The 60948-nt window shown below is 38.0% G+C and overlaps 4 protein-coding genes across 4 annotated transcripts in view; 2 read left to right on the top strand and 2 right to left on the bottom strand.

The window, feature by feature from the left end:
- Positions 1-3345: 3345 nt before the first annotated feature.
- LOC104095534 (protein trichome birefringence-like 37) lies at positions 3346-8101 on the top strand. Its single transcript, XM_009601681.4, has 5 exons — positions 3346-3738; positions 4145-4316; positions 6425-6600; positions 6731-6889; positions 7338-8101. Exons 1-5 carry the CDS (start codon positions 3416-3418, stop codon positions 7627-7629), a joined length of 1122 nt encoding a protein of 373 aa, XP_009599976.1. The 5' UTR covers positions 3346-3415; the 3' UTR covers positions 7630-8101.
- A 3918-nt stretch (positions 8102-12019) lies between these two features.
- LOC104095535 (protein INCREASED PETAL GROWTH ANISOTROPY 1) lies at positions 12020-16950 on the bottom strand. Its single transcript, XM_009601682.4, has 6 exons — positions 15409-16950; positions 14580-14711; positions 14318-14499; positions 14064-14175; positions 12414-12548; positions 12020-12287 (listed from the first exon to the last, which is right to left on the bottom strand). The coding sequence occupies exons 1-6, from the start codon at positions 16657-16659 to the stop codon at positions 12153-12155; spliced, it is 1947 nt and encodes a 648-aa protein (XP_009599977.1). The 5' UTR covers positions 16660-16950; the 3' UTR covers positions 12020-12152.
- Positions 16951-33969: 17019 nt separating this feature from the next.
- Positions 33970-34737, bottom strand: LOC138904969 (secreted RxLR effector protein 161-like). Its single transcript, XM_070193464.1, has 2 exons — positions 34226-34737; positions 33970-34174 (listed from the first exon to the last, which is right to left on the bottom strand). The coding sequence occupies exons 1-2, from the start codon at positions 34735-34737 to the stop codon at positions 33970-33972; spliced, it is 717 nt and encodes a 238-aa protein (XP_070049565.1).
- Positions 34738-59755: 25018 nt separating this feature from the next.
- LOC138904968 (uncharacterized) overlaps positions 59756-60948 on the top strand; it is a 3540-nt gene continuing 2347 nt past the window's right edge. The window contains exons 1-2 of the mRNA XM_070193463.1: positions 59756-60319; positions 60532-60948. The exon at positions 60532-60948 is cut by the window's right edge and continues 2 nt beyond it. Of these exons, the coding sequence (XP_070049564.1) occupies positions 59756-60319; positions 60532-60948 (981 nt within the window). The remainder of the gene's footprint in view (positions 60320-60531) is intronic.

Genomic DNA, 60948 nt, shown 5'->3' with positions numbered 1-60948 from the left:
TTAGTGCCCTTCCTTGGCAAGGTCATTGCCTTTCACAACCTTTCTGAGGTAGGACGACATTTTAAAGATCTTTGGTATGGCATGTAGGGATGCATCATCGTTGTATGACTGCTCTACGAACCTGCCGGTGTCCCTTTTGAGCAGCAGCTTAGGAGCGCCCGATATCTTGTCAACTCGTTCTTGGTCCTCTTTCATCTGGTCTCGGAGCGCCTTGTTTTCATTCTCCATTTCTTCCATCCTCTTTAGAATGGCAGCGTGGGCGTTGTCACCTGCATTGTCAGTAACATTTTAAGTTATACCTGTCGTTGGAGGGAGGGGTCGGTTGCATTGCTCGTCTGTTTGTTGTATCGTGCAAGCCTTTGTGATTTCTGCGGTCATGCATGGAGCGAGTTTGTTGAGGACACTTGCAGCGTGTCGGTCAGCCATGCCTCGAGGAGTTTTTTCATAGCTGGGGGCGTCCCTTCTTCTGTAGACGTGGAGGCCCTTTTTCCGCTGGGTTTTGTTATGCTGCAATGTGGGGGAGGTGACCTCTCTCACCTAGGGGGATGCGTTGGGCGTCATGTCCTCACCTACTGTTTCACAACTTTCATTGATGGCATTCATGAGGTTGGTTGGGAAGTCACTTATTATTTTGGTCCTTTCTCCTTGGTTACCTACCATGTAGGGTTTTGTATGCACAAAGAAAGGAGATCTCAAGGTTTTTAACGTTAGTGACTCGCGTTAATTGTAGATCTAGAGGAAACTAAAAATTTAACTAAGAAATTTCCACAGACGGTGCCAAATTGTTTGACCAAAAAATATAGATTTTGGTTCAAATAATTAAATTTATATAAATGAGGGTTAATCTTAGCTAACAATAGTATCCCTAAGAAGGAATTCTTAAAAAAGCAACAAATACTATGTAGATATATTCGAATAGTGGCGGCGACATGCAATAAATATTTCAGAAATCAAAGGCAATAGTGTAGCATTCAATATCAATGAATAACAATAAATGACATTTAAGTAAATTGAATGAATGAGTCACCCAAGAAAGGATGGAATCAGTGAATGTTTTTTCTGACAATGATGAATGCTAGACAATCCTTTGAATATTTGAGTTATTCTCGGATCTAGTGGAAAAGTGTAGACAAATATCTCAGTGAAAAGGTGATGTTTGTATATTAGCAATGAGATCCGATTCTCTTTCTCAAGTCAAAGTATATTTTTAAAAATGAATAACATATGCCCCCTATCATTGTCTCTTTTTCTATATATATAGGGACATGTCCTTAAATAAAGTCTAATAGTACAAGTACAGAGAATATTACTAGAATATTCTTTTTAAAGTCACTAGCCGTTATAACTCTAACAAAAGTACTCGACCTCTGCCTCGACCCTTGTTGACTCCTTGACTTCAACCCTTGTTAATTCTTTGACCTCAGACTTCGCCGTTTCTTGGGTCATTTCGACAAATGACGACCTGAGAACTCTTCCCCTAATACTATCTTGGTTCAAATATTCTAAAAATAGATTTTGACTAGTACAAAGTTGTGTTAATCATAGTCTGACAGCAGTAAGATATTTGTCAAAATGATGACATAAGCTAAATAAACGACTAACGTAATATACTACTCATTAGAAACATCTAAACTTGTTGGATTTAATAATTCCAGAAAGCAAAAGTTTTCTGTTTTGTGTGTCCAGCGTTTGAACATATGTAATTTTTTTTTTTAATATTTACGCATCTTACTATAGCAGAAATAAATTTTTCTATGACGGTAGTGTCGAGGTTAATTGACACAACTCGACTAGTTCAACGGAGAATTAGCACCTTCCACTAATATAAGTATCAAGTAATGTTATCCATTAAAACTTAGCCAAATGAGAGAAATCATAAGTTGAGATCTAAACCCTAGTATCTCATGGTTTTGAACCTTAGTATTTCAGTTTTTTTTATTGAAATTTTTATCTATTATTATTTTATTAGTTTATACATAAGATATTTTGTTTAAATTGCCTTTGGACAAGAAAACGGTTTCAATTTTGCTTTGTTTTGTGCTTATATTCTTTTGTCTTCGGTGAATGTTTGGGTATATACGTTTTTGAGAATAGTTTTTCCAAAAATATATTATTTAGTTTTGGACCTGATAATCCAATGTCTTCTGGAGCGCAAAACAAGCATTTACTGTATTTTGTACTATATTTTATTTTTCAGCTGTTATTTTAAAAGTAAAGTATAATTGTTCCATGAAACAATTGAAGTTGTCCTATAAAACAACCAACACTATATTGATAGCAAAAGCAATCTATAATAGGTTAGTGAAATAGAACTCTACTCTCTTTAGATTCCACTTATAAAATTAAAATATAAATTGTTGTTACACTTACTTTCCATGAATAAAGTATCAGTAGAGCATAAAAGAATAAAGTAACTTTTGCTTTTCTTTTTTCCTTTTCTATAATGAAAGAAGAACATAAACTTTTTCGCTATGAGGAATAATCCGACTAATGCATTCCACCAAATATTAGAATCTCTACTTCATATAGTTGATGAGCAAACCAAATAAACGAACAACTACACTCATAATGTTCCAAAATGATTACCCCATTGTGCTTTTGGGGAATTAAATAAAGTGATCTTAAATAAAGCCTCATATATTTTTAAAAAATTATCTAGTGTTTAAATATCTAAATTTTATCTTTTAAAAATAAACTGTACTCCCTTATAACTGATTTAATTCAAATATAAATCTCCAAAAGGACAATTCAGTAGCATGAGTAGGAATTTATGTAATCTCTGTCACTGTAATTGACTTTCCTGTTAATTTTTGTTTTAAGCATTCTGTATTCAAAACAAATTGATGCGGCTAATCATATGCGTGTCAGCTAAACTCAATAACACTTCGAATAATTAATGTGTTTTTAGAACTCAAGAAATCTATTAATTAATATAATAGAGTGATCTCAATTATCCTAGCGCAGAAATGGGTGGCATACATCCACTCTCATAAAACAAAACTAAATCTAATTAATTTACTGCCGACGGAGTTATTTCCCTAGAGAACAATGTACAAAGAGAAAAATAAATAGAATTGCAAAGAGCCAAAACATAAAGCCCCACTGGTAACACACGAAGACTTGATAAAATGATCAAATCCATCCAAGATTTCCCAACTCAATGTCAGAAATCGACCTCTCTCTTTTTTTCGCTCTCAGCATGTGATCCCTTTAACCAGGAATCTCTACTCTCTAGATACCACTTCCCCTTGAACCTTCCCCCCCCCCCCCCAAAAAAAAAAAAAAAAAAAAAAGAACTTCTCTTTAGTTATGTTATTGTTGTACTACTATATATATATATATATGGACAGTGTACTCAACTTGAAGACAAGCTCCTCTTTATTTCCCTCCATTATTTTCACACCAAAAGCCAAAGATGGTTTTGTGGAGCCAATTGGTCATCTCAAGTACTCTGCTTCTCCATTTAGTCAGCATTATATCTGTGTTCTTACACACTACTGCAAGAGCAGAGCTTGTAGTACAAAATGTTAGTGGTCTTAGTTGGAAAAGCAAAGGAGTAGTAAGCAGTAGCAGGTGCAACTTGTTTCAGGGTCGATGGGTTATTGACCCTTCTTTTCCTCTCTATGATTCCTCAACTTGCCCTTTCATTGATCCTGAATTTGATTGCCAAAAATATGGCCGCCCTGATAAGCAATACATGAAATATGCTTGGAAACCTGATTCTTGCAACTTACCCAGGTACCCTTTCAAATTCTTCTTCCATAACTGTCAGTTTTTGATATGCAAAAATGACTTACAAAATATTGTGTCAACCATTTTGAAGAAACAAAGAAGTTCTTTTTTCTTCCTATGACTGTTTTTTATGTGCAAAAATGACTTAGAAAACATTGTGTGTCATCCACTTGGAAGAAGCAAAAATCAAAAAATTTCCTCCTCAATACGGTTTGGTGAGCTTATTCATATTGCTAATTTCAAAGTTTAAAAGATGAGGATTACGGTAGATTAATAAAAATATTAAGCTAGTCAATTTATGATAAATTCTCGTAACCGATGTAGTAGTTGTTTTAATGCGGTTAGTAGATTATTATTTTAATTTTTTGGAGATTTTATTTGATTGTAGTGTTTGTGGATTTTGGTGTTTTAGGTTTAATGGAAAAGATTTCTTGAAGAGATGGACAGGAAAGAAGATAATGTTTATTGGTGATTCGTTGAGTTTGAACATGTGGGAATCACTAGCTTGTATGCTACATGCGTCGGTGCCCAATGCCAAGACTTCTTTTGCTAGGAGGGAGACACTTTCTTCTGTGACCTTTCAGGTTTACTCTCTGTTTTCTTTTTGTGCTTTTAGTTTTCTTGTTTTCCTTTCTGCTGTTCACTCTGCGAAAGAAAAGATAAGAAGATAAGTACTTTCTCAGTGAGGAACTCGAGTTTCTGTTAGTTGATCACTGCTTGGGAAGAAACTCGAGTGAAAGGGGAAAAAGAAAAGTCGTTGGTATTTTACTGTTTTTGATTGGGTGTAAAACATCTTTAATCCCAAGTATTTTAGGACAAAAAATGATTTTTCTAATCATTTGTTGATATTAGTTGCATTTAATAGTTGAAAACATCTACGTTACGTTATTATAATTGTAGTGGATCATGATGTTGGTTGTTACAATAGTGATAAAGTATAGCAAGTGGGGAGGGTGTAGAATTCAGCCGAAAATAAGTTACCTCTCTTACTTTGATAATTTTCTATCTTAAAATTCTATACATGAATGGTATAAAAAAAAATACTCACAATTATATTACTTTAAAGTAATTACGTATAAATTTCTATAGTCAATTAGTAATTTGATAAAAATGACAAGTAATCTTCTATAATACATTATATAAAAATTATTTGTACTATCAACATATATATATATATAAAATTGTATGTTCTCACGTGCTCTACCTTGGTGTCACTCCTATTTTCCTTTACAATACTTTGAGACTGCAACTAGTGTAAGATAGACAGATGGAGTTACGTTGCTAAGGAGAAAGTTCATTTCCTTTGCCAATTTTATATCTTCTGTTTGGCAAATCTTGAAGGAGGTACAACCAAGATCCAACTAAGATATAAAATTAGGGAATAGAAAAGATTATCTTTTGTTTCTTGTGACAGCAATGAGCAATCATTAATACTCCTACACAAAAAAATAAATGAAAAGAAAATAGAGAATAGTGGTAGGGCAAAGACCAAAGTTGTTCTTAGTCCAACAAAGAAAAAAGAGAACGCTGACTTCTTAGCTTTCCAAGAATTTACTTCGAAAGGAGACAGCAGGAATTTTATTGGGTTTTGTCTTGTCTTGATTATCGGTAAAAACCCGTGAACTTGTGAGATTCGTGCTTAACCCTTTTCCATATGCCACTTCCTTTCCTGTTTTCCACCAAACCAAATGTCTTCCTTTCGTTTTCTACCAATGGAAAAAGAATAACACAAACTGCCTTGGTTCTTTTACTTCATTCGCTTACAAAGATTAGTCGATTCGCTAATTTGAATTCGCTTCAAGATATTTAACAATTTTTAGAAACACAAAAAGTGATTGATCAATCTTTATAAAAAAATTATTTTTACTATTCCAATTTCTAAATTAGTTAGAGAACTAAGAGAGACATTTACGCACATACTTTAATGACTTTTTCACCTTGATTAAGGCTATTAAATGTGGGAAAACTTGAAAAAGTAGATAATATGAATGGAAAGTAGTACTACTATGTTTTCAATTTTAAAATACAGTGCTTCATATCATCGTTTCCCCAACTACTACTCCAAGAAAATATTGGGAATGCCTTAAAAAGAAAAAAAAAAAAGATTGGTTGTTCAAGATTACATGCGTATAATTTGAACTCTTTTGCTGATAAAGACAAGTTAATGTCAACTATTGTGGTTCTAGTCTCTGTTTTGCCTTGATGGTTCACCTAGTTACATCATCAAAATTGAGATATCCTCATGGAATGTAGCAATATCCTCATGGAATGTAGCAACTGCACTACACAAGTGACCAAGACCCACTCATGTCTAGTGGAGCATTATTATCCAGTTGTAGTTACAAGAGAGAAATAATTATCAATTTGTAGTTGTTACCTGGCCAGAACATTGCCACAATCATTGGTAGGTCCAAGCTTAGGCATGTTTTATTGCGACTTTTTTGGTTGTCAGGGCATAAGTACCTTCACCTTTGGCCTTAGCCAAATCTACCCAAAAAAACAAAAGCTCAAAAAAAGAAAACTAAAAGGCATTGCTTTGCTATAAAAGCTTCTGACAACCGTTACCAACTTGTTACTCATATTTATTATGGAAAATAAAGGGTATTCCACTATAGCTTTTGATTATCTATAACTTTCAAGACTGATAGACTTTGTCACTTTTCTTTGTTGCTTTATATCTTTTCCCCCTCAGGATTATGGGGTTACTTTATTCCTCTATCGAACCACTTACCTTGTGGATATAGTAAGAGAGAAAATTGGAAGGGTATTGAAATTGGATTCCATTCAACAAGGTGATGCTTGGAAAGGAATGGATATGCTAATTTTCAATTCTTGGCATTGGTGGACTCACAAGGGCAACTCTCAACCGTACGATCTTCATTTCTCCACTTTTTCAATTTTTCTCAAGCAGTGCAAAACACACTTTATAATATATTAAGACATGAAATGGTTAGAGGTCAGAAAAAAAAACTATAGTGACAGAATCATATTTTTGTAGATGGGATTATGTGGAAGATGGTTCAAAGGTAACCAAAGATATGGACCGTTTGATGGCATTTTACAAGGGTCTAACTACTTGGGGAAGATGGGTTGACCGAAATGTTGACTCCTCCAAGACCAAAGTCTTCTTCCAGGGAATTTCTCCAACTCATTATATGTAAGTACTAAACCTCTTCATTTGTTCAAGAATCTTGTTACAATCATGTCAACTAGAAAGGCAACTACATTAAATCTTTGTAATAAATATTGATTGATAACCTAGAAGGGGAGCCTGTGAGAATGATAAAATTTTCGTGTGACCTATAGGTCATCGATTTGAGCCATAAAATCAGTTAGATGCTTGATTCAGAGTAGGCTGCTTACGTAGGGGTGCGACCCTGTGTGAACGCGGGATGCTTCATTCACTGGGCTGCCCATTGATTGATAACCTAGAAAAAGTAGTATGCAACCTGCTGCAACCAGCTGAAGTGTAATGAAATGAAAAAAAATTACACTATCAATGGATATAACTTAAATACTTCTCACAGACCAGCAACTATCACTAATCAGAAATGTTTCCCACTCTTTACAAGCTCAAAATTTATACTTTGTTCCATCGTTATCAGGGGTACGGAATGGGGAGGATCAACAAAGAATTGTAACTCAGAGCAAATGCCATTAGCAGGGTCAACATATCCAGCAGGGACACCAGCATCTGCAGTTGTAGTTAACAAAGTATTAAATAGGATGAAAACAGCAGTTTACCTCCTTGATATCACGTTTCTCTCCCAATTAAGGAAAGATGCTCATCCATCAGTTTACAGCGGCGATCACCCTGGTGTTGATTGCAGCCATTGGTGTCTCCCCGGACTACCTGATACTTGGAACCAGCTTCTCTACGCAGCTCTGATTATGTGAGGATGAACTATGAAGAACCTCATATAATTTATCCTTTTAATCTTCCTTTCCACTTATAAAGTGAAAATTAACTGTACATTTGTGGAGGTATTTGAAGACCATCGGCTGAAAACAGCGAGCAATCAGGTGCACATGGCAATCATTGGCGCAGTCCTGGACTTCTTAATAATTGGAGCCAGCTTCTTTGTGCTGCAATTCTTCTCTGAAGATGAAGAATTCAAATTATTTTTTATTGCCCATAGTTTGTTTCTTTTCATAGGTATTGGTCTGTGTATTATAGGGGCCTAGGCTCGACTGTGAAAATATTGATTCAAGGACATACAATAGCTTTCAGATGTAATAAGCACTGTGATTGGGGAGTAGGGGTGCATAGGAGTGCTGATAATTTTCAGCTACTAGCTTGAAGTTTATTTTCATTTTATTAAGCAATTATGAATAAAAGCAGATTTCCTCTGCTTATTTATGGATTTAAGACTTCACGAGTCCTAGTTAATGTAAAAGCTTAATATCCAGATATGGAACTTCATGGGTAAGTTTTAAGATTCACAAGGACGAAAATGTTGGTCATTCAAAGAACTTTAAAGGAAAGTGATCACCATGGAAAAGATCAATCAACTTTACTACAAGGATTTGGACAAAAATTAGATTTGAACTCTTGACAGTCTGTTTACGTTCCTCCTTTTCTCGTTTTCGGGGAGAGGGGGCAGTAAATGTGCATGCACATTTTTGAACTCATATTGCTTCAACACTCAATTTGATGCAAACGTATGATAAACAAGAATGATAGTGCCCCAAGGGATGTTCAAGAAATTTCCTCCAAAATTGTAACTCAATTACTAAAGTTTTTTGCATTGTTCATGGTTTAAAATATGATCCAAGCCCCCACCAAATTTTGACATTGTTCATGCTTATCATATCCTCATAAGTTGAGAGGACAGAAACTTTGTTATAGATTGTGTATATAAAGAAGAAACAAGTAACCATAGATTTGTCCTTTGATGAAATTCATAACATATAGGAGTACCTGAGACACTGATCCCTTCATTTAGCATGGAATTCATTAACTTTGTCTCAGGCTGACGATATTCTGAATTTGGGCCATAGGACTTGCAAACTCCATATAGACTGACAAGAAGAAATGCCTTAAAGCAAACACAGTCGTGAGCAGAAATTATTAAGCTGACGCCCAAATGTATCATATAGAAAGATTATTGCAAGCAAAGCAAACAGATATATCAGCCAGGACACAATTAGAAACAACAGACTGAAGGTGAGGGCACAGGAAATCACCAGGGTTGGCTCCTCTATGAGTAGTAAGCCTTGGGAATTTTTTAACTCTTAATTTCTTAAATATAAGTATAAGAGCAACGTATGCACAAAATGTAAGTTTAAATATCTAAACATAATAATGTACGCACAAGTCACAACATAACATACTAAGAACCAATTGCAGAAGAAAAACATTGTATAATGTATTTTATAGTCAAATACCTATAGCATAATTCAACAAAGAAAATTCTGTGACTGACAGCTGAAAGCATAAACTCTGCTTTAGTCCTATGAGGCTTTTTTTCTCCCATGGTTATCCCAAGGTGTATAAATTTCCCTCACACTAGGGCCACTCCCAACTTCTCCTTACAAAATGATAGTTTTTAGGTCCTTGACCGACTTCCATTGATATAAATCGTCACAAGTACACGGCTTGAATTCACAAGGTTTACTAATCAAAGTATTATCAACTTTATCATCACATACAACAGCAGAATTCAAAAAGTATTAGCAGCTGTAATTTTTCAATTCCTTTAACACAAAAAATCCCTTCTTGCAAAACCAAATTCAAACACAAATTAAGCCAAAATTAGAACATTTTCTAATCCGAATGACATCAAGCCACTTTAATGGAGGATATTGTTAGATGAATTGTGCTAACATTATCACTAGAAACAGCTGATTTGGGTACTTCATTATCAGCATTACTGAATCAGTTTTTCTCGAGAAGGGACCTTTCGTGATTATGCTGCCACAAAGTTTAGTGAGAAAATGAAATAGACTTAAAGGATGAAAAGAACTCAAGAACCATTTCTGGCCTCTATGCAAAAAAAGCCTCCAGCTGTTACAAGTGGAAAGTACAACTCCTAATAACATGCACCAGCAGACATCATGTTAGCTGTTGTAACAAGTTATCTTCAACAACTCCAAGTACTACAAATTAAAGGTATTGAAGAGGAAAGAAGAGATTATAGCAAAAGGATTTCAGATTAGATTGAACAAGTTATTTTACCTATTTCATTTCCCTAAAATGTCATGATATCACACCTCAAACTGCAAACCTCGTTTATAGCAGCAGATACTTTCACTACTTTTAAGTCCCAAGCAGGTTAAAAAGTCAATCTTGATAAAAAATTCACAAGCAATAGTCTAGTAACCTGATCACCAATCAACCAAATAACATTACAACAATCAGATTTAGTTGTTCTCTAATCATCTTATGACCATGCTACTACATTCTACATTTGCAACATTTATCTGGATAGTAAGTACAATACCTAATTCTTCCTCCTGTCAGTAAGTTCATTCCGAGATAGTAACATTTATTGTGTCCTCTAGCACTTCAGAAAAATTAAGGAAGAGAATGAGAGAGAAAAACATACCTATGTTGATCATAGTCAACCCCCAATCCAAATAAAAAGAGGTGTCATTGTTTACCCAAAAAATGATACAGTGAAATTTGTTCGTGGTTTTTAGACAGATGACTCAATTTGATCCCAAAAGATAATGAATTAATCAATTTTCGTACAAGATACTTAGCTCAAATGTAAATAAAACGATAGATTTGGAGAACTCTGAAACAGGGTTTCCAGGCACGATGATAATAATAACAACAAGCTAGAGAGAGAAATAGTATCGACATGCTGTATTAGAATATGTTCTTTGATGCCTAGAAAATCGTGTCTTACAATGATAGTTGAGCCTATTATTTATAGCTCAGTGGGCGTAATGGTCTGGCCCACCACTAATGACAATTATTGGGGTGTGATAATAGAAACCTTACGGTAAACATAAATGCTCAGATTTCTTTAATGAGCTGTTACTCTTTAATGTTGTGAAATATTATTCATTAAATGTCATCGGGAGCAGCATGCTTAATGCCTTACAAACTTGACTTATTCGGTGACACGCGAGGTAGTTGTGCTCGGTTTTGATTTCACTTGTCTCTTTTTCGGTGGCCACATAGCCTAAAGTCTTTTACCCAATACAGTCATGAGAGATGTAATTTGGCGACGAATTCGAGGTAAAGGAGAAAAGGGTTGATTATGAATTGTGGCGTGGATAATTGATGAGAGTCGGCTTATAGTTGCAATCACTTCTTCCTGTTGATAAACCACCTCTTCTAATAACCTGGCTAGGCTTCTCCAAGGTGGAAATCACTTTTTTTAAATAAAAAAAAAAATACACTTCTCAAAATAAGCTGATTTTTTTTCTTTAATTTTTTTTTTTTTTTTTAAGTTTGAAAATGATAAAATAAATAAAAGTTACAATTTTTTTGGATATTGCGATTTCAAATATTGGGCAGATTTTTCTCCATATTATGTTGTTGAGAATTGATCGCAAAATAAAAACAAGTTGAGAAACTTTTTCCAAATAAAGAGGGATAAAATTAAAAAATATCTCAGCTGGAAGAGATAATAAGAAGGAAAATAAGAGGTTATCCACGGTTTTGGACAGAATATTGGCGCAAATTTTAGATATTTCGACAATTTTCATTTTCTTTTTATACTTTACGTGCAAAACAATCCTAAAAAAGAAAATTGTTAAACTTTCTTTTGCTTGTTCTCCTCCTTTCTCCCCTTTCAAGAAAAAAGGCACAAAGAAAACATATCTTCCAGCTTTTATTTAATGTCAAGGAAAGTGAGGAAAAATGAAAAAGATATAGAAAAAGAAAAGTAAACATATGTTTAAAACTTCAAAAATTGAATTTGAAATGGTGGAAGTTATATTTGAAACTCAGGAAATAGCATATAACCAACTCCGCTTAACGCACCTAAACGAATCCAAGGCTCATATCAGTTTACATATTTGTATAATCTCCTCAAGACTTTTTGGCAACTGCTTTAGAGATGGTGTTAATTCATAGAAGCTTTGACTTCAAGTTATGGTACTTAGGAATTTTAAGGATTTAAAGTTTATGAGTTCTAAATTTGCAACCGAACCCGTAGCTCGTTAGTTATTGAGTTCGTAATTAAATAATTTTTTAGACAAATAGAATATCTAAGCAAAAAGCTACTTTTTTAGACAAATAGAATGTCTAAGCAAAAAGCTACTGGTTCGTGTGAACATACAAGTCACATACATGTCTGTAAGGACAAGTTATGAACAGATGAAGAGTCCATTTTGGCACGATTTATGAATAAATTAATAAATGTTTATGCAGAAAAATGGCTACTGCCATTGGTATGTATGAATGTCACTCTTTACAACAAAAATAACAGCATTCTGAAGCTGAGTTTGCTACAGATTGTTAATTAGCAAGGTGTAAATCTGCAAACATATTTGTGTTGCTGCTGTTGCTGATTTTGACATTGTATATGGCAAGATCTTGCTTTGTCTCTCAACTCTTGGAATGCTCTCATTGTCTCCACATCAAAACCTCCGGCAAACTTGACAAAAACAAAAAACACACAGCACAAAATTAATAATTAGTACTACAAGACAGCATGTGAAATAACAAAATTTTCATTAAAATGTTTGTTTCTTTTTTCGTGTAAAAAATTCATTATTTATACCTGATGTACTCGAAAGGCGAACCTAACGCCTTGAATTATAAGCTCTTCTTCTTCGGGACCACCACCAACCATTTCTAACTCTGCGGATACCCTCTTCATGTACTTCATGGCTAATTTTACTGATGCCAGCTTTATCTGCAATAATTCAAAAACAAAAACAACACAACTACCTCACGTTACCACCAAGTCTATCTTTGTGTTATTTCTCAATCAAAGCAGTAGAGCAGCATGGTACAAAATTTGAGACCACACGGTTTGCAAAAAATGGGAAGGTTATTAATACTATACGTCTTGCCCCACATAACAGTGAAATAAAAAGAGAGGAAAACAGTAAATTTTGCAGGCAAGTAGAATGTCTGTGAACTTTGCCTGCTCTTAATTATGTCATCTTGCAGGGACAAATACTAACAAACTAGATATATCACAAGTTCAATCCATGTTTAGGTAATTTAAACTTAAGCACATTTTCATGTCAAAAAGAAAAGAAATTTTTCATTGGCCTCCACCATGCATCCGCCATAAGAAGGGTAATGTAGCTCAATTATATTTTGGACAAATTTTATTAGCATTGATAAATCTTGAAAACCATGAAAGGGAAAGGAAAGAAACAAGCTAAGGTATAGCCAATTAGGAAGTTTCTTCCTGCTAGAGGCTATTCTTTGTTCGCTGTTGACTGCTTAGACCAACACAATAAAGAAGTTTCAGGTTAATGTGCCATTAAAATATGCAGATCTATCTTAGTGCAACATTATAAAAATCATAGGGATCTATAAAAGGTCAACACTAAGAATCTGATTCCTTTTCTTTCTACTTGCTACCAACACTAAGTATAAAAAGGGATGCAGACAAGCAAATATGTTTTGGAAAACTGAGACTTAGCATGTGCGCATGCAGGCATGGGCATAGTTAATAAGGCAAAACTTCCCCATAATTTCTGTCTTCTAGTAACCTCTAATCTTAGAATAATACAAAACAGATATTATCCCATGCTTCTACTTTGGCTATCCATTATTCAACGGCATGACTAAACCTCCATGGACCATCTTCAATTACCATTCTGCATTTGTTTTCGGTTCTATTTTTCATTTCCTTCTAGTCACAACCCTAAGATATAGAAACCGAGAGACAGACCGACTATCGGTTTTCTTTATGAATGATGCCACGAGAATATATAAATAACTTATTGTGTGTCTAATATACAACTTTTGCAAAGCAGATGACAATAACATAGAGAAATTCCAGGAAATAACTATTGCAGGAACAACCATAAGATAGGGAGAGATCTGAGTGTTGGTTCTTCTACTACACACCAAATTAAACCACAAAAAAAAACAAGTCACTGTTTGATGGTTTACCCAGCTTTGCAGAGCAGGGAAGTATGTAGAAAATTCAAGAATGAAGTTTCGACACATCTAGCTTCCGTGCATTATGCATCAATTTTTAGAGCCTTTTGGGAACTATCACTGGTCTCTTTTTTTAAATAGTCAGTAAAAGATTTTAAAAGCACCAAAAGATGGCACGAATTGAGATCCCAAGTCAACTTAACATATTGTGAAGACATTTTTATATGGAACATCAATTGGAAAATAATACATCAAACAACTACAATATAGTAGAGATCATAAAGGAGACAAGAAAAATATTAATTACCTGCGTAACATAACCAGTATCCAGCATCCACTCAATTGGAATTTGGAATACTTTATATCTCTTTGAAGCTGATTCTCTCATTCTTGACAAATTGTAAAGTCCATGCTCTAATCTGTTTAAATGAGACAACAATTGACATTACAATGGAGAACAATCACTAACTACCATATTTCATTTATGATGCAAGTTCTCATTACTTAATTTAGAACTAAAGTAAGAATAACAGTAAATTAAGAAATAGAGCAAATTTGTACTTCTCATATAAAGACTGCATTTTCTTAAGAGCTGTGCCACAGGGTTGTCTGGGATTATCGCGAAAGGACGATGCCTCAGATTCAAGTTTCTTCAGATCACAATATCCAAATGCAGCTTCTCTCAATGCATCAGCCTTTTGCTCCGGCCATTCGAAGTGTTTCAGAACAGCCCTTTCATCAACCTGAAAAAACTTCAAGTCATCATATGATTGATTGACCGAAAATATAAAATGGGTATGACAAATAGTGAAAAGAAGTTTACCAGGTAAGAGAGCTCATCATCAAGCCATTTTACAAAAGGCACAACATCCTCAATATCTGCGAATGCAGCATTTTCCACTTCTTTGATCAAAAACCTTATAAAATCTCCTTGTGTCTCAACATCTGTTTTAATCTGCAATCAAGGAAACAAAAAGGGGAATATAATCAGAAATTAAATATACTAACCATACAAATGAAATTTTATGGTTAATCCTTATTAAATGCTACAATTTTTAAAAGATTTTACATCACAGTTAATCCTTTTCTTTCAACTATCCTTTGGGCAACCTCATTAATATGTCATTCTATTTTCTCAAATACTCCATCAATTCCATAATTTTAGTACAATTTTGCTTCCCAATTGCCAAAGAAATACATTTTGACTAATATATCTTCAACTATTTTATGTTTTTATGTTAAACGAAAGAAATGAAGTTATTAGCACATTGTATGCAATTATCAAAATCCCTAATTTTGTTCAAATACTAATATCAGATCTGGGAAAAAAAAAAAAAATCAGTTTTTCTTATAATCCCGTGTCAATTATAAAGATTGTGAAAGCGATTATTCTTTCAAATTGACTAAATTGCCCAGAGTGAGTTGATGGAATTACAGCTTTTCCAGATTCATAATTGCACTTTACCTCTACCAATATTGATTCGAATCTACATGCTGTCTTATCTTGTAAGAAACTAAGCAAAATTCCAAGAAAAAGTGCAATAGGGGTACCAGAAAAAGACATCACAGACTAGTCATTTTCACTGACAGTAATCCAACAAGGAAATGGCAAAGCAGTAATTTAGCCCAATAACCATGGCCAAAGAACTTACCGCCAGTAAATAGGCAGACCGGTTCTCAATTTCTCCGATCATATCCTTTGCCGTGGCTGTCGCTGGAGCATCGGCGGCACCACTAACTCCGGCACCGGAATCTCTTCGGCAGTCCCTCCGCATTAGAGAGTGATAAAATTCCACCACTTCAGGTATACGCCTAACCTTTGCTGGCACGGGCTTTAATCCTTTCGGAGGTGGTGGTGGAGGTGGCGGGGGGCCTGTTTTGACCGCCGCCGCTGGAGGTGGTGGCGGAGGAGGCGGAGGAGGAACTGGTGCCAACATTTTGGGCGCCGTCGCTGGCAGTGGAGGTGGTGGAGGTGGAGGTGGAATGTTAGAAATTTCAGCTAAAGCACGTTCAGCTGAATCTGATAAAGAACTATAAGACGGAGAAGATGAAGAAGAAGATAACGATGACGATGACGATGACGATGACGATGGCAATAGCGTCGACGATGGCCGTGGTGGTGGTTTAGGAACACGTGGAACACGTGATCTCAAACTCATAATGCCAGCAGATATCTCAGCTAACTCCTCTGAATTACTCCGAGAATGTCTAGGCCTGTCACACATTTCCATTGCACCAACTATTTCCTCTTTCATCTCACACTCGGGTTTCGAAGCCACACTGATGCTAGGTTGAGTCACGCATTTTCTCAAATACTTGGTCATGTTAGATTTGTTGTGAGCACCATTTGTTACAGCATCCACAAGCCTATGAGCTGATAACTCTTCATTAGCTTTCTTCAGCTCAGAAATTTCAGCTTCCATAGCTTTTACCCTCTCTTCGTGCCTCCCGTTTTGCTTCACTAGCTCAATGTGCAACATCTCTACTTCTTGTCTAAGCCTTTCATTTTCCACTCCCAAGCATTCAATCATTCGTTTTTTTCGTTCTATTTCTGCATCTTTTAGGGTGATCTCACTCTCCAACACTGGAAGAATAGCAACTGATTCCTGGAGCAGTTTCTTCTCGAGGATCTCGGTTTTTAAACGGGACTCTCTTTCGCGTAACTCTTCGACTAAGCGTAGGAGCTCTGCAACGTCCGGTGGACGAGGCTGGACTTGGGCGGAGGAACGGGGAAAGTAAACACCGAAAGAGCGAGAAAATCCTGCACTTTTGGGAGTAGTCTGCTGCTTTGTGCAGCTGGGTGAAGGAGAAGGAGGCTTGGGAACTGAATCTTGCTTTGATGGCTTTGGATTTGCAGGTGATTTCTGTAAACCCATAGCCGTTTTTACTTTGCCAGCAACCATTGTTGCATCTAACAAACACAGATTAAAGAGCTTTTTTTTACTCTGTTCTCGCTCAATATAATCTCTAACTATTGGTTTTCACGAATGCTATGCCTATCCCCTCAAATTTACAAAGGAGAAGGACTAGTCTCCAAAATGAGGTCCCTATCTATGCGCCTGGAAGAAAGGGGGTAGGGGGAGTTATAGGGGGTATGAAAGAGTAAGTGAAGATACTGTAACTCTCTTCAGTTTGTGTGTTTTAGTATAGAGGGTATTTGTTTGTTGGAACTTTGAATGTGTAAATGATGCAGCGATATCGATGAACGGTCTTCTTTTCTTGGATCCGCTTTGATTTTTATTTTTAAAAACAAAAAATAAGACAAAAGCATTTTTGCTAAAGTTGAAATATTTTGACTCATCCACGCGCGTAATTGAGCAACTATTTCACATTTACCCCAACGTTTTGAAACAGACATATTAGTTCCAACGGTCATTGTCCTTGATCAAAACTTCCTCTATTTTATTTTAATTTGAACGTACTGATAATCTAGAAATCAAATTTATGTAGTTCAAATATTTAAACATTTTTTGAATGTCCGTTACTTGAAAGAACGATTTATTGTGAGTTTATCCGCGTCGAGAGTTTATAAAAAACAGTCTCTCTATTTTTTCGGGATAGGAGTAAGGCTGCGTATATCTTATCTGCATATAACATTTCAAATCAGAGTATTAGTGCCTCAATACTATTTCTTTTATATAAACATCTCTGGATAGGTGTTCCGTGTATGTTTCAATTGCAAAAGTTCTCTTGTTAATGTTACTTAATAACGATACAAAAAAAGAATATCTTACAATACACTTTTAGAGGTAGGTTACTGGTACATAAGATTAAAATATTAAAAAAATTATCATTAAAATCAGGTTATGTTATAAAAAATCAATTTTAGTAAGGTAAATGTAATATTTCAAATCACAAAGATAATTATGTTGTCAGGATAATTTTGAAGAGTGATTTCTGAAATTATTATTATAAACTTATAGGAGTAGTAGTATTAGCTAATTGCATCGATACATTGCGTTTAAAGAAAAAAATTAACATCACGCGCCGGAGTGAGAGATTAAGATGTGTTATTTTTTTTATCTATTCTCTCGAGTGCTATATTTGTCGGAAAACCAAATTTTGAGAGTGACTCGACTAAGAGAACATTAAAAAATTAGTAGGAAAATGGAAACACTGTTTCTAACGGTCACCTTATCAGTACGTGAGAATTTGTACTTTTACCGCGAGTGGAAGGTCTCGTGATGTTATTTAACGAGGGTAGTTGGTTTGAATTTTTGAGGTAGGTCTCACTTTTAATTAAGAGATCTCTTATTATTTTGACTGTTTGCTTAGGGTGCATTATATGTTTGACTTCACTTGGAAATGCGATAGTTACCTTGATCTATAACAAGATATTCTTGTTTTTAGTTATATAGGAGGAGGGTAAAAAGGAAGGGGATGTTATGAACCTCCATCTTAACTAAACTAGGCATCAAGTTAATTAGCGGTAAAAAGGAAGAATTTTAAATAAGATGAGGAATTCAGTGTTTTTTTATTCTAACTGAAGCGTAAAAATTGTGTTAAGCTAATGATGTTGTAGTGGAGAACAAAAAGATGAATTTCCAAGCTATGAGCTTGTGAATGAAAACACAAAGCAAGATACGGTTCAAACATATACCCCTCGAGGGAGAGCAATTAACTAAGCAGACTGTAAACGGGAAAAATATATTGTATGATCCTTTAATAATGACATTATTATATATTATAATCTTTTAATTACGAAATTAGCATATTTTATATCTCAAAGTCCTTAGAATGGAAGAATTTGTATAGTCCCAAGAAGTAGAGCATTCGGTTGGAGTTGAATCATTGTCCTCTAAGTCAAAGACTCACAATAGTTCAGCGTTGTATTTAAGTTTTTATTGATCTTATTATGACACAGAAAAGGAGGGGGGGGGGGGGGGATCCCCTGCTCAATTACGACTAATAAAGGCGACATTACTAACAAGTTGAACAATATATGAACCACTGACTTCCCTTTCAATTCCAGCATTTAGCAACATGAGTGCTTAATTATGTTTTTTGTGATAATCCAGATCGATATATTGAAGGATTAAACATGACTACTTCATGATAATTAATTAGTGCTCAGGATTTGATGGATATGGCTCTTTACTCCTCAATTGTGTGCTATTATTTACCTGAATGGAGTTTGGTTAAGCATAATCATTAAGCATTATTTTAGCAACCACAACCCATAGCTTGTGTGGTAAGCTCAAAATCTGAAGATCCCTGAGGTTTATTGGATTATTCTCGAAACAAATATAGCTTTGTTATGAGTAACATTTAGCAGTTGATTTCACCGGACGTAGATAATTTTGTAATTTTCCCTAGATTTGAAATATTAATAGAAAGTTCTCTGTGTTTTTTCCCTGCTTCTTCCTTAGATGGATAAATACGATTTGCATCCAACTGTACATGCAATGCATCAGAGTACAATTAGTTGAACTATTTCAATAAATTTTATTTATGCAGGGATGTGTCGGCATAGATTTTGGAATGATTTCTTCTTTAGAGTAGGTGTTATCCACCTTAATGAGCCTAATATGAGTTATTTTATTTTGTTTACATTGCTACAATTGACTTGAATGTCTCTCTCTTTAGTTAACCTTCCTTAGATTTTTCTCAAATTCTCTCCCACACCTTACAACGGCATCCTTAACTTCTCCTATTGTTTAGCATTTTATAAAATTAACTTTATTTGCGCCTCCATTAAGATTGACAAGCTTAACTGGAGATTTGTTATGTCACTAAACATCGTTCGAGTAATTTTTTTATGGCCACCAAAAGTTCATAGATTTCTTCTTGTGTTTGTTTCCAATGAGACAGGGGAAGAAAAACTCACTCTACGCCAGCTCCTACATTTCATAATTGCCATGTCGGCTTATTAGTTCTAGTATCAATTTGTAGGTGACGCGCATAAAACCGTTGTATAAAATTAATGTTCTTACTTATCAAAAATAGTATAAAAAAGTATCGAATTTAAGGATTAGAGTAGTTATTAATTATTTTCTTCTTGTTGAAAAATACAAAATTCAAGTAAATTTTCTCAAAGTTCTAAAATAAGAATTTAAAATGATCTAAAATTTTAACTAATATTGAAGCTCCATTTCATCAATTTTCGATCCCCAAGCTTGATCCCGATTAATTTTTTTTAGACTTCTACTCAAACTTTGAAACTATTTCATTCGTTTTATTACATGTAAATTGATTCTACTGCTCGGAATCAAGTCCTACACAACAAACACACATTACGTATATAATATAATACTCATATTCTAGCTCAACACATTTGAACTAATTTGAAAAGCTTTAACTAAAACTCAACACATTTTAAGCATTTTGATGATCATGTATACAACAGAGAGCGTGAAAAGCTACTGAAATGGGACTAACTTTTTATATGCAAAAACAGAGTGAGTTAATCAGGAATAGGTAAGGTTGGTTGAAAGAACATGCAATGCAGTAATGGATGGAGATGGAGAATTTAAAGGGATTTCATTTGGAGTTTGGTTTTTCATATATGGAGTGATACATCACTTTCAGATGAAGATTGCTGAGCCTGGCAATATAGTGACCATTAACAAAACATTGTCTATCTCTCCCATTGTCTTTCTCATCCCCTCTCTTTTTCATATATTACTTTGTCTCATTCCCGCTATTTTACTTCAACTCTTGACCTTAAGTTGGAAATGGATAACACGAACAATAAGAAAAAGTGCTCTACTCTTATTATTGAAGTTGATGTATGAACATGCACACCTTTCGGAGATTTCACTATTTACCTTTTTACGTGATCATTTGATGCAGCTGTTTTTTCGCCCTCTCTGATATATTATTACAGTATGATATACAGCGGCGGACCCAAGATTTTGTGCAAGCGGGTTCAATCTTAAAAGTACATAACTTTAATCGTAAAATAGTAGTTGTCAAGTTGGTTTAAATAAAATATTTATATAAAATTTACGCAACTTTAATCGTAATTTATACAAATACACAGTATTAATTTTTGACGAAGCGAGTTCAGTTAAACCGCTTGTCACCATGTGCGTCCGCCACGGATAATATATATACCACTCTGCTGTGCATTAGTATTATTTATATTATTTACAGGGAATGAAGTACGTGCAATCTCGATCAATTATGTCCAATTTCCAAATGGCAACCTTAATGCCTTGCCTTTGAGGGCAGTGGGATGCCCCGATAAGATTACACTTCTAATGAAAAATTCAGCTATTAGAGAAAAACAACTTTTATGAGTTTAAGTAATAAACCATCAGTGTAAATAAATTTTATTATATTATATTATCTTAATATATTTGTTTACCCTTAAAATTGAATAATAATTAAACTTATAATGAGGTTCTAAGGATACGCGATTTTACTTAATACCGACAGACAAATATGAAGATTAATAACAGAAATGAACTATAAAATAAAGCGAACCAATATTGAAACGGAATTCAACTATCTAGGGTGCCCTCGAACTGACTGATACCAAAATAGTTGAAAATAAAGCGAGCTGATGAACAATTGTATCAACAGGAAAGAAAATTGTATTGCTTTTTTACGTGAGAATACAAATGGTTAATACTCTCCTTTATATAGTAGAGGAGTTCTACTTATGATATAACTCTAATTACAGAAGAAAATCCCATGATATGCTTATTAACCGTTTCTGATTTGATCCGTTCCGAGATTTACGCCATGATTCTCGACCAGTCACCGAGGTTTACGCCGTGATCTTTGACTAGATACGGATATCTCGCCTTTCTGTTATTGTGCTATCTTCGATCTTGCTCGATGTCTGTCTTGTTTGGCTCGATCGCTACTAGCCTCGGTCTTGACAGGTACCTCAGTTCTGAACTCGGTACCTTATCCTCGTGATATCGCCTATTCCGTTACGAGGCTATCCTTCGATGCAAACTCCCAGCCTCGGTCAAATAGTAAAATTGGGTGGGGCCGGTTTTAACCGTATACAGATAGTCCCCTCATTTTTTTGGAGTGTAATGACAAAAAATGAATTGAGCCTTCGATATCTCGACCTGTCATGATGTCATCCTTGTGACGTAAGTGACGGAGGTGACTGAAATATCCCATCTGTACAGTTATCAAGGCATTAAATGCACGTCAGTCGATGGTCGGCCACCACCAATATTGAACCGTCGTTGTGAAATTTATAAATAGCCCCTCTCTCCACCATTTTGAACTTTTACTTTCAGATTTTCAATCTCCAAAGCTTTTTATATCTTCTAATTTCTTCATCTGCAAATCTACGATTTTCACTGCTAACCTCTTCTCAAAACACCAAATCTTATCATCTCCATCTATTTTTAACTTCAAATCCATACAAAACTGGCTAAAATATCAAAAATTGTTCCTCAAAAGGAAAACGCTTCTTTATCGCGGCTGGCCGGCGACAAGACATCGGCAGAGCCGCGCCCCGAGGAGTGTGTTCCCAGGGGTGTGTCCTCACTTCCGATTTTAAGATCGATAAAGCCTCGTAGATTCCCAGTCGGTGCGAGCCAGTGTAGATGTATATATGCTCGATAATTGAGGGATACCTTAAGTAGGTAAAGAAAGATTGCAATTGGGAGGGCAAAGAGGTAGTGATCCCGACCCCCGAAGAGGACATCACCACCCATGTGGAAGGGTTTCTAAGTGTTTACACTTACCATTTCACGTTGGGCCCCCTCGACCTCGTCGTCGTTGATTTTTGCCGCCAGTATCAAATAAGCCTAGGCCAAATCCATCCTTCCTTTTGGCGAATTGTGATTCTACTCCCATTCTTCGTGAGCAAAGTCGAGGGGATGCCTTTCACCCTCGACCACCTTATCAGGTTATACAGTCCCCGCCTCTATCGAGGTGGGTTAATAAAACTCCAACGCCGGACTACCAAAGTGATGTTCTCGAGCATAGACGAGGATAAGGACCGAGGCTGGATGGGCCGATACGTTCGAGTAAGGACTTCTGACCTAATCCCGGCCGAGAAGATGCCATATTTTGAGAAATGGAATATGAAGTGTAAGTACAATCCAACTGTTAGCTCTTATTTATTGTTTTGCTCCTTTGCTTCTTCTCATCGATATCCCCTTCCGTGATGTAGCGGTCGCTTGGATGCCCGATGCAATTCCTAACCTCAAGAGCTGGGTTCGAGACCTGGCCTCGACCTCTTCATATGTCGAACGCTCATGGAAAGCTTTGAATCGGGTAAGCCTTAACTCCCCTTGTTGGTGTTATACTTGTGTTCATTTTTCTCTTCCTTTCTAACTTCTTTTCTTTTTTCTGTGTAGGCCTCAGCGCTTCACTGGGAAGCATTTTCTCGGTCTTGAGCTGAGCTAAGTCGGTGTGAGGCCGACCTCCGAGGGCTCACGGAGGAGAGGAATGCCCTTAAACTTCTCTGTGGGCAAAAAGAAGAGGAGACCAAGGACCTCCGAGCTGTGTTGGCCAAGGCTCACCAAGATCAGACCGACCTGATCGAGTAGGTAATGAAAATCTTAAAAGCTCATAGGTTCGATTCGGGAACGGTGGCTAATATTTTAATCTCACAGCTGCAGCAGAAGGTCAAGAGGATCGAGCAGCTCCGCGAGGAGGTCAATATGATGAAGGCGGAGACCTTGGGGTGGAAAGAAGGCATGGACCGCTTCGGTGCAGAAAAAGAGACTGCTCTATCCAAATTGTCATCGACTGAAAGTCAGCTTCGAGGCATGAGGGAGAAAAGCTCAATTCAGCCAAAGAAAATAGAGGAGCTCGAGGCTCGGCTGGCTTCCAAACTTACAAAGGCCAAGTCTGAAGCCGAAAAGGCAAAGGTCGAGGCAGAGGCGATCGTGGCCGTCTATCGGGCTGATGCTAAAGCCGCTCAAGTCCAAGTAAGAGAGGCACCCGAGATCGTTTAAACTCGAGCATATTGGATTGCCGAACTCGCAAAATGCCAATCTCGGAGGGAAACCCTCGAGGAGATCCACGCTCGAGGTTTCGATCTTACCAACGAGATACTAAAGGCTAGAGAGCATGAAGCCGACGCTGGAGCGCTGGCCACTTCTGATGATAATGATAATGATGGCAGCAAGAGCAGGTCCGAGAATGGGGATGACCTCGATGGAGAAGAAGCTGCCCCCGGAGAAGATCAGGAACCTTAGGATTTTTCACTTTTGATCTTTTTGTATAGGATCCTGATCGGACCTTGTAAATATTCTCATATATATAAAGATCTCTTTCCTTTCCGACTTTCATTTATTCCTTGTGAAAATTTTGTTCATAAGTTCAAGGCTTAGGCAATTTGATCGAAGCCGAACTAGTGTAGTTTTTATAATCGAGTGAGTACTTGCTCGAACTCGGAGTAGGGTGACCCTTAGGTTTTAATTAAGTGAGGATGATTTCTCAAAAATAAACTGGCCCTTTAGGCTCTTGAATTAGGCTGATACGACCATAAAAAGAATGGCTTTCTCCCCCTTTTCGACTTGAAAAGTTTATTTTTTAATCATATAATTTATGTTGTGCCTTAGCAAGAAATAAATGATTTGCTCGAGAGTTTGAATGGTTCCGTACCCATTAGGATTTTCAAGGGTCGATATTATCGAGACCCTTTGTTTCGTAATGCCTTAGCATAAAATAAAGAATTTATTCGAGAGTTCGAACGACTTTGTACCCATTAGGGTTTTTGAGGGTTGATATTATCGATACCCTTATAAATTTAGCCGAGGGTAGCCTTTTTAACTGGTTGGTGAAAATATTTGAAGGCCTGTTTAATAACAGAAATCGGACGTCTCCGAACCGTGTTAATTTGGCCATAGCCTTTAACTTGGGATTTGCCATTTGGGCTTGTTCCCCTGTTATACTTCGAACTTGTTCAAAGTATCAGTCCCCGAGTGGGGTGGCCATGACCTATAAAATCGAGGATTGCCTTTTTAAGGTCTTACAATTTAGAGGTTTAGTAATTCGATCATGTCAATTTTTTGGACGGCAGTCCCCGAGGATCGGGTAAATTATTTGAACTTCAGTTGTGATCGGCCCTTAAGTCAGTTTCCACAATAGATCATAAGTATGAAATTGTAAAGTATAAATTTTTCTGAAGCATGGAACATCTGGTAAAGAAAAATACTCCTTTCAATAGATTATACATGCGTACATGTTTTGACATTAGGGTTTGAGTAATCTACATGGACACGGCTCATTTGACCGTTTGGTCCTCTACAAAATTTACCTATCAAGACCCTGTCGACACGAAGTATTTTTCTTGTAACTATCCGAAGGTGATGCCCCCTAGTATTCGAGGTTCATTGTAAAGGAGCCTCAGATACTGTTGAATTGCTCTAAGTTAGCACGAACAATGGTTGCCTCGTTAAAAACCTCGCCGGAGAAAACCCATTTGGGATAAAAATCGGTTTAAGGGAAAAAGAGTGCAACGTGTGCTTTCAGACCTAAGGACTCTACGTTTGAAGAATCCTTTGATGTCTTCGATTAAACACCTGTAAATGGTTAGTATAAAATATAAATGAAAATAGAGAAGGTCATACCTTAGCAGTAATATCGTTTGAGGAGTGATATATTTCATTTGTTTGGTAATTGTTCGCCGTTCGCCATGCCAAGTTTGTAGGCTCCTTTTTCGATGATATCGAGGACCTGGTATGGTCCCTCCCAGTTCGGACCAAGTTTTCCTTCGTTTGGGTCTCGAGTATTGAGGGTGACCTTTCTCAGAACTAAGTCCCCAATTTTGAAGTGTCAAAGATTGGCTCTTCGATTGTAGTACCTTTCGATCCGCTGTTTCTGTGCGGCCATTCGAACGAGGGCGGCTTCCCATTTTTCATCTATCAATTCGAGGCTTGTATTCATAGCCTCGTGATTTGACTCTTCCGTTGCATATCGAAACCTGACGCTGGGTTCCCCGACTTCAACCGGGATTAGAGCTTCGGCGTCGTATACTAAAGAAAACAGTGTTGCCTCCGTACTGGATTTTGACGTCGTTTGATACGCCCAAAGGACTTCGAGCAATATTTCTCTCTATTTTCCCTTAGCGTCGTTCAATTTTTTCTTTAGATTTTGAATGATGGTTTTGTTTGTCGATTCAACCTGTCCGTTCCCACTAGGATGATATGGCGTCGACATTATCCTCTTTATTTTCTGATCTTCGAGAAATTTTGTCACTTTGCTACCGACGAATTACTTTCCATTGTCGCATACGATCTTGGCAGGCATCCCGAATCGGCATATAATGTGGTCCCAGATAAAGTCTATGACTTCTTTCTCTCTAATTTTCTCGAAAGCCTGTGCTTCAACCCACTTAGAGAAATAGTTAGTCATAAACAAAATAAATTTAGCTTTATCTAGGGCCAATGGCAGAGGGCCGACGATATCTATTCCCCACTTCATGAATGGCCATGGGGATAAGACTGAGTGGAGTTGCTCTCCGTGCTGGTGAATCATCGGCGCATATCTTTGACATTTGTCGCACTTTCGAGCAAGCTCTTTTGTATCCTTCTCCATATCGGCCCAATAGTATCCTGCTCTGATGACTTTGTGAACCAATGATTCGGCACTGGAATGATTTCCACAGGTGCCCTCGTGGATTTCTCATAGGACGTAGTCGGTATCTCCTGGTCCCGAACATATTGCCAATGGTCCATCGAACATCCTTCTATACAGTGTTCCATCTTCGGCCAATGTGAATCGTGCGGCCTTCGTACGTAGAGTCCTCGATTCCCTAGGGTCCGATGGAAGCTTCCCGTTCTTTAGGTATTCGATATATTTGTTATTCCAATCCCAGGTTGGACTTGTGGAGTTGATTTCAGCATGGCCTTCTTCGATTACTGACCTTGAAAGTTGTACGACAGTCCCCGAGCTAATCTCTCCGTCTTTGACTGATGACCCCAAATTTGCAAGGGCATTGGCCTCGCATTTTTGTTCTTGAGGTATATGTTGTAGAGTCCATTCTTTAAACTGATGTAGAGTCACATGTAGTTTGTCCAAGTATCTCTGCATTCGATCTTCTCAAACCTTGAAGGTTTTGTTGACTTGGTTTACCACAAGCAAGGAGTCACATTTGGCCTCGATGACTTCTGCTCCCAAACCTTTAGCTAGCTCGAGACCTGCAATCATGGCATCATACTCGGCCTCATTGTTAGTTAACTTGATAGTTTTGATAGCTTGTCTACTTGTATTACCCGTGGGTGGCTTCAAAATGATGCTTAACCCAAACCCCTTCACGTTTGAAGCACCGTCTATGAAGAGAGTACACACCCCCGATGATGTACGAGGGTTTCCTTTTAGACCTCGGGTACGAGGGTTGGTGTAAAGTCGGCCACGAAGTCTGCTAAGATTTGAGACTTGATGACCATTCGGGGTCGATACACGATATTGTACCCACTGATCTCGACCATTTGGCCAATCGGCTCGGAAGTTCGGGCTTATGCAAAATATTACGAAGAGGATAAGTATTCACTACGCAGATCAGGTGACACTGAAAATATGGTTTTAATTTCCTAGAAGTGCTTATTAAGGCAAGCACTAATTTTTCTAAGTATGGGTACCGGGTCTCGACCTCACCTAGAGTTCGACTAACATAATAAATAGGAAATTGCATACCTTGCTCTTCTCGAACTAGGACCCCACTTATTGCGATTTCTGAGACTGCTAAGTACAAGTATAGTTGCTCGTCCGCTTTCGGAGTATGAAGCAGTGGCGGGCTCGAGAGGTACCGATTTAGTTCTTCCAATACTTGTTGGCATTCCGGGGTCCATGCAAAATTGTTGTTCTTTTTGAGCAGTGAGAAGAGCCTGTAACTTCTATCTGAAGACCTCGAGATGAATCGGCCTAGGGCGGCTATGTGCCCTGTTAATCTTTGTACGGCCTTAACATTATCCACAACTGTGATGTCTTCGATCACCTTGATCTTATCGGGGTTGATTTCGATACCCCGATTTGATACCATAAAGCCGAGGAACTTGCCCGAGCCAACCCCGAATGCACATTTCTCCGGGTTGAGTTTCATGTTGTATTTTCTTAGTATATCGAAGGTCTCCTGCAAATGTTTCAAATGGTCCTCTGCTCGTAGGGACTTAACTAGGATATCATAAATATAAACTTCCATTGACTTACCTATTTGTTCTTCGAACATTCGATTTAGTAAGCATTGATAAGTGGCACCAGCATTTTTTAGTCCAAACGGCATTACATTATAACAGTAGGTGTCGTACTTAGTGATGAACAAAGTCTTTTCCTGATCATCTAGGTTCATTTGTGTTTGATTGTATCCGGAGTAGGCATCAAGAAAACTAAGGATCTCGTGGTCGGCAGTGGCATCGATCATGCGATCGATATTCGGCAGAGGAAAAGAGTCTTTAGGACATGCTTTGTTTAAATCTTTATAGTCTACGCACATTCTAAGTTTATTTCCCTTTTTAGGGACTACGACTACGTTTACTAACCATTCGGGATATTTTACCTCCCGAATGGATCCTATTTTGAGAAGTTTGGTTACCTCGTCCTTGATGAATGCATGTTTTACCTCGGACTTGGTTCTTCTCTTTTGTTTTACCGGGAGGAACTTCGGGTCCAAGCTCAGTCGATGTGTAGCAATTTCCGGAGGGATCCCTGCCATATCTAAATGGGACCAAGGAAAACAATCCATATTATTAATAAGAAATTTGATGAGTTTTTCCCTGAGCTCGGGGGTTAACCCTGTACCTAGGTATACCTTTCGATCGGGTAGATGCTCGATCAATACGACTTGATCTAGCTTCTCGACCGTTGATTTGGTGGCGTCGGAATCCTCGGGGATTATGAAGGATCGAGGGATCCAATAGTCATCGTCCTCATCCGTTCCCTGCTTCTCCGATTGAGTCGGGGCTGGTAGCTGCTGTGGTTGCTATTTAGCTTCCTTTTTTCCTTTTGACTCTGATCCTTTTGTTGACGAAAACACCGATACCGGTATCACTTCGTCGACCGCGAACATCTCTTTGGCAGCATGTTGTTCCCCATACACCATTTTTACTCCATCCGGTATTGGGAACTTCAGCATTTGGTGAAGGGTTGAGGGGACCGCCCTCATATTTTGAATCCAGGGTCTTCCGAGCAGTGCGTTGTATCTCATATCGCCTTCGATCACATGGAACTTTATTTCTTGCATAATTCCAGCTACATTTACTGGTAGGATGATTTCACCTTTAGTTGTTTCGCTTGCCATGTTAAAGCCATTGAGAATCCGAGCTATGGGTACGGTCTGATCTTGTAGGCCGAGTTGCTCCATGAACCTCGATCAAATAATATTTGCTAAACTTCCTGGATCAATTAAAACACGTTTAACCTAAATTTTATTCATAAGGATAGAGATTACCAAAGCATCATTGTGGGGCTGTGAGATCCCTTCTGCTTCCTCATCATTGAATGATAAAGCGCCTTCTGGCACATAGTCTCGAGTTCATTTTTCTCTGGTGATTGATACTTTAGTGCGTTTGAACACGGGCCCTTGTGGAATATCGACCCCTCCAACGATCATGGTTTTTGGCTTGGTTGCTCAAAAAATCTCGAAGGTGACCCTCGTTGAATAGATGGGCCAACTCCTCTCTTAGTTGTCTGCAATCTTCGGTTTTATGACCATGTGTACCATGGTATTTGAATATTTGATTGGGTTCCTTTGGGATAGATCGGTTTGTAGGGGTCTGGGCCATCTAGTATCTTTGATTCTCCCAATTGCTGACACAATACCTGATGCGTTGATGCTGAAGTTCTATTCTGACAATCGTGGTGCTTCTGTGGGATTGGCATATTTATCGAAGCCACGTTTGCTTATGAGCCCTCGAGAGCTATGTCTTCGATCATTCCTTCGATCATTTCGGATGGGATTGCATCCTGGGCCGCTGTTTCTATGATTTGCGTTGTATGGTAGATACCGATCTCTGCTCAACCGGGGTTCTCTGTCGATATCCCTTTGAGTTCTGCCGATGGGCCTGTTTGGATAAGCGGAATCGAAATGGGTCCCCAATTGATCATCCTCGACCCTGATCTTCGACTGGTACCGATTATTTACATCGGGCCAGGTTACTGCTAGATATTCAATTAAATTTTGCTTTAGTTGTCGTGATACCACCGAACTTGGTTCGTTCAAACCTTGAGTAAAGGCCTGAACAGCCCAATCGTCTGTGACCGCTGGTAGTTCTATACGTTCTATCTGAAATCGAGATACGAATTCCCTCAACATTTAGTTGTCTTTTTGTTTCACCTTGAAGAGGTCCGATTTTCTAGTCGCAACCTTTATTGCTCCTGCATGTGCCTTTACGAAGGAGTCTGCAAGCACGGAGAAGGAATCAATGGAATTAGGGGGCAACTTGTGGTACCATATCATTGTTCCTTTCGACAAGGTTTCTCCAAATATTTTCAGTAAAACAGATTCAATCTTATCGTCTTCCAAGTCATTCCCTTTTATTGCGCATGTATAAGAAGTGACATGCTTATTAGGGTCAGTGGTCCCATTGTACTTAGGAATTTCTGGCATTCGGAATTTTTTTGGAATGGGTTTCGGTACCGCACTTGGAGGGAAAGGATTTTGTACAAATTTCTTTGAATCCATACCCTTTAGAATCGGCGATGCCCCCGGTATTTGGTCAACCCAGGAGTTGTACATCTCTACTTTCTTGTCATTTGCCTCGATTTTCTTTTCTCCCGATTCAATCCGTTTAGTGAGCTCCTCAAACATTTTCATAATGGCGGGGGTCAGTCCCCAATTCGTTGGCATTCGACCTTTCCGGCACAGGCTCGGTCCTTTGAATGACTTCTGGTTCGATCCTACTCGGTGTCCGGTATTGATTTCGTAGTTGTGTTACAGCGGCCTGTTGAGCCTGTAACATCTTGAATATCAATTGGAGGCTCACTCCACCATCTTCTCCGCCCTGCGTACCTCGACCACATGATCGAACTTCCCTGCGTATACTACCTTCGGGCTCAATACCCAAATTTGCATTTAGGGCGACATGTGAACTGACATCGACGGTATTTGCAATTGGTGCTCCCTCGAGGTCGGCCTGAGGCACCTCGATTCCTGGGGCGGCTATGTTGTCGTTTTCCCCATGAAATCCGAGGCTGTTGTCGCCATGTGTAGGTGTTGCTTGTCAGTTTGACATGTTTGTCCTGAAAACAAAGATTCTTACGAGAACAAGCGTAAAGCAATGTGTGTTATCGAAATTAGTATTAAGCAATCACTATTATCCTTAGCCCCACGGTGGGCGCCAAACTGTTTACCCTTAAAATTGGATAACAATTAAACTTATAATGAGGTTCTAAGGATGTGCGATTTCACTTAATACCGATAGACAAATATGAAGATTAATAACAGAAATGAAGTATAAAATAAAGCGGACCAATGTTGAAATGGAACTCAACCCTCTAGGGTACCCTCGAACTGACTGATACCAAAATAGTTGAAAATAAAGCGAGTTGATGAACAATCGTATCAACAGGAAAGAAAATTGTATTGCTTTTTTACGTGAGAACAATGTGTCTTACAAATGGATAATACTCCCCTTTATATAGTAGAGGAGTTCTACTTATGGTATAACTCTAATTACAAATTTTTTTTTCATGATTAGCTAATTAACAGTTTCTGATTTGATCCGTTCCGAGATTTACGCCATGATCCTTGACCAGTCACCGAGGTTTACGCCGTGATCCTCGACTAGTCACAGATATCTCGCCTTTCTGTTATTATGCTATCTTCGATCTTGCTCGATGTCGGTCTTGTTTGGCTTCGATTGCCACTAGCCTCGATCTTGACAGGTACCTCGATTCTGAACTTGGTACCTTATCCTCGTGATATGGCCTATTCCGTTACGAGACCATCCTTCGATGCAAACTCCCGGTCTCGGTCAAATAGTAAAATTGGGTGGGCCCGATTTTAATCGCATACAATATTTATTATTTTATTTATCTTGTATTGTTACTACTTGTTGTAATTGCTTCTTTCATTTTTTCTTTAGTTGAAGGTTTATGAGAAATAGTCTCTCTGACATTCCAAGATAGGGGCAAGACTGCATACACCTACCCTCTCCAAATCCTATTTGTGAGAATCCACTGGGTTGTTGTTACTGTTATTATTGAATATTTTACTTACGTATATATAACTTAAACCCAACATTTTAACCTATTGATTATTTTACTTATGTTACACGTACACCCATCACAGATATCGATTAGCTGGTGTAGTATGCAATGATACTAAACTAATGCATGAAGATATTATTTGTGTAAAAAGAAAACAAAATGTTTGAAGAAATTGAACTTTGCGTCTTAGTGAAGGTAGTATAACACAAACCAAAAGGGAGGACAAGATCTCATTTCTAAAGGACACTTTGTCCAATACCAATATGAGAAAACTTAACAAACACTCCATGTGCCAATATAGGCCTATCTGATTGTTGTTTCACTAATTTATTGCTATTCACTTTTCTTCAAAATATCCAGAAAAAAGGTAGCTAATCAGAAAAATAAAATATTGCTAAAGAAATGAAGAATGTCAATAGATAATCCGCAAACTATATGATAGTTCATTTAACTACAAAAATTAGATGTAGTAAAGTGCCGAAGATATTTAAGTTAATTCTTTAATTTAATAGATTATACACCTCTCTCATTGATGTAAATGGAACTGGGGTAAATTTAAAAGGCCACACAACTATCATTCCCCCCCTTCCCCCCCCCCCCCCCCCACACACACACACACCAAAGTCGCGTATATTTATTTTGTAACAAAAATTAACCTCTTTTAATTTGATTTTTATCCTAGTGTATGTTGAATTGTCTTCGTTCCACCGATAAAGTTGTACACCAAATTTATAGTTTCTCATTATGAGTTATAGTAATATCTATGTAAATTTCAAATATGTATATTTTAATTTGAAAAAATATAAAAATAATATCCAAATTGAGGCAGAAGTTAAATGGTTTGGGGTGGAGCATTTTGATCACAAATTTTAGTTTCTCATTGCGGTATAGGAGGACAACTCAATATATACTCCGGGGCATGGCCGTAGTCTTGTTATTTTTAAAGAAATGTTTTCTAACCAATTAAATTTGGTCTCTTTTTAATTAATTTCATTAATGCATTTTGTTGGAAGGGTTGGGTTTGTTTCTTTTATAGTTTAATTTCTGCAGATGAGTTTTGGGTAGGATTGTAAGATGATTAATTCGCAGCCATAGCAGAGATTAAGACACAATTATGCAAACAATTTAGAGTCAGAATTTAAAAAAGCGTACAGTTCAACTCCATCGATTCAGCAGCGACAACAACCGGCGATGAAGCCTGAGACCAACTTTCACAATCCACTAGCTACGCCTTGTCACAGCCCGGAGAACTTGACCGATGTGGCGTCTACCTTTACCACGTATTCAAGAGGCAGAATACGCTAGGGTTTTCTAACAGCTAGGGAAAGGGGGGTGGCCTCTATTTATAATAAGTGTCTACCCATCACAGGCCAATTGTTATTGGGCCTCACTTATCCACACACATAGTATTTAATATTAGGCCTTTTATTTATCCATCATTTGGGTCACGTCACTATCCTTTCAGGCTATAAACAATTAACATAAGTCCAAATTCCAACATTCTCCCACTTGGACACCAACGTTAATTGAGGACAAGAAAATAATTTTAAAACTTTTGAGTTTGGAGAAAAACATTTTAAAAAAGATTTTAAACTCTATAGTGGCCACATTACTCACATAGCCAAGGATAGAATGACCCATATAACAATCCATCCAGTCTCAATGGAGAACACTAAGAATGAATCGTAGCAGGCATCATACCATTTCAAAGTATGAGTTCTATCTATGATCACATGTGCTAGAGTTTCCATCAACATGTATCAAACATGTGTGCTAAGCATATTATCTTTCTAATCAAAGCGAACAGAACCACACCTCTTAGAAAGATATAATCCTCCAAGTGATATAATAACCATATCACCGCAGAAGCCTTAAAGTGACATTAAAATCATATCACCTCAGGAGGTTTCCCTTGTGCCTTACCCGGGGTAATTAAGGCAACAAGCAACAAAACTCAAAGATATCATGAGTTTATGTAATATCCAATTGGAAATAAAAGAATAAATAAATTATTATGTTAATCAATAAGCATAATAAATATAAATTAACACAAGCTTGCATAAAGATAGAATTTATTAAAAGCAATATCTCAGTTAGTAATTATAAAGTAGCTCCCACTCACTAAAGCATATCAAAAGACTTTAAAATACCCATATTTGAGCATGTTCATTAAACACTACAGGCCTAAGACCTTTAGTCAAAGGATCAGCCAACATAGATTTGGTATTAATGTTCTCAACACATATATCACCTTTTTTTACCATGTCTCTAACCTTAAGAGACTTAAGGTTAACATGCTTAGAGTCTCTTGTTCTCTTGTTATTCTTAGAGAAAAACACAGTTGCACTGTTGTCACAGAAAATAGTCACCGACTTAGATATAAAATTTACAATTTACAATTTAATAAGAAAATTCTTCATCGAGACAGCATGTGAATCAGTCTCAAAACAAGCAATAAACTCAGCTTTCATTGTGGATGTAGCAGTGATGCTCCGTTTCTCACTTTTCCAAGAAATAGCACCTCCAGCCAATATAAAAATATACCTAGAAGTTGATTTCATAGTGTCTTGATAAGCTGCAAAATCAGAATATGAATATACCAGTAGATCCAGATTATCAACTTTTTTGTACACAAGCATGAAGTCTTTGGTGCGTTGTAGATATCTCATCACTTTCTTTGCAGCCACGCAATGTGCCCACCCAGGATTAGAAGAAAATCTTCTCAATATATTAATAGCAAATGATATATCAGGCATTGTACAAACCAGTATGTACATCAAACAACCAACAATACTTGCATATGACACATCTCTCATAGTTCTCTTTTCAACATCATTTTTCGAACATTGAACCTTGCTAAGTTTGTCTCCTTTTACAACAGGTACAACACCAGATTTGCAATCTTGCATATCAAAATCTAATGATCCGATCAGTTATTTTGAGAGTTATAGCCCCGTTCCCCCATTTACTGCTAATTCTATGCTTTATAGCTGCTATGTGACTTGTCGGGGTAGTTGGTTCGGGTCCGGAGAGGTTTCGAAATGAGTTGAGACACTTAGTCTCAAGGTTGAAAGCGTAAGTTGAAAAGGTTGACCAGATATTGACTTATGTGTAAACGGCTCCGGAATAGAGTTTTAATGGTTTCGTTAGCTCCGTTGGGTGATTTTGGAATTAGGAGTGTGTCCCGATTGTGAATTGGGAGTCCGTAGTTGAATTAAGCCTGAAATGGCGAAAGTTGAAAATTTAGAGATTTGACCGAGAGTGAACTTTATAGATACCGGGCTCGAAATGGAGTTCCGAGAATTAGAGTAGCTCCGTGGTATCATTTGTGACTTGTGTACAAAATTTGAGGTCAATCAGGCGTGATTTGATAGGTTTCGGCGTCGTTTATAGAAGTTGGAATTCCTTAGTTTCAATATGCTTGAATTGGGGTGTGATTCGTGATTTTGATGTTGTTTGATGTGATTTGAGGGCTCGACTAAGTTCGTATCGTATTTTGAAACTTGTTGGTATGTTTGATTGAGGTCTCGCGAGGCTCCGATTGATTTCGGATGGTTAACGGATCGAAAATGAGACTTAGAGCATTGTTGAAGCTGGGAGCCTTCTCGTGTGATCGCACCATTGAGGGTCTTGGCCGCAAGTGCAGCTTATTTTGTGCAGGTTCAGAGCTGGGCTGGCCTGGGGTAGGAAGCAGGTGCGAGGGGTCATCTGCATGTGCGAGCAAGGCTCTGCAGATGCAGAGAAGGGGAGCGTAGGCTGTCTTCGCAAAAGCGGATCATGGGCCGCAGAAGTGCTTTCGCAGGTGCAGAACCTGGAGCACATGTGCGGAACCTGGAGCGCAGGTGCGGACCCTGTGGACTTATGTGGCTTCCGCAGAAGTGGAAATTCTATCGCAAAAGCGATTTCGCAGGTGCGAATATTTGGCCCGCAGGTGCGAAAGCACTGGGCAGTGGTTAAATTCGAGGGTTTCCGAGATTTTCTTCATTTTGGACATTTCAAGCTCGGGATTTGGCGATTTTTGTGAGGATTTTCGAGGGGTTTCTTGAGGTTAGTCACTTGTGGTTAAATTTATTCAATAATTTCCCCCCCATTGAATTCCCCACCTAGATTGTGTGGTTTTTAGGTGTAATTTTTGGAGTTGAGTCTGGGGATTTGGAGAGTTTAAATTGGGGATTTGGGTGTCGATTTGGTGTTGAATTTTGGTAAATTTGGTATGGTTAGACTCGTGATTGAATAAGATTCCGGATTTTGTGACTTTTATTGAATTCTAAGATGTGGGCCCAGGGGACCCGCTTTTGAGTCGACTTTTGACTTTTGATTAATAACTTAGTATTTTCTTATGGAATTTATTCCTTTAGCCCGTGTTGATTGTATCGAACTGTTTGTGGCTAGATTCGAGGCATTTGGAGGTCGATTCGCGAGGTAAGGGCATGTTGGAGTAAAGACTTGCATGGTTTGAGGTAAGTAACAGTTCTAAACTTGGTTCTGAGGGTATGAAACCCCGAATTTTGTGTCATATGATTGGTATTGAGGTGATGCACATGCTAGATGACGGGAGTGTGGGCGTGCATCATAGTAATTGTGACTTGGTCAATTCCATGGAACCATATAGTTGTATAATCTGTTGGTATCCGTATATTCTCCATGTGTTATAGAAATTGAACTACGAATCATGTTAGAAATCATGATTAGTCTATGTGTTTATACTGTAAGGACCCCAGAGGTCGTGTTACATGTTGAATTATCTGTTAAATTGTCACTATGTACTCAGTCACAATTTTTGCTCGCATATTATATCTCAGTCTCTGTTGTTCTTTATTGATGCATAATATCATCGTGATTTGGGCTGTTTATCATGATTATTGAGAGCCCGAGAGACTGGAGAGATTGATGACTGAGTGAGGCAGAGGTCTTGATTGTGAATATATTAAAGGATCGGGCTGCACGTCACAATATATTTTTATTTATTTATACCCTTACCTGGCTTATTAAAGCGCTTGGACTGAAGGATCCCCTCCGGAGTCTGTACCCCTACAGTGAGCATAGTGGATACTATATTTGGGATGTAGTTCCCTGGGAAAAGTTTCCCTATACATTTATATTGAGGGGTAGATCTTCCCTGTGCTAGACATGCCCCGTACTGTACTGAGTGATTGAGTACTCTGAGAGTGCGAGTATGCGAGGCTTCCATTGTAGTATACCATATACAACATGTACAATGACATGTATATATAGAAATGTTATATCCATCATATCATTCAGAGTTTATCTATTTTACTTGTTTGAGTTTTATCTGTTGAACTTGAAAACATGCCTACATTTCTGTACTGTAATTCTATATTGAACTATAACTGGTGAGCTCGTCACTACTTTCAGCCCAATAGTTAGTCTTGTTACTTAGTGAGTTGGTTGTACTCACGCTACGCCTGCTCTTCGTGTGTAAATCCAGGTGTTACCGGCCATAGTGGGTGTTGATTATCTGAGAAGCTTGATCATCCGGAGATTTCGAGGTAATTGCCCGGCGTTCGCAGACCTTGACTCTCCCTCCCTATCTTTCAGCTTTATGTATTTTGTTTCGGTTTTTCATAAACAATATTTTCAGACTTGTGTTGTATAGACGCTCATGTACTCAGTGACACCCTGGTTTTGGGAACATCCGTATTGAATTTTGAGTTTCTATCCAGTTTATGAGAGTTTAATTTATTTAAACATGTGTTATTTTATTTTTCATTTAAAAGTGTTAGAAATGTTTTGAGGTGTCAGCTTGCCTAGTACCACGTTAGGCGCCACCACAACAGGCTAAGTTTTGGGTCGTGACACAAAAGTTTTAAGAACACTCTCAATCTAGGTACGTTGTGGTGAACCTAGCAAACCATAAGACCTATCCCTTTTAATTTCTATCCCAAGAACAAAAGAGGCTTCACCAAGATCTTTCATATCAAAAGACCTAGACAAAAATTATTTGGTCTTATTCATCAAGTCCAAATCATTTGTGGCAAGCAGAATATCATCAACATAGAGAATCATAACAATAAAATTGCCATTAGCTATTTTGAGATAAACACATTCATCAAGCTTATTTTCCACAAATTCAAATTTTATAATAATTTCATCGAATTTCAAGTACCACCGCTTGGAGGCTTGTTTAAGCCAAGATATGGATTTGTTAAGCTTGCACACTAGATATTCTTTACCAACTTCTTTAAACCTTTCAGGTTGAACCATGTAAACTTTTTCAAGCAGACTCCCATTTAGGAAAGCAGTTTTAACATCCATCTGGTGCAACTCTAAATCAAAATGATCCACAAGAGCCATCACGATTCTAAATGCATCCTTAGATGAAACAGGGGAAAATATTTCTCTATAATCAATACCTTCTTTTTGAGTGTAACCCTTAGAAACTAACCTTGCTTTATAACAGTCTATGTTTCCATTGGAGTCTCTTTTGATTTTAAGTAACCATTTGCAACCAGTAGGCCTAAAACCTATAGGCAATTCAACTAACTCCCACACTCTATTGTGTTCCATGGAGCACATTTCATCTTTCATTGCCTCACGCCATTTATCAATAAATTGAGAGGAAATTGCTTGAGCATATGATAAAGGATCTGTCAGCTCTCCCGTATCACTAAAATTTTCAGTCACATACATAATAAAATCATCAGAGATAGCAGACCTTCTTTCTTAGTTCTCCCTCAGGAACTATGGGATCTGCGTCGTTGTTCCCTTAATTCTCCCCCTCATGAATAGGTTGGTTTACCACCTTTTCATGTACAACAGGTACATGGACAATGACTTCCTTCTCTTTCATTACAATTTCCTTACCACATGAACAATCGTTCATAATCACAAACATCATGCTCAAGAAATTTTGCATTAATAGACTCAACAATTCTAGTGCCACACCTAGGACAGAAAAATCTAAAACCCTTAGAGTGATTAGGATAGCTTATAAAGAAATAACTGGTAGTTTTAGGATCAATTTTCTTTTCTATGGGTGAATAAACACGAACTTCAGCGAGACATCCCCGAATATGAATATAACAACCCGACCGGTCATTTTGAACTATAGCGTGTCGTTTAGCAGTTTGAGGCCTTGAGTAGCTTCACTTCAGGTATTATGACTTGTATGTGTGGTTGGAATTGAACTTTGGGAAGTTCAGAGTTGATTTGGAAAGAAACTTTTAATTTCGGAAGGTTTAAATTGGAAGAATTGGCTATGGTTTGACTTTTTGGGTAAACGACCTCAGAATTAGGATTTGAAGGTTCCAATAGGTTTGCAAGGTGATTTCGGACTTGGCTGTATGTTCGGACTGAGTATCGGATCACCTGGGAGCATTTCGGCGCTTATTTTGGAAGGTTGGCATTTTGAAGGCTTAAGAATTTCCTAAGTTTTGGTTTGAAGTAGGTTTTGGTGTTATCGATGTCTGTTTGGGATTATGAGCCTTGGAATGGGTTCGTATTGTGATTCATGACTTGTACGCAAAGTTTCACGTCATTCCAGAATGTTTTGGTATGGTTCGGATGCGCTCGTCGAAGTTTGGGAGTTTGAAAAAGTTTTAAGAAGGATTTTAGTCATCGATTCATAGTTTTTATGTTGTCTGATGTGATTTGAGGGATCGAACAGGATCGTGTCAGGTATTAGGACTGGTTGGTATGATTGGACGGGGTCCCAGGGGCCTCGGGCGAGTTTCGGACGGGATTCAGATCGATTTGAGCCTTTATGGAGTTGCTGAGGAATTTCTGATGCTGGTGCAACCGCTTCTGCGGAAGTTTGGTCACAGAAGCGACCTCGCAGAAGTGGAGGCGAGTAGCGCACCTGCGTGTGCACAGAAGCGAGGCCAGTGCCGCAGGTTTGGGAATTTGCGCAGATGCGCTAGGCTGTGTCACACCCGCGATTGCGCAAGAGCGGAAGAATTTTCGCAGGTGCGATAGGCTGCTGACAGTGGGCTTCCGCAGGAGCGAGGAATTTTGCGCATAAGCGGAGTCGCAGAAGCGGCTGCTTTTCTGTAGATGCGAGAGGTCGTCTGGGCAGAAGGGTTCTTTTAAACACGGGATTTGGCCCATTTTCTCTCAGTTTTGCTTGGTTGGGGCGATTTTGGAGAGCTTCAAGGGGGGATTTTCATTAAGCAACACAAAGTAAGTGATTCCCACCTATTACAAGTTTAATACATGATTTATATATGGATTTAAACATGAAAATTAGTGGAAATTTGGGATTATAGGTAGAAAATCTAGAATTTGGTATTTTTGGATTTTTGACCACAAAATTGGATATGGAATTAGGAATAAATTATATATTTGAGTTCGTGGTGTTATAGGTAAGGTTTATCTTCAAAAAATTTCAAAATCCGGGCACGCGGGGCCGAGGGTTGACTTTAATGACTTTTCGAGCGGAGTTGAGAATCGTTTAAATTGATAAATTATGGGCATTAGAGTATATTTTGATTAATTTGCACATTATTTGAATAGTTTTGGATCGACGAGCTTTGGTTTGAGGTGTTAGAGAGGCCTTGGAGTCGGTTATGGAACTTCGGAGCGCGGTAAGTCTCATGTCTAACCTGTGAGGGAAAAATTCCCCCTAGGTGATGTATTTGATATGTGTTACTTGTTGCGGGGGCTACGTACGCACAAGGTGATGAGAGTTCATACGTAGCTAAATCCATGTTATTATCCGGGTAGATTTAGGTTTACACTATGTTATAGATGTACTATATGAGGGTTCTCCTGCCTTTTAAATTCCTTTATTTTACGTTGCGACTTGAGACTAGACTTGTGTAGAGTGATAGACTTGCTATTGTAGAGATTCGACGGGCTTCCGCGAAACAATTGTATTCCTCTTACTAATTTCTCTCGCGCTATGCATTCTCATCGAAAGGTTTCCCAAAAAAATTATAACTCACACGTCTGTTCGTGAGTGGGGTCAAAGACCCGTCAAAGCTTCTTATTCTAATGGGATCGGGCTGTTTGCCTCGGCAGGATAGATACATCTATGGTTCGTGTCGTTCGACCCTCGCCAGTACTCACATTATGATGGATCGAGCCGTATACCTATTTTATTATGTTTCCTAGTTAATACTCATGTACTTGTGACACCGGATTTTGGGGGTTCCTACGGATTGTTCATTATTGTAGTTTACGTAAATATTATTATCCACCCTATAAATTCTATTTCATATTATTTAATTAATAAAAATTATAATTTCAAAATACTAAAATGAGTAATTAAGTGATCAATCACCATTGGCTTGCCTGACTGCGGTGTTAGGCGCCATCACGACCTTTAGTGGATTTTGGGTCGTGACAGTGAAAATGATTCAAGCTAGGTTTTCGGGTTGTCCATAGTTCAAAGGGAGTTTTCAAGACAGATTTTGTAGGAACTCTATCTAGCATATAGCTAGCTGTTTTTAAGGCTTCACCCCAAAGAGACTTAGGTAGGTTAGTCCTTGACATCATACTTCTCACCATATTCATGAGAGTACGATTTCGTCTTTCAGCTACACCATTCTGCTCGAGTACCTGGCATGGTATATTGTGCTACTATCCTGCATTCTTGCAAAACTAAAGCAAAAGGTCCCATACATTGACCAGACTCATCATATTTTCCATAGTACTCACCCCCACGGTCAGACCTCACGATCTTAATGGACTTCCCAAGCTGTTTTTCAACTTTAGTCTTGTAAATTTTAAACTTATCAAGTGCTTCAAATTTTTCTTTTAAAAGATATATATAATAGTATCTTGAAAAGTCATCAATAAAAGTAATAAAAATACTTATGATTGGTCAAAGTAGGTACATAAGGTCCACTAATATCAGTATGAATAAATTCTAAGAGTTCAAAGCTCCTAGTGGAACTCTTTCTCTTAACCTTGTCCATTTTACCCTTAACACAATCCACACAAGTTTCAAAATCTTTTGGATCAAGAACAGCCAAAATATTTTCCTTTACCAATCGCTCAATTCTTTCTTTAGAAATATGACCAAGACGCCTATGCAATAACAGGTAAGACGTTTTACTCATAGCAGACCTTTTGTGGGTAATATTTTCAACATGCATTGCAGAAAAAATTTTATTCAACACATTCAAGCGATATAGACCATCACTTAAAAGACCATCAGCAACAACATGTGAATCATAGAAAATTTTAATAATACCATCATTTTGTTGAAATGAATAACCAGCTTTGTCCAAAAGTGAAACTGAAACTAATTTTCGTCTCATAGACGGTACAAAAATAATATTTTCTAAATGAATACTAGAATTATTTTCAAAAGGTAAAACAGATGTCCCTATAAACTCTGCTTTTGCTTTGAGTTCATTGCCCCATACAACACTGGCTTCATCCTCTTTTGGCTTCTGTCTGCTTACTAGATCCTACAAGTCATTGGTTACATGAGTAGTTGCACCACTATCCAACCACCAGAAATTAAAGGAATATGAACAAGACTAGTTTTCAGGCAGACAAAAGCCAAAAGATTACCTTATTTCTTTTTCAGAGGACATCAAGCTTTCTTATGACCTACTTGTTTACAATCCCAACACTTGATTTCTTTCTTAATTATAGTTTGAGGACCAAGAGGATTATGAGACTGACCTTGGTTAACACCAAGCTTATTAGTGTGACCACTATTACCACTTGGATGACGAGACTTACCATGTTTCTTTTTATAAAATTTGGGTCCACCTTTTCTTTTATAAGAGGGATAATAAGTTGTTCTAGATGAACTAACAAGGTTCACTGCACCCTCAACTTTCTCCTTTTGGATCCTTCCTTCCTCTACCACACAAACAGTAATAAGCTCATCAATACTCCACTTATCTTTTTTGTGCATTATAGGTTGTCTTAAGCTGGTTAAACTGCTCAGGGAGGGACCTTAGAGATTAGTGAACAAGAAAATCATCGGTAATGGTTACATCTAAATTATTCAGTTTGGTAGCAATGTTAACCAATTTCATAATATGATCACGAACACTACCTACAAGGTCATACTTTATGGTAGACATGGAATCAATCAGGATACATATCTCAGCTTTATCAGATTCTAGGAATTTCTGTCCAATGGCACTCAAGAAATCCTTTGCATTTCCATTATCCTTAATTGCACCTTTTATGTGATCAGAAATGGATCTCTTCATGATCATAAGGCTCAATTTGTTAGCCTTTATTCATTTCTCATACTTAGCCTTTTCATCAGCAGTGCTAGTAGTTGTAGGTTCAGCAGGTTTCTGTTCAGTCAATGCAAAGTCCAGGTCCATCAAACCTAACACTATTTCAACATCATGTTTCCACTTCTTGTAGTTGCTACTAGTCAGAGTTTCAATAGAATTCAACTGAGTAGTCGTGTTATTAACAACTGTATAAGCACACAACACAAAAATTAGATAAAATTATGGGTAGTATATAAATCAAAAGAGTCAAAAACATCCATTACAGCCCTCCTTTGGGTGAAAGATGCAATTGTCTCCCCTTTTAAAAATCAAGGAGTTTTAGGCAAGAGATACAAACTTTCTCCCCTATTATCCGAAAGTACAAGGCATACATTGTGTCCTTCCTTTAGGTAAGAGACACAAAACCTCATCTTACAACAAATTATCCTTATCTTTTTATTTTATTTTACATATATGAGAATCCAAGATATTAGGCATCATCCTTTGGGTTGAAATATAATATCTTATCTCATAAATTAATTTAGGGTCACTAGTATCAAAAGGAAAATCCCCAACACTAGTGTACACTTATAAAGGACAATTTAGACATGGTGCATTGAGAATATTTCAATGACTCAAATAAACAGACTACTTTGGTGGAAACTTTCTATTAATCATAATTCTCAATCCATGTATAATATTATTTTACATGTATAAAGATTTAAGAATTTTCAATGACTCCAAATAAATAGACCACTTTGGTGAAAACTATTTATTAATCATAAATTCTTATTTATAATAATATTATATACATATAAAATTAAAATAGAGCCTATATATGATTAAATCTTTTAGTATTTACTAATTTAATTCTCTAACAAAATCAAGAAAAGTTTCATAATTCTATTATTAACGCTTACAACGTTAACAAACAAGTTATAAAAGGACAAAAATCATAATATCACGTAAGTGCTAAATCAATTTTAACTAAGCACTTTCAAGGTCCTTTTAGAGAGGCTGCGAGAAAGGTGTTAGGAGTCTCGACGGGCGTCTCTGGTGGGCACAAAGGAGACTGGTGGTGGAATGAAGTGGTCCAAGGTAAAGTAAAAATAAAGAAGGCGGCGTACCTGAAGTTAGTGGGGAGCATAGGTGAGGAGTAAAGGCGAGTGTGCATGGAGAGGTATAAGGCAGCTAGGAAGGAGGCTAAGCTGGCAGTCACGGAGGCTAAGACTGCGACTTATGGTCGTATGTACGAGGAATTAGGGAAAAAATATGGGGAGAAGAGATTATTCCGGCTGGCCAAGTTGAGAGAGAGGAAGGCTCGGGATTTGGACCAAGTGAGATGCATCAAGGACGAAGATGGTAGAGTATTGATGGAAGATGCCCAGATTAAGAGGAGATGGCAGACTTACTTTCATAAACTTCTGAATGAAGAAGGGGATCGGGATATTGTGTTAGGCGAATTGGAGCATTCCGAGAGTCACCGTGACTTTGAGTACTACAGGCGTATCGAGGTTGAGGAGGTCATGGGAGCTATGCGTAAGATGAGTAGGGGCAGAGCGACCGGGCCAGATGAGATTCCGGTTGAATTTTGGAAGTGTGTGGGGAGAACAGGTTTAGAGTGGTTGACTAGGTTGTTTAATATTATTTTTAAGGCGAAGAGGATGCCGGATGAGTGGAGGTGGAGTACGGTGGTTCCATTGTATAAGAACAAAGGTGATATCCAGAGTTGTAACAATTATATGGGTATTAAATTACTGAGTCATACCATGAAAGTGTGGGAAAGGGTGGTGGAAGCGAGGGTGAGGATGACAGTGTCTGTATTCGGCAACCAGTTCGGGTTCATACCGGGTCGTTCGACTACAAAAGCTATACACCTTGTTAGAAGGTTGGTGGAACTGTACAGAGAGAGGAAGAAGGATCTGCACATGGTATATATTGACCTAGAGAAAGCATATGACAAGGTTCCTAGAGAAGTTCTCTGGAGATGCCTGGAGGCAAAAGATGTGTCGATTCCCTACATTATGGCGATTAAGAACATGTATGATGGGGCTAAGATTCGGGTTAGGATAGTAGGAGGCGAATCTGGGCATTTTTCGATTGTAATGGGGTTACACCAAGGTTCTGCGCTCAGTCCGTTCTTATTCGCCCTGGTGATGGACGCGTTAACACACCATATTCAAGGGGATGTGCCATGGTGCATGCTATTCGCCGATGATATAGTTCTGATTGATGAGTCGCAAGCCGGTGTTAACGAGAGGCTGGAGGTGTGAAGACAGGCTCTTGAGTCTAAGGGTTTCAAGCTGAGTAGGACAAAGACGGAATACCTGGAGTGTAAGTTCAGCGCTGAGCCAGGGGAAGTGGGCGTGGATGTGAGGCTTGATTCGCAGGTCATCCCGAGTAGAGGCAGCTTCAAGTACCTTGGTTTGGTTATCCAGGGGGGAGGGGAGATCGAAGAGGATATCATACACTGTATTGGGGTAGGATGGATGAAGTGGAGGTTAGCATCTGGAGTTCTGTGTGACAAGAGAGTGCCACCGATACTCAAAGGTAAGTTCTATAAAGCGGTGGTTAGACCGGTCATGATGTATGGGGCTGAGTGTTGGCCCGTTAAAAACTCACATATCCAGAAGATGAAAGTAGCAGAAATGAGGATGTTGAGGTAGATATGCGGGCACACTAGGGTAGATAAGATTAGGAATGATGATATTCGGGAGAAGGTGCACGTGACTCCCATTGATGACAAGATGCAGGAAGCGAGGTTTAGATGGTTCGGACATGTTCAGAGGAGAAGCCCAGATGCTCCGGTACGGAGGTGTGAGCGGCTGGTTGTGGAGGGCACGAGAACATGTAGATGGTGGCCTAAGAAGTATTGGGGAGAGGTGATCAGGTAGGATATGGCGAGGCTCCAGATTTCCGAGGACATGACACTTGATAGGAAGATGTGGAGGTCGAGTATTAGGGTTGTAGGTTAGGAGGTAGTTGAGTTGTGCCTTACTTCGTACCATTGTGGGACTAGCCATGTAGGGTTTTTGTCTAAGATAGCTAGTGGTAATGTTGTGTCTTACTATTTCACTTTTCACTACATGTCCTATTTACTAGTTATCGCTTTTGCTTTGCATCTTTCTTCTAGATTTCATGGTGTTCCTATTTTTCTTATGATTGTTATGGTGATACTAATATTGTCTCCCTTCGCTTTGCATCTTTCTTCTGGATTTCATGGTATTCCTATTTTTCCTATGGTTGCTGTTGTGATACTAATATTGTCTCCTTTTTGTCCTTTTGTCTTTTTATTTTTTTTGAGCCGAGGTCTTTCGGAAATAGCCTCTCTACTCCTTCGGGGTAGGGATAAGGTCTGCGTACATACTACCCTCCTCAAACCCTATTAGTAGAATTTTAGTGGGGTGTTATTGTTGTTTACTTTCAAGGTCCTTTTACTACCACAAGAAAAATGTAATTCAGAATGTTGGCAAGAGAATATTCTACAGGGATTGTGGCCCCAGGAACTTGACAGAATAAAAAAATATCAACTAGATACACCAAAAGACAAAGTCAAGTCATCTCAAAATATTAGGTTAAGACAGTGCTTTCTTTAAACAGTGAAGCCCATCGCCATGCGCCGCTATTTGTATTAAATTAACCGACGACGAATTTCTTTCTTGCTCAACTATTGTGTAAAACCAGTGGTGTTGGAAACCATTGTACAACCACCGCCATTAACTACTTCAATAGCCAAGCAATGCCGATAGCCTCAAAACCTAACCGGTTTCTTTTTTTTTCTCTTTTGGATTGGCTCCAAGCAAATCAATAATATTTCAGCGGAAAGTATTGTGATTTCATTGGTAAAAGGACCAATACAAGAGATAAAACAACATTGAGACTTCAAAGACATGAGACTACGGCTTTCTAACCCATAAGAACAATTGATCTTGATCCCAAACTATAGTGCCCTGATACCAACGGTAAGATAATTAAGCCGCAATCATAGCAGAGATTAAAACATAATTATGCAATCAATCTAGAGTCAGAGTTTAAGAAAGCGTACCATTCAACAATATCGATTCAGCAGCGACAACAACCGACGATGAAGCCTGAGACCAACTTCCACAATTCAAGAGACAGAATACGCTATGGTTTTCTAATCGTTAGGGAAAGGGGGTTGACCTCTGTAATATGGCCAAATTATCATGACATTTGCCATGACATAATATCCACTATTAGGTCAAGGATTTCTTGCTATAAATAGAGGAGCTTCTCCTCATTTGCAAACACACAAATTCAAGAGCTTTTCACTCTTTTCTTTCTTTCTCCTCCTCTATTTCATTATAGAGTATATTGTAAGAGAGTGAGTGATGGGAAACACTTGTGTGAACCCTTTATTTGGAGTGATCTTGTGAGGTTATTCTCTTGGGGTATTTGGGACTAATTAGAGTATTTACTCTAATTTTGTACTCTCTTTTGTGCTCTTATTGGTATAGTGAAATTGCTCCTCTCCGCTTGTGGACGTAGGTCACCTTGACCGAACCACGTTAAATTTGTGTCTTCTTTATCTTCTTTAATTGCCGTTATTATCAACTTGCATTGTCTTTATTATTGTCATTATAATATTGTTTTGCTAAATTCCGCACTACCCGATTTACCGATCCTAACAACTTTTATTTATAAAGAGTGTTTACCCATCACAGGCCAATTGTTATTGGGTCTCACTTATCCACATATACAATATTTAATATTAGGTATTTTATTTATCCACCACTTGGGTCACGTCACTATTCTTTCAGGTTGTAAACAATTAACGTAAGTCCAAATTTCAACAAGGGTTGGATCGACTCCTTTTTAAATTGGGTAGGTATTTATTAGATTAAAAAAACAGGTTAAAATGGGAAAAATTCAAAAATATCCAGATTTACAAGTGGTCATTCAAAAATAGCCACAATTTCAAAAGTAATCGAAATTTAGCCACTTTTCATGTAAAGATAAATTTGAACGAAAACACTGTTCAAAATTCGGAAAAATACTCCAACATAATATACTGGAATTTCAGTATAATATACTTGAACTCCAGTATAAATATACTTTGCTGGAACTCCAGTAATTATACTGGAGTTCCAGCAAAGTATATTGGAACTCCAGTATAATATACTGGAGTTCCAGCAAAGTATACTGGTCCAGTATATTATGCTGGAAGTTCATACATAGGTGCTCGAATCTCCAGTATATTATGCTGGAACTTTCCGCGTGTTGGAGTTCCAGCATAATATGCTGGAAGTTTATACAAAGATGCACCGAACTTCAGTATATTATGCTCGACCGATCTCTGTTGCAGCAAAATAATGGTTATTTTTCAATAATTTGACAAACACTGGCTATTTTTAAATGACCAGTCCGAAAACTACCCCGGCTATTTTAACGTTAAAATGCCGAGTAAATAAAGAATCAATGCATCGGAAGGTTTGAAATTTTGACGTTGTGACTTTTGTGTTAGTATATCTGTTATAAAAACTTTGGCCAAAAAACCATACTTGTGTGATTATTTACGAAATTTACCTAATGAAAGTGCTTCCAAAATTTTCGTTTTCGGATATCGTTAGAGAGTTATCAGTTATCTGTCATTAACCTGAAACTTAAAGAGTTATTGTCATTAACCCACTTGTTACTGATGATTTATCTATAAATAGTACTTATATGATATGTAAGCAATGGCCCCTTAGGCCTAAGGCCATACTGATAGTGGGGTTAGTCATTGAGAGACCATACTGAGGCCAAATCTGATCGATTTTTTTTTGTGTGTGTGTGTGTGATGAAAATCTGATTGATTTGATTGCATGATATATATCAGTTCACCACACAAAAACGTCAATATTAATATCTTTAAGTCCTACTGAATCTATTTGCTATCTGAATATCTAGTAGTACAAAATATAATGGGCCAGGAATCAATTTGACAAGAGTATTCTTTAGAATTTATCCCCTACAAATGGAGCTTTAATTTTGATTACATTGTATGTAAAATAAATCGTGTAGAAAAAAATTATAATTTGCAAATAAAATTTAACGTGGCTAAATGTAATATCATGTGTAAATTAAAATATGAATCTGATTTAGGTTGCGGAATGTTTCGGATAAAATAATGTTTACATCAAGATAGTATTCTTATAGTAGCTCATTATAGGTTTTTCATTTCCCATTAAATACTACTACTCACTCTGTTCTATTTTACACGATATTATTTGAGGAGTCAAACAACTTTTATTATGACTCTAAACCTTTAATATACTTTAAATATTTTTAATCATAAAAGCATTGTGATTGTACCACCTTTTATCTGTCCTTTTAATCATAAAAATCTTTCATTCTCTTACTAAAAACCCCTTAATTTTTTAAATATTTTTTAAATGGAGGGACTAAATGTTTATTCGGAAGCAAAAGAGTTTCCTTAAGTACAATGTTACAGTATTTTAAAAAAAAAAGTTGTTCTAGTCATAAAATTCAAATGTAAAATCTAAAATTACCGAAATGTAAACTAATTACTGACGATCCACATACAAAAACAAAAATAACCTTAAAACTTAATTAGAAAATGGATCAGAAGGTCATTTGGGCAAGAAAACTGTGCAAGGAGGAAAGTATCCAAGGGAGCGGTGACTTTAAGTCGAAACATCAAGAAAACATGCGGTGAGAATGTAAATAAATTCAGAGGTGGCTGTGCATGCATCTGTTCACCATATGTTCCAAACTGAAAAAAAAAAAGTTAAAGAAATAGAAGAAAAAACAAATGAATAATAGAAGAGAGATGGCATATGTCATCATAAAAAGGTGTCCAAGACAATGACATAGCCATGCATGGCCAACTAAGCAATAAATACACAGAAAGAAATAGACACAGGAGCTTAGTGTAACTTTTAATATTATATTAGTCCCAACATTTGCCTGCATGCATGAGCTTTTCAAACTTGCATTTATTCCATGGCTTAATCTTTCAGCTAGCTGCTCCTTTTTTTAATTTCTCAGCTAGTATATATATTACTACTATTTTCATGTTTTATTGGGGCCACCATATCACATGTTGATGTTAGACAGCCCCCTCTTCCTCTCTATGGCTAAAACTTGCTTTTAAAAAAAATAAAAAAAAGAGAAAAGGTAAAACATATAAACAAGGTTAACATAAAGACAACGTGTGCTCCCAAAAGGTCCGTGGTGGGCGGTAAGTATCATTTTATATTTTTAATATAAGGTTACATATTCGAGTTATGAGAATGAAATCGCTTTTAATAGCTATAGAAGCACTACATTTTAAAGTGGGGTTTTCTAGCGCGAATTTAGATCAGTCGAATCTCAAAGCAGATGGTGAAATACTGAGTGAGAAACCAAAAAGAAAGTGAATCTTTGTGTATGTCATTATATATATAGTTGCATACCTCTAAAAATAACCCATCGTACTTAAGGGTCTAAGCTTCTCATCTCCCTTCTTCTATATGTGTATCTTCTCCTATATCCACAACTATCTTATATTTAGTATTTCTATTGTTAGCCTGAAATTTGAGAGTTGTTTCGGCTACTAGTAATTATAATATTCCTTTAGTTCTTATCAATATACTTTGAGATTGTAGTATTCGTTACATTGGTGCTTTCATCCATCAGACTCCGACAGGGACGATGTTTCTACCTAGATTCAGTGGCGACGGCAACCCGGATAGCTGAATTTTTCGGCCCGAGTTGTACCTCACATACCTTGGTTTCTTAGAGAAGAACTTGCTACCTCTTCCTTACTTTTACCTTGATGGTGAAGCTCTTGCTTGGTTCACTTGGTTGCATCGAAACAAACAATTCTTCGATTGGACGCATTTTAAAGAAAAATTGCGTATACGATTTCGACAAAGGACATTCACAGATTCGGTGAGTAGGAAAAATACTTCACGAGCCCGTGTTGACTACGTGAGTTATGCCGCATTGGTTCCAGAAGCGACCTTTGTATCTCCAGTTTCAACTCTGAGCCATGTACCAAACTCGTCTGGCTTGGAGGCCGCCTTCAATGGTGGAAACTCAGAGGCAGCCAATGTGTTCGATAAATTATCCAATGGAGCTAACGAGCGTGATTCTCGTGAATTGCCATCTTCAGTCCTGTCTCCTAAAATCCAGGTTGCTTCGGACTCTGTTAAACTTAAACCTATAGATTATACAGATTGTGACACTACAGCTTTAGCAAACGATGAAGACAAAGTGCTTGACAAAAATTCAGAAGGAACTGACTCGATTGTGCTATATCAATTTGCGCATGATGATTCATTACCAGTTTTTTTTGACTACACACCCTTGCTTTTATCCTGTGTTGAAAAACCAAATGCATAGATCGTCTTCCCTGTGACTGGCTTCGCTTTGGAAGTAGGAAAAATAAGGCATATGAACAAGGTGTTCACTGAAAGTCCCCAAAAATATGCTTTAGAGTTACTCGGTCATGTTTCATATATGAAATCATAGTCGATTCCTTTTCTGGCTTGCTACGAGTATGTACAACAACATGATAAGAAGTTCACAATAGTTAATCAGGTTTCAGTTATTGAGAAATTTGTCTTAGATGAAATTTTATTTGTTGAGTCTGAAAATCCAAATTGGGATGAAGAGTTTGCGTTGGTAATTAAGCAACCTTTACTACGAGATTCTCAGCTTGTAGTTTTGAGTTGCATAATACTAAATGGTTGTGCTACTTTGCCTTCTAATACTAAGAAAACAATTTTAAATATGGTTGAGAAGGATAATGCGATGGTGGTACATGTATCTCTACATTACTATGAGAAAATGACAAACATTTATGGAATTACACTAGATAAAGCAGGAGAGCTCATAATGGGCATGCCTGTTTCTATATATTCCATTGCTGGGTGGGCATTATTCAGTTCCTGTGCTTGTTTGAGGGCAATTTTCTTTGTTGTTGCACTTATCTTCAATTTGCATTTATTTTCAACTGCTCACTTCAGACTTGACTTTCCATTTAACCCTGGTTCACATTTGCGTCCCTCATACTGGAGCAATGAGGCCGAGACTGTTGGAATATGTATCATATCTAATAACACCGTATTTAGAGTTGTTCGTTAATATTGTCTTTCGTTTTGTGTTATTTACTACCGTTGGTAAAGCTGGTGTGTGTTTTACAATGTGTGTTGGTGTGGCCGAGAAGGATTTGCAATCCTCTAAGTCTGTGTTGGCTACAAGTTCAAATGCATTTCAGATTCGGATTTTCGATCGGCATAAACTTTTTAAAGAGCAGCGGAAGCACAATAGAATACAGCGAGTTACTCGAGTCACTCCCTGACCTAAAAATTCCTTTGGATTACATATATGGAAATGGTTTGCTACTGGTCAGATGCACATGGGGAACTTCATGTACTTACCTATGACTGACCTAAGCAGAGAAATTGCGGAAACACTCTATAAAAATCTTTCAGTAGAAGAAACTGAGGTCTTTCTATCTAATGTTGCACAATATGACTTCTCTAGGGTACAACTCCTTCTTGGTTCTAATGTTTCAATAAGTGAATAGAGACCAACTAAAGCCAAGGTTGTACGTGAGAATGCAGGATGTACTTTGAGCGACATGACTGCAACAAGCTTTAGGGGTAGTGTTGTTTATATTGTCGGGATGGTTTCTCTCCCCATATCTTCTACCAAGGAATACAAGGGAAATGCGTATAGAACTAAAGTAAAAGTTATTGATCCAAATCGTATTGGAGATGGATTTGTTGGTGATATACTCAAATGTTTAACTTCTATCATGTATGTCGTAATAGCAAAGCTTAAAAGTGGGTCAATTGAAATTTTAACGTTAATGGAGACAGTTAGAAAGCTTGAACTTGCTATAACTTTCGATGAGAAACTTTCAGACGATGACAAGCTTATTTTTAGAAAAGATATGTGTTGTTGGTTGTATTATATTTCCAATGCTTCTAAACTTCCTTGTGATCCAAGTTGTGCTCTTGATGGATCCATTAGCATCCAATTGTATGAGACTTTTATCTACCTGGTGGCTTGTCATGTGAATATAACATCAGAGTTTCCTCTCTCGAACCTTGAAGACAAGGTTCTTATTTAGTACGAGAGTATTGTTATGAATCAGCCCCAGTCCAATGTCATACAAATAACTATTGGGCTGAAAAGAGCTATTGGGCTGAGAATAAATAATTGAGCCAGGTTAATTTGGGATTCAGGTGGATTAGTGGGCATAATGGTTCTGTTAAAGGGGGCGGTGGTCTGAGATTTTGGGGATATGCCTATTGTTGAAGAAGAAAACATATGTTCCTCTCATCTCCTTGCTCTGAGTCTAAGCTTCTCATCTCCATTCTTCTATCTGTGTATCTTCTCCTATATCCACAACTATCTTATATTCAGTATTTTTATTGTTAGCCTGAAATTTGAGAGTTGGTTCGGCTACTAGTAATTGTAATAGTCCTTTAGTTCTTATCAATATGCTTTGAGATTGTAGTATTCGTTACAATGGGTGTGGCCCCTATTGAGGACAAGATATGGGAAGCGCGACTTAGGTGGTTTGGTCATGTGAGGAGGAGGAGCACAGACGCCCCGGTGAGGAGGTGTGAGAGGTTGACATTGGAGGGCCCACGGAGAGGTAGAGGTCAGCCAAAGAAGAGGTGGGAAGAGGTGATTAGGCAAGACATGACGCAACTTCAGCTGACCGAGGACATGACCCTTGATAGGAAGGTATGGAGGTCGAGGATTAGGATAGTAGAGTAGGTAGTCTAGAGTGTTCATAACAGTAGTATTGGCATGCTGTCTCGCTTTCTGTTGGTAGTAGGTTTTTATGACTAACCATTGTTTTCTTTCATTGTTGATCACCTTACTGTCTCGTTGTTTTTATTCTGCTTTTATATAATTTTTTGGTACTGTCCCTTCTTGTCTTTATTTTCATTAATGTAGTGCTTATACTTTCCTGAGTCGAGGGTCTATTGGAAATAACATCTCTATCCTCACAAGGTAGGGGTAAGGTTTACGTACACACTACCCTCTTCAGACCCCACAATGTGAGATAGTATTAGGTATGTTGTTGTTGTTGTATACCTCTTAAAATAGGATGGCTATTTTTTTTTTCCCTTTGTCCTTCTCTATTCTTATTTTTAAAATGGTTGAAATTTCCATTCCAACACTTCTTTCCCCAAAACACGACATAATTCATTGGGTCTAGGATCTAATATTTAAGCTTTAATTTGTCCCCTTTGCCTCCCACCTAGATTTCCTCGGAAATAGATACTTATGTTATACGGAGGTTTTTTCCCAAGCAATAATATTGGAGAGGTAGGAAGCCAAATTACAGATGAGCACAATTAATTTCAAGACATAGTAATATAGTCGTACAAGATAGTTGGTGATAATGCTTGGTATATGCTTTTTTCTCAACCCCATGAGACGTTGGGTTTTTTTTTCCCTATAAAGGAAAACTGCTTTGCTTTAACATTGTGCTTTGTTTTCTTGAAACGTTCAATTGAAATAGTTTCTAATACTGTAAGAAATTAGTATCGATTCCATTCCCCTTGAGTACTTAACAATTAGATCACACCTTATAAACTTAATTATAGACGCTCATATCCATTTCATGTTACAACTATGACAGGAAAATAAATGTTAAAATAAAAATAACAAAAGGAAGTCAAACTTGCAGCATCCAATCAAGTAGATTTCTGACAGTCAATGGAGATTAATATACACATAAAAGAATAAAAACAAATTGTATACAAAATTAATGGGGTTGGGTCACAATTAGGGTTGGTGGTACATACAAGGCAAAGGCAGAGAAGGGAGGGCACTTTGATAATAAATATGTGGGGTTATTTAATTTGTTGGGATTTCATGCAGATTTATTCCTTCTTTGTTTCTGGGACCTGTGGGCAGTTGAGTATGGCAATGAGGGGCCATTTCTTATATTGACATTCTTGTGAAAGTTAATTCCTTAAGATTGAGGGCACTGCTCTTACCTTCTCTGATTGGGACACACAATATTTGTGGGGATGACTTTATCATTGCTATATTTCTGCAAAACAAAGTTCCTCAGGGTAGAAATCCTAATTTAGCTCTCATTTATAGGTTGAAGGATATTTCAAGTTTGTATAATTATCTTGTGTTGGTGTAATGTCATCATTGTGTTGTCCTCGTCTATCCTTCCTTTGCCTGACTTAGGATTTTTTTTCTAAAACAGTACTATAACTTTTTTGTGCTGTAATGATAATTTAACCTATTAGAAAATGTCACTTATCTATATGTTATAAATCAATGCCCATTACTGGGGATTACTTGTAATTATCTTTTGAATAAATTAATAGTGAATATATTTTTTTAAAGAAGGTAATTTTCTTAAAAAGAAGACATTATTAAACAGACTGTATCATAATCAAATTTTAATGAGACTGATTAATTAAGCACAAGGGAAAGAAGGGGAAGGGAATTACAACATGGAGATTGAACTCTCACCAACAAGGTCAAATTCAGGTAATCTACAAACTTAACTAGATCCTTTTTGTTTTGTTGGGTACTCGATCCTTTTTGTTTTATTGGGTTAAACATATTTTATGTGCTAAGGTTTGGTACTCGATCATGCCATTTCAGCTCTGATTTCGAACTTGATAATACTTCTAGTGCTTAAGTGAAAATTCAGTTTGGTTAGATGAGCTTCGCGAATATAGTTGGTCCGCGCGGTCCCAAGCCCAAAAATAGGAGTAAGGTTGCGGTAGGAATGGCCAGCCTGATTAAAAATATTCTAACTAGAACAATGGTTAGGAAAGGTCGCCTAGCGTTGTTCTTGTCTGTAACAGTAACTTTAGCACATGAGTTAGTGTTATTTATGTGTTTTGGTATTTCTTGACTTCTGTGTTTATGTCACGACCCAAAATCCCATCATAGGCGTCGTGATGACTGATAAGTAGGGATTTTAACCTATTATTTGCTCTCTTTTACTTGTGTTTTAGGCCAAAAATACTTGAAGGTATTCCCGGAAACTAATGAAATATGCTTGCTTGCAGGAATTGTTCAAAATGAGTCAAAGGAATCAAAATCAACTCACAAAGGAGTTAAAAGTTGAACAAAAACCAAGGTTGAGCAAAGAGGTCTAGAGTGTGGACCGCACAAATATTGTGCGGCCGCGAAAGCCATGATGCGGCCGCGATCATAATTATGCGGTCCGCAAGAGAGAGATTCAAAGAGTGTGATTTTGGGCTAAATGATGAGCACGGACCGCACCAGAAATGTGCGGCCGTGAAAGTCCTTGTGCGACCGTAATTGAAATTATGCGGACCGTGATGACTGAGATTCAGAGAGCTGACAACTTGTACGGCCGCGGAAGTCCCTTATGCGACCGCAATCGAAATTATGCGGTCCACAAGATGAAGAATCAGAGAGTTGATTTCAAGCTAAACTCAAGCAAGTGCGGACCGCATCACTTTTATGCGACCGCATAGTCTGGAGCGCGACCGCACTTAGAATTATGCGGTCCGCGAAAGTTCAGCTTAACCAAATCCAAAAGAGAAGAGCGCGGACCGCATCAGAATTATGCGGCCGCGAAAGCAAGAGTGCGGCCGCACTCAGAATTACGCGGCCGCACAATCTCCGCAGGGACATTTTTGTCAGATATTTTTAGCTTAGTATAAATAGAACTTTTTGTCATTTTTAGATTATGTTATGTTTTGTATGAGCACCTGAAACGACTGACTTTTCTGTTTTCAGAAATTTTATACTAGATTCACTTCTTAATATTAGATTTTCATTCCATAAATTAATATTATGGATTTTATCTTTATTTTATATTTAATTTCTGTTATTTCCAAGAGTAGCTAAACCCATAGCTAGGGTTGTGACCCAACCCTAGTGTGGGTATTTAATGAGTATTTTATTTTAGGGCTTGAATGTGAATGGGTTAGTGATATTTAGCGTAGTTCTTGCTAGAACTCAAGAATTAATGGTTGCAAACATTGATTCATGCCTTTATGACTTCGTCTCTACTTGAGAAAGAGGGACTAGGTCTAGAAAAACTAGGTTAATAAGGAATTGGGGTGAACTCAAGAAATTGATAGCCCCAATTAAAGGGTTAAACCTAGAGATAGTAATACCCAACTTGAGATTAATATCACTTGATTTGCATGAATACCCATTTGGACTTGAGAAAGCTAAATTGGGCAAAATCACTCAAACTACCGAGAGGTATAAAGTGAGTACCCTGGTGTGATAGCTATATTACAATCCCAACTAATCAAGCCTGCCCTAGATTTTGCTATCCATTAGATATCCACCTAGGTAGAAGTCACTACCCTAGTCTTTTAAACATTTGAAAAACAACAACAAAAATATTGTCCTTAGTTTCAATTATTGCAATCTTTAGAGTAAAGTTAGAAGTAGAAATCAAACTCAAACTTGTGAAAGTGTAATTAGATTCAAAACTCGCATCTAGCTTAGATATACACCTAATTCCAAACATTAACTCCCTGTGGCTTCGATCCCGACCTAGTTGGGTTAAAACTGCATCGACCACCCTCGCTACTCAATAGTAGTGTAGGCTTGGACCCGATCAATTTTTGGCGCCGTTGCCGGGGAGTTAAACAGATTTATCTATATATCTAGGTATTTGTGTGTTTTGTCTTTCTTTCCTTCCGAGTCACTAATTTTGTTTGTGAATTAGTTTTAGGTACAAAATGGCCCTTAACAACGAGCCCCTCAGAAATTTACCATTGGGGGAGGAGGTAGATGATGATCAAGTGGATGAGGTTCATCCCGAGCCTCAAGTAAACAGGCGAGGCCGACCGCCTCAAGATAATATCCCAAACCCTCCCCCACCTCCACCAAGAGCAGCGCACCGGGTGTTGCCGAATGAGGGCTATGCAAGTGCAATAGTCCCACCCCGGATTAGGGCGGGCAACTTCTAAATTACCAACGTGATGCTTACACTGCTTGAGCAATGGGGTTTCTTCACCGGAGCTCTGCACCAAAATGCCTACAAGCATCTCAAGGGTTTCGTCGATACTTGTTGGGGGGAGAAAGCAAACAAATGTCACCGAGGATGCACTGCGGTTAAGGTTGTTTCCCTTTTATCTACGGGGAAAGGCTTTGGACTGGTTAGAGAGATTGCCCAATCATTCCATCCACACTTGGGATGAGTTGGCCGAGAAGTTCATTGCCAAATTATTCTCTCCGGGGCACATGGCTACACTAAGGGATGAAATTTTAGCTTTCAAACAAGAGTCCAATAAGCCATTGCATGAGATTTGGGAAAGATATCGCCCGAACAATGGTCAAAGAATGCCCGAACAATGATATGATCGAGGCCATGATCCAACAGACCTTCTACAGGGGGATCAACACAACAAATCAGTGTGTGGTAAATCAACTCGCTGAGGGTAACTTCATGAACACGCCTTATGCTGAAACTTGTGAAATCTTGGATGAGATAGCGGACACCTCTTCGGCGTGGCAAAGTAGAGCCAATGTTCCTCAGGGTGACCTAAATGTTATTCACCTACACAAGGAGCTACATGATCATGGGCAAGCTATTGCAGAGTTGACAACCACCATGAACCAATTAGCCAAGGCTCAACTTCAACAGGTTCAAGGGTCAAAATAGGTGAATGCTATGGAAGGGGTGAACATGATGGTAAACAAGAGATGGCAACGAGGTCAACAAGTACATAACCATCCGGAACAATTTGAACAAAGTAATAGTGGGTATAATCAAGATGATTCATATGATGAGCAAGATGAAGAGGTTCAATATGTCAACAATTATCAATGTCAAAGAAGCAATGCTCCAAATCAACAACAATGGAGATCACAAGGAAACCAAGGAAACTGGAACAACCAAGGCCACCAAGGAAATTGGAGTGGTGGCAACAACAATAATCAAAGCAATTGGGGAAATCAAGGCAATTGGGGAGGAAATAATCAAGGTAATTGGGGTGGCAACAATCAAAGCAATTGGGGGAACAACAATAATCAAGGGGGTTGGAACAATAGCAATCAAGGAAATCGGGGGTCGGGCTTTCAGAGGCCCCCGATGTATCAACAACCAAACAACCCGCCTCCATATCCGTCACAAGGTCCTAGTTCTTCCAATAGTGAAATGGGACGGATTGAAAACATGTTTAAGCAAATGATGGAGAAAAACACCGACTCCGATACCCAATTAGCCTCCCACAACACTTCTATCCGTAACTTGGAGGTTCAACTTGGCCAAATTTCTCAAGCTTTAAATACTCGCCCAAAAGGGGCACTACCTAGTGATACAGTGGTGAACCCGAAAGGTGGAAATACGGGGCATGCAATGGCCGTGACAACAATAAGTAGGAGATGTGGAGTTGCTAGTACCTCAAACCAAAGAAGACATGTGGGTGATGATGTATTGGTGCAAGATGATGATGATCCAAGCAATGATGTTCAAGATAATGAAGAAGCAAGGATTGATATTGATGAAAATGTGGAGGAGATGCAAGAAGAAGTGAACCCGTCTAGGGAGCACGTGACCGACATGCCGGAACCGGTAGTGCCAAAGGCTAAGGTACCAATGCCAAGGCCTCCTCCTCCATACCCTCAAAGACTTGCAAAGCAAAACAATGAGAATCAATTCAAGAAATTCATTGATATGATGAAAAATTTGTCTATAAATATGCCGTTGGTTGAAGCCTTAGAACAAATGCCGGGATATGCCAAGTTCATGAAGGATTAGGTAACAAAGAAGAGATCAATGAACTGTAAAACGATCAAAATGACACATCAAGTGAGTTATATGGTGCATTCCATGGCTCCAAAGTTGGAAGACCCCGGTGCTTTCACAATCCCGTGCACTATTGGGAGTGCCGATTTCACCAAAGCTTTATGTGATTTGGGGGCAAGCATTAACTTGATGCCCTATTCTGTATTCAAAATGTTGGGGACTGGGCAACCAAGACCCACATCAATGAGGTTGCAAATAGAGGATCGAACAATGAAAACGCCATTGGGGATATTCGATGATGTGTTAGTTAGGGTCGACAAGTTCATCCTTCCCGTAGATTTTGTGATACTTGACTGTGAGGTTGACTACGAGGTGCCAATCATTATGGGGAGACCTTTCCTTGCTACATGGAAGGACTTAGTTGATGTGGAAGCTGGAGAGCTCACCTTCCGGGTGGGCGATGAAAAAGTGGTGTTCCATGTTTGTAAATCAATGAGGCAGCCAAATAGCAACGAAGTATGTTCGTTCGTAGATCTTGTGATCGAAGGAATTGTTGATGACACAAGTAATGTGATAAATGCGGAAGATACCTTGAAAATTGTGTTGTTGAATCATGATGAGGATGAGAAGGAAGGCTTTGTAGAATGTGTCAATGCTTTGCAAGGAATGAGATCATATACTTATAAGCCCCAAAAACTTTCCTTGGATCTCGAAAATCGGAAGACTCCACCAACAAAGCCCTCAATCGAGGAGCCTCCCACCTTGAAGTTAAGCCTTTGCCTTCACACCTCAGGTATGAGTTTCTAGGCCCTTGTTCCACTTTACCTGTTATTCTTTCCTCATGCTTAACTAACATGCAGGTAGATGCCACCCTTGCGATGCTTCAAAGGAGGAAGAAAGCAATAGGTTGGACATTGGTGGATATTCGGGGTATAAGCCCCGCCTTTTGCATGTACAAAATTATTTTGGAGGAGGATGTCAAACCCTCCGTAGAACATCAAAGACGATTGAATGAGGCCATGCAAGAGGTAGTAAAGAAAGAGATCATTAAGTGGTTGGATGCCGGGGTGGTTTACCCCATTTTTGATAGTTCGTGGACCTCACCGGTGCAATGTATCCCAAAGAAAGGGGGCATGACTGTGATCACAAATGACAAAAATGAATTGATCCACAGAAGAACTGTCATCGGGTGGAGAGTGTGCATGGATTATAGAAAGCTCAACAAAGTTACGCAGAAAGACCATTTTTCGCTTCCATTTCTTGATCAAATGTTGGAT

This window comes from Nicotiana tomentosiformis, chromosome 2 (assembly GCF_000390325.3).
Source record: "Nicotiana tomentosiformis chromosome 2, ASM39032v3, whole genome shotgun sequence".
Taxonomy (NCBI): Eukaryota; Viridiplantae; Streptophyta; class Magnoliopsida; order Solanales; family Solanaceae; genus Nicotiana; species Nicotiana tomentosiformis.
Note: the sequence above shows the minus strand (reverse complement) of the source record. Positions and strands in the feature narration are given on the sequence as shown.

Excerpts from the sequence above, each read along its gene's own strand:
- LOC104095534 (XM_009601681.4), top strand. The coding sequence starts at position 3,416 with ATGGTTTTGTGGAGCCAATTGGTCATCTCAAGTACTCTGCTTCTCCAT. Across the intron at positions 3,739-4,144 it reads GATTCTTGCAACTTACCCAG|GTTTAATGGAAAAGATTTCT; the intron begins GTACCCTTTCAA and ends TTGGTGTTTTAG. Across the intron at positions 6,601-6,730 it reads CACAAGGGCAACTCTCAACC|ATGGGATTATGTGGAAGATG; the intron begins GTACGATCTTCA and ends ATATTTTTGTAG.
- LOC104095535 (XM_009601682.4), bottom strand. The coding sequence starts at position 16,659 with ATGGTTGCTGGCAAAGTAAAAACGGCTATGGGTTTACAGAAATCACCT. Across the intron at positions 14,712-15,408 it reads GGTCTGCCTATTTACTGGCG|ATTAAAACAGATGTTGAGAC; the intron begins GTAAGTTCTTTG and ends CCTTGATTGCAG. Across the intron at positions 14,500-14,579 it reads ATGATGAGCTCTCTTACCTG|GTTGATGAAAGGGCTGTTCT; the intron begins GTAAACTTCTTT and ends AAGTTTTTTCAG.
- LOC138904969 (XM_070193464.1), bottom strand. The coding sequence starts at position 34,737 with ATGCAAGATTGCAAATCTGGTGTTGTACCTGTTGTAAAAGGAGACAAA. Across the intron at positions 34,175-34,225 it reads AAGAATTTTCTTATTAAATT|TGCAACTGTGTTTTTCTCTA; the intron begins GTAAATTGTAAA and ends CTGTGACAACAG.